The sequence below is a fragment of the Trachemys scripta genome, chromosome 3 (assembly GCF_013100865.1).
Source record: "Trachemys scripta elegans isolate TJP31775 chromosome 3, CAS_Tse_1.0, whole genome shotgun sequence".
Taxonomy (NCBI): Eukaryota; Metazoa; Chordata; order Testudines; family Emydidae; genus Trachemys; species Trachemys scripta.
In genome coordinates this window covers 23,439,302-23,511,390 of record NC_048300.1, presented here as the reverse complement: position 1 = coordinate 23,511,390, position 72,089 = coordinate 23,439,302, and positions in this window count along the sequence as shown.

Below are 72,089 nucleotides of genomic sequence, written 5' to 3'. Positions count from 1 at the left end.
ACATGCTTGCTGATCCCCTCAACAAATTCTAGGAGATTGGTGTGGCATGATTTCCCTTTACAAAAACCATGGTGACTCTTCCCCAACAAATTATGTTCATATATGTGTCTGACAATTTTGTTCTTTACTATAGTTTCAACCAGTTTGCCTGGTACTGAAGTCAGGCTTACTGGCCTGTAATTGTCGGGATCACCTCTGGAGCCCTTTTTAAAAATTGATGTCACGTTAGCTACCCTCCAGTCATTTGTTACAGAAGCTGATTTAAATGATAGGTTACAAATCACAGTTAGTAGTTCTGCAATTTCACATTTGAGTTCCTTCAGAACTCTTGGGTGAATACCATCAGGTCCTGGTGACTTATTACTGTTTAGTTTTTCAATTTGTTCCAAAATCTCCCCTAATGACACCTCAATCTGGGACAGTTCCTCAGATTTGTCACCTAAAAAATATTACTTAGGTTTGGGAATATCCCTCACATCCTCGGCTGTGAAAACTGATTCAAATAATTCATTTAATTTCTCCACAATGGCCTTATCATCTTGAGTGCTCCTTTAGTCCAGTGGCCCTACTAATTGTTTTGCAGGCTTCCTGCTTCTGATGTACTTACATTTTTTGCTATTACTTTTTGAGTCTTTGGCTAGCTGTATTTCAAATTATTTTTTGGCCTTCCTAATTATATTTTTACACTTCAGTTCTCTATTCAATGCATATGGGGTGCTGGGAATAAGGATGGTTTTATGCCACCTTTATACCTGCCTAATTTTAGGTCTAGTCAATGGGCTGAATCTGCTTTAGGTGCAATTTAGAAGCAGCCTCACAACTGCTCTAAGTTGCACCAGCTGGAAGAAATCTAAGCAGTGGTCCAACTGTGCCTCCTTCACTAGGGCATGGCCCCTACACCCTTCAGCTGGCTTATAGCATCTTTATGCCACAGTGTATTACTAAAGGGTCATAGTGGAACCGAGGATCTAGCTCATAGTTATGATACTTTTGCAGACATGCTTTGAAAAAATCAGGCCTAAATATGTCTTTCTTGTCTATTATAAGAGAAAAGGTGGGTGAGGTAATGTCTGTTATGATGCACATGGACTTCTTGATGCAAATCTCTCTTCTCCAGCCTCCTGGCAGATGCTCAACATGTCCCTCCCCACTTAGACATGCCCCTTTGCCTACTGCAGGAGAACAGCAGTTGGCATAAAGCCAGCACAGATGCATTGCGGGAATCCTGAGTTGACTATATGAGGCGGCTTTAAGTGTCTTTTGCACATCTGGAGCAGGATTAAGGGGGCTTAGGCAGGGCAGAGGATCTGGGGCAAGGACTGCAAAAGAGGAGGATAGAAAGAACATATATTTTATTACTTTAAATATAGCTTTCCCTCTTCTTTCCCTTCCTCATTTTGTTCTCAATCATCTAATAGGCAGCTCGCCATGTAAATACCATTGATTGCAAGACAGCTGCGGTAATTGTGCATGCAAATTAGGCCCAGAACTGTTGCATGCATTTTTCCAGATCAGATCCTTAATGTCTCCAGAGATCTTTTGCTGGATAAGAAATGGCTTAGATTAAAACTTGCTTTGCTTACAATATACTGTATAAACAAGAGAAATTCCAGGTCAAATACAGCTGCCCACATAATAACTTCTTATAACTCCCCCCCCGAATTCAAATACTCAGCACTTCTCAGACCCATAATTTAGAATAAAGAACAAATTTGAGAATGTCTTGACCTTTCAATGGAAAACTCAAACACAGGAAAATAATATCTTCTAGTAAATGGAATTTTGTGAAGTTTGTGCTCACTTTGGCTGCAGACCCCTAAGTAGTGTGTACAAAGTAGCGAAGAGGGCAGAGACCTTGAATACACAAGAGTGCACAGTCAGAGGTCTAGACAAGTTCAGAAAAAATCTTTCAAGTTAAATCTGTTCTTAGTTTGAATAGAAGTTCAAGTTGTAACTTGTAGCCTTTGCTACAGTAATAGGTTACTTTAATTAATTATCCACCCCAAGGTGAGGGTCTACAACTACTTTAATCTTTGAGAGGTCAGCCCCAAGATTGACTGGGGTTATCAATAGAAGTGAGAACCCAGGAGGGTGACCAAATAGTAACTGTGAAAAATCAGGACACTTTTTTTTGGGGGGGGGGAGGGGGGTTATAATTGCATATATAAGACAAAGCCCCTAATATCCGGATGTCTCATGCACAACAGGAACAATACAGTACTCTTTTTGTAATAATTACTTTTATTAGCCAACCAAATAGCAAATACACACCCTGCAATCTGGTAAAGGAGAGAGAGAACAGTATTAGAACTCTAGTATTTGCATTACTCACACCATCACTGATGGAGAAACCCAAAGTATAAGTCATTATCTTCCTCCTCCTCATCTTCATTGTTAACACCACCACCCTTATGTGTCATCCTGTCCTCTGTCAAGGCATGCAGGCTGGGATGTAGGTTTTATAATGTGCTTCACTGACACCCACTATGCCTAATCCATATTCAGTAGGACTTTCAGCCCCTTTTTCTTATCTGTATTTCTTCACCCTACTAATATTGGGGTGTCATAGGTTACTTGTCCTTTTACCTCAAGGTTATTATCATATACATCAATTAGTTACCATGGCATTCTTGTGGTTGGACATTTGCTGATGTTCCTAATGAACTAGCTAAACTGGCATTTTGTGGTTAGCTATCAGCAGTTTAGCAACACTGATTTATAGCATCACTCTATCTTGTGGCCTCTTGTGATAGAAGGGTCATTATGGGCTAGTTGCTTATGTCAAGTCTTTAGGCTTAGGGCTTTAGTTAGTTTGGCTATACTATTGTCTTTACGTGCTTGGGACCTATAGGCTTTTGCATTACTGCCTTAATCCATACCTATACCTTATATCCCCATGTCTATAGCAACACAGTGGACTACAAACTGCAACTTGAGAACAAAGTCTCTCCTCACATGAGGACTAGTCAATGGGCTTTGGATCAGGCCTATGATCTGTTCAGACAGGCAACCTCCATTGGTGAGTTGCATTATGCAAGAGGAGATCCACTTTTGTGATACTAAAATGTAAAGGAAAATGCCCTTTTGAAAACATCATACAAAGGTGTTATGAATCATTTGAATCTTTTAAACTGGCACCATGTGCAGATGTAGAAAGAAATTCACCTCTAGATACTTTCTGAGCATCAGTTGGAGCAATCAAATAAAAAAAGCTACATTTGTGAGACTGTTTATACTATTCTGATGCATTGTTTCAGATTTTCCTGCTTTCATATTCTCCAACAGTGGACAAGAGTGCAGAAAATCTTTGTAAATGTGTTACACGTAACTTTGGTTTCAATCAGAATACAGTAACAACCTAATAACTAATTGGCAGAAATGTTGATAGAGCTGCACTCCTGACTGGTCTTAAGGCTTACATGCAAGTAGTTTGTGGTATTACTACAATTCAAAGATGGCTAATAAAGCTCAAATATGTGTTCTGAGGTTCTCCTTCTTCCCTCATTGTTCATACGATTGAACAATTATGTCTCAGGCTTGGAAGCTAAGTTTACTACCAAATACATACCCTACATGGCTCTCCACTTGTCCATGCTGTGCCTCCCTGCTTCCACTCTATTTTTAGCAGTGTAGTATCATGTTGTCTCCCCCTGCTGGAGTCTTTCCCTGCTGCAGGAAGACTCCGAGAGCCTTTCCCTGTTGGTGAAGTGCTTTGCTGATACATATAGCTGTACATCATCACAGCATGGGTGCAACTTGCTTTTAACTGCCGCATATAGCTACACATATACTACATATCACTAAGAGTGGTGTGTAATGTAGATATAGCCTTAGTCATTATTTGGAGGCTCTGTCTCATCACCTAGAGGACCTGATCAAGTTCACAGCTCTATTGTTTTAGGCAATGAACCAGCATGCAGGGAGCCATGGCTTCTTACGTACATAAATGGGTTCTGGTTGCAAGTGTGATCAAATGCAAAGCTTGTCTAACAAATGAACAAACAAAATCCAATTCACTAACAGAATACAGGACACAGGCTCCTGCTTGCATAAGAAATATTTGTGCTATTTTATGAGAAAGATGCTGTCAAGGCTGATTCCCCACTCTGTCACTTCAAGTGCAGAATGTAGGGGCCTGCAAGGATTCTAAAAAATCGTAACTGCCACACTAGGCTTGTATTAAACTCCTAAGGTTAAAACTTCTCTCTGACCTTGGCCTGGTAAATGCTGACACTGCTCAAGTGAAAAACTGCCTCTTGCAAATTCTGGAAAAACTCACTTGGGAAATTTTCCCTAAGGCCCCTCGTCTTTTCCACCCCTCCCTCAGGGAAGCTGAGAAAGAAAACAAAGAAAAAGGAAACCCAGCTGTTGCTACCAGCTAATTGAAAAACATATGCACAGACCTTTTAAGACACAAAACTAATCAGGTTTTTAAAAAAAGGTAAATTTTATTAAAAAAAGAACGAAACATCTGGAAAGTCAGGCTATTGCTAGATGTTCTATAGCAACTGAAAAGGGGTTAAATACCAGGAATGGCTCCCTCGGTCTATCTTAATGTTACAAAAGAAAACAAAAATACCTGAGCTTAGCACAGAGGAAATCCACAAGCCAAAATAAAGAAATAAACCTGATCGTGCCTATCATTCTCTGCCCCCAATGAATCCTTCTAGGTATGGAAGATAATTTTTCATATCTGATTCAAACTTTACACAGCATTCCTGCTGCCCCTGTCTCTTCAGCCCAGAGAGAAGAAGGGAGACACAAAGGAAAAGCGTTTCCCCCCCCCATTTTTAAAATCCAAGCCTTCCCATTGGCTCTTTTAGTCAGGTGCCCACTCCCTTTCCTTTACCTGGGGGACTTTGTTAACCCTTTACAGGTAAAGCAAGCAGAGAACAGCCACCAAGAGGGACTTTATAGCTAACTGGCTGGGTGTTCATAAAAGGGAGCTACCTCCCTCCCCTTCATTTATCACAGATGCAAACTAACTGGGTTCCCTGTGCCAGTTTGAAGAAATTACTCAACCAAAATTTGAAAATACGTTTGATATTTTTGAACTTTGCTGTAACACACATGGTAACTTTCAGCAGCAAATCAGTAGAATTTAAACTTTAGATGAGATTGTTGCTTAACTTCATACCTTTCTAACTTTCCAATGGACATTCCATTTCCATATGGTGCTCTGTTGAATTATTTGCCATTGGATGTGGTTTGAAGATCCACTGGACACGGAATGAACAGACCCAATGAAGTTAACAGCACAACTCACATTGGTTGTGATCTCCAGAGGGAATAAAGGCTCCATAGTTGGGACCTTCACATTTTTTTCATTTAAGAAAAGGGTTTAAAAATAGTTTTATAACTTGCAGCTTTTCATTGCAGACTTTAGTAGACAGAAGTAGAAGATTCTGCATTTAGGGTGCAGACCCACTGAAATTATTGAAGTGATACCAGTTTGCACCAGCTGAGGACCTAGCTCCTACTAAGCTTTCACTACTACCCCCACCAGACCATTCCAGTTATCCATGTGTATCTGTAGAATGGAGTCAGACTGACTAACAGGGGCTTAGAATCTGCCCCTGTATTTTTAATTTCTGTAAAAAAAACCAACTAGAACACAATAGAGCTGATCAGGGAGAAAAAAAAAATCAGTATTATATTTTGAAAAAAAAGTCACCCTTTGAAATTTGTTGACTGAAAAGCTTCAGGATTTCCCACAGATTTTCATTTTGAATTTAAAAAGTGTTTTGTTTTGAAACATTTAAAAACAAAATGAAATATTTCACTTTAAAGTGTCAAATCAGAATGAAAAATCATTTCCTGTATGAAAGATGAAACCATATTCTCCAGTGGCATAATTACTTGGTCAGGAAATGTTGACCAATGCATAGGATAAGTGCTTATTACTCTATAGAGAAAGAAATAAAAAGAAGTAAAACAAATGAATAGGCATAGAAACTGAGCTACCCCTTAACCCCTAGAGGTGAGTCCTTCACCTTGGGGTTCAGACACGTTGGCCTGACAATGTGGGGAATCCGGGATTGCCAAGGCTCAACATGTTAGCTGTTCTATGGAAAGAAGGCTTCGATCTCCAGAGATATAGCTAGATGCTTTTCACAAACATTCAATTCAAATATGAGAAATTCAAACTAGAAATCACAGATCCATATTTGAAATTTTCCAAGTGAAGGACGTGGCTGGGGTTGAGTTCATCCTTACTTCACAAATATTTGAAAGAGTAAAACTGTCACAGTAAGCATTCAAAAAAATAATTAACACTACAAACTCTTCCTGCCACCACAAAGATTTTTGTCCAGTTTGTCTCTGTCTAATCTGTTGCTGCAGAGCTTTGTTCTTGTGTGGATTTTTAGACAGAAGATCCTTTCTAGGATCAGAGGGATGTTTCAGGAGTGGGACTCTTGAAAAGTAAGTTGCCAAAGTAAGGTTGCCAAAAGCACTTAGTTACCAAAGCACTTAGTGATCAATATTGTCAAAGATATCCCAGTATAATAGAAAAACAAATAGTACAATCATACAGGAAGATGAAAGGTTCATATGCTTGAGACTGCAATGTGTATAGATGCTATGTGCTGACTGAGGCTGGGAGATCAAGATGACATTTGGCAGCACTCTGGCCAAACAAGAAAATATACATGTTGTGAATCCCCAGTGGTGATGTGCACCTACAAGATACTCAGCCTGCCAAAGTTCAAACAAAATCCTATTCAAGTTATCACATCACCCACCCACAGCATCACACCAAACATGACTAATTCCTACAAGCAGGGAGGCAAGATTGACAGATTTATTAAGGATTAAATTTTACAGTTGACTGGAAGCAGATATAAAATATTACTTACAATCACACTGCAAAAAAAAAAGAAAAAAAGAAAATAGAGGCAATGTTTAAAACCTCAGGAGCCAACATTAAAAATAATATTTCATAATGTACATACTAAAATAAGCAAAATGCAAGAAGAGATTATATGGTTGCTCTCCAGGCATTTCATTCTGCAGATCACTTCATAAGAAATTGATTTACTTATGGACTAAACTGCACTCCCAACACTGCACTGGCAAAACTCCCTGGATTACTAAATAGATCATTCTGCACACCACTGGGAAGTGTTATGTAGTGGTCCACATTCTGAGAACCACTGCTAGAGCAACAAAATGAGCTTGGTCTTAATATATATATATATCCCACTGATATCAGAAAAGGGGGAAAATGTATGAAAGAATAAGATCCCTATTCAGTACGGTACTTGAAGTATGTGAGTAGTCCCACTGAAAAGCATGACTTGTCCTAAATACCTTGCTGAATTGGGTCATCATGAGTTCTACACACAAAATAGGAATACAGTTACCAAATTGGAAGCTGAATGTAGACAAGTTTAGACTAGAAATAAAGCCCCAGTTTTTAACAGAGTAATTAACCATTAGAACAACTTAACTAGAGACATGGTGGATTCTCCATCACCTGAAGTCTTTAAATCAGGACTGGATGTCTTTCTAAAAGCTATGCTCTGGCTCAGACGGAAGTTATGGACTTGATGCAGGAATTCCTGTGTGAGGTTATGGCTTGTGTTATGCAGGAGATTAGAGTAGATGATTATAATGGTCCCGTCCATCCTTAAAGATCTATGAATCTGTTAATATAGAGAGGTTTCAGAGTAGCAGCCATGTTAGTCTGTATCCGCAAAAAGAACAGGAGTACTTGTGGCACCTTAGAGACTAACAAATTTATTTGAGCATAAGCTTTCGTGGGCTACAGCCCACTTCTTCAGATGCATATAGAGAGTGGAGTCTCTACTTGGTTGACATACAATAATCAATTACACTAGTGGTGTATTATTCATTTAGCTTAAAGATGGCTCCTTGTGGCTTCAGGTGAGCAATGGAAAGAGACCTCCTTTTCTGAGGAATTGTTTCCTGAACAAATGTTGGGAAAAATTCAGTTGTCAGTATTGAGTATCTTATCATTTATGGGTGCAACCTGAACAAATGTTGCACTTGCACATTCATTCCCTCAATCTCTCACATGTGCCCCAGGCCTCTGATAATTTTTGTTGCCCTCTGCTGGAATCTCTCCAATTTGTCCACATCCTTTCTGTAGTGGGGGGCCCAAAACTGGATGCAATACTCCAGATGTGGCCTCACCAGTGCCAAAGAGGGGAGAAATCACTTCCCTCAATCTGCTGCCAAAGTTCCTACTAATGTAGTCCAATATGCCGTTAGCCTTCTTGGCAACAAAGGCATACTGCTGACTCATGTCCAGCTTCTCATCCACTATAATCTCCAGGTCCTTTTTGGTAGGATTGCTGCTTAGTCAGTCAGTCCCCAGCTTGTAGTGGTGCATGGGGTTCTTCCTTCCTAAGTGCAGGACTCTGTACTTGTCCTTGCTGGACCTCAGATTTTTTTGCTGCAGTCCTCCAATTTGTCTAGGTCACTCTGGACCCTATCCCTATCCTCCAGCGTATCTACCTCTCCCACCACCTTCGCGTCATCCACGAACTTGCTGAGTGTGCAATCTATCCCATCGTCCAGATCATTAGTAAAGATGTTGAACAAAACCGACCCCTGGGGCATTCCACTTGATACTGCCTGCTAACTAGACATTAAGCCATTGATCACTACCCATTAAGCCCGACAATCTAGCCAGCTTTCTATCCACCTTATAGTCCATTCATCCAATCCATACTTTTTTAACTTGAATACTGTGGAAGACTGTATCAAAAGCTTTGCTAAAATCAAGATATATCACATCCACCGCTTTCCCCCTATCATAGAAGGCGATCAGGTTGGTCAGGTATGACTTGTCCTTATCTATTTAGACTGGGAACACTTCAGCAAGGGTCTATTTCTTACTATGAGTAGACAGTGCCTAGCACAGTGAGTCCTAGATCAGACTCACCCCTGCGCTGCCTCCTGCTGGTCATCTACGGAATTAGCTCACCAGCCTCTGGAGCACCCTCTGCAGGCCGGTGATCTGCCTTGTCGTCTACACTGGCCCCCGTGTCCCTCCCAGGACCCCAGTGCCCCTTGCTCTGGGTGCTGCCCCCTGGCAATACCCACACACGCTGGGTCTCCCCTCCCAGGGGAACCCCCACCCACTAACCCCACCTCACCTCAGAATAAGGCTACTGCCAGTCACCATCTAGCACCACACCCAGGGGCAGACTGCAGTATCAGCCACTCATCACAAGCAAGGTTGCGTTTGGACCTGCTGCCTTGGCCTACACCTGGGTTGCCCTCTGCAACCCCCAGTACCCCTTGGCCTAATACTAAGCTGCAGCCTGGGGCTTTCCAGGCTGGAGCTCCCCAGCTCCTCACCCTTTCCCCAGCCCTGCTCCACTCAGGTACTTTTTCTCTGTTCCCTGCAGCCAGGCCCTTCTCAAGAGGGAGAGAGTCTGTCTGAGCTCCTGGCTTCCCAGCCTTTATAGGGCCAGCTGGGGCCTGATTGGGGCATGGCCCAGCTGCGGCTGTTTCCCCAATCAGCCCAGTAGCTGCTTCTCCCTGGAACAGCCTTCTCCCAGGACTGCTTCAGACCCCTTGGGGCAGGAGCAGGTGTCCTCTCCGCTATAGGCCCTGATCTCTGCTCTAGTATCCTACAAATAATAAGAAAGCTAATTTTTAAAAGAGAGTTTATCTGTCAGTGTTTATGCCACAAGTGATTGCAAATTAATCCAATCAGGCAATGAAGGTCTCCGTGTCTTATCTTCTCAGTCACAAGTAAACACAGGTCAAAGAGCACATATTTGCGAAGAAATGCTTTCAGTCAAATCTACAGTTAATATTTGCAATAAATACATAAAAATAGTTGAATCATTTCACATAATAAATATAAGGAACCACAACCTTCTTTGGGGATATTTAATGAGCAAGTAAAGAGGGTAAATGTATCAAGAAAATTGTTCATTTGGTTCAGTGCTAGTTAAAAAGCTGCAGCTTTAGAGTTGTGGTGCAACAGAGGCATTGGGCCAGATTCAACCTGGCGGTAAGCAGGTGCAGCTCCACTGGATTCTATGGACTAATGGTTATATACACAAGGGATGAATTAAGCCCATAGGTTCCTACCTTGGTTTTTCACTGACAGAGCCATAGACCATTTGGTATGGTAGGTGGGGAATAAAGTGGGGTTATCTTCTCTTGTCTTCATTAGAGAGTTGACAGGATCCTGATGTAATTGGAACACACATGGAGGGTAATGAGCTGACAGGCCTTAAAGAGGCTGGTTTTAATCAGTCAGATAAAAATGGATTGGGAATAACCAGAGATGAGGTTAATGGAGACCTTGTTAGTATGATTTTCAATCCTGCCCAATTCGTGTCTGCCCACATATTATTAGTCTTTATTATTTTATTAGAAAAATCAGTGTAATATTAGGAAAGGTATCCAACTTTTCACTATCTGCATTTACAGTTCATAGTGTTGTAGTAGAGATTAACTCTTATATATTTTATTCTGATCTTCGACACATAGTTCTTATGCCTCCAAAATGAATACGGAATGTCTCCTATGCATATGGAAGAGACAATACTTTACTCTGCATAGTATTCTAGCCTAGGTATCAAACCTCTGAGTTACAGAGGTATTGATGTGTATGAATGAGGGACTCCATTATCATATACTTTCATTCCCACATAACTGAGTGTGGGTTAAAGCTGATTTAGTTCTAATAATAGGCAAAATACTGCCTTGTGTTACGCCAGTGCAAACAAATTTTACAAATTTTAAAATAGTTGAGCCAAATCAGCTGGAAGGAAGAATTTAATCAGGAAAATGAGTAATTTGGAATCATTTAAGAATACTTTACTAGATACACAAAAAGTACAAATGAGGAAAAAAGCCATACTGGTTAAAAAATCAACATGGTTTAGAAGGGAAGTGAAGGCAGCTATATATAGGTATATATCTATACACTCACAGATAAACAGAAGAAAGGGAAAGTTGATAGTAATGAGTATAAGTCAGAAGTTGGGCATTGTAGAAAATTGATAAGGGAAGCCAAGGGACACAAGGCGACCTCTGGCCAGCAGAATTAAGGACAGTAAGGAGGAATTTTTAGAATATATTAAGAACAAAAAGAATCTTCTGGTATTGGTTCATTACTAGATGGAAATTGTAGAATTATCAACAATAATGCAGGAAAGGCAGAAGTATTCAATAAATATTTCTGTTCTATATTTGGAGGGAAAACAGATTATATAGTCTTGTCATGTCGTGATAACACTTTCCATTGCATTAGTATCTCTGGAGGATGTTAAACAGAAGCTACTAAAGTTAGACATATTTAAATCAGCAAGTCTAGATAACTTGGATTGAAGAATTTTAAAAGCTGGCTGAGGAGGACTCTGGACCGTTAATGTTTGTTTTCAATCCATCTTGGAGCAATGGGGAAGTTTCAGAAGACTGGAAGAAAGCTAATGCTGTGCCAGGTTTTAAAAAGTGTAAATGGGATGACCCTGGTAATTACAGGCTTGTCAGCCTGAAATCTATCTTGGGCAAGATAATGAGCAGCTGACATGGGACTCAGTTAATAAAGAATTAAAGGGAGTTAATGTAATTAATTCAAATCAACACTAGTTTATGGAAAATAAATCCTGTCAAACTAACTTGATATCTTTTTTTCATGAGAGTAAAAGTTTTGTTGATAAAGGTAATAGTGCTGACATGATAGACTGCATGACATTTTGATTAAAAAACCAGAACGATATAAAATTGATATGGCACAGATTAAATGGATTAACTGATAGATGTCTAAATGTAATGGTAAATGGAGAATCATCATCAAACTTGTTTCCAGTGGGAGCCCACAGAGATCAGTCCTTGGTCCTATGCTATTTAACATTTGCATCAGTGACCTGGAAGAAAACACAAAATCATCACTGATAAAGTGCAGATGACACAGAAATTGGAGGAGTGGCAAATAATGAAGCGGACAGGATTCAGAGTGATCTGAATCACTTAGTAAACTGGGCACAAGCAAACAATATTCATTTTAATACACCTAAATGTAAATATATACATATATATCTAGGAACAAGAAATATTCTGTCTGGGGAAGCAGTGACTCTGAAAAAGATTTGGATATTGTAGTGAATAATCAGTTGAACATGAGCTCCCTGTGTGATGCTCTGGCCAAAAAAGCTAATGTGATCCTGAGATGCATAAACAGGGGAATCTAGAGTAGAAGTAGATAAATTATTTTACCTCTATATTTGGCATTGGTATGTCTGCTGCTGGAATACTATGTCCAGTTCTGGTTCGTACAATTCAAAAAGGATGTTGATAAATTGGAGAGGTTCAGCTCCCAGACTACTGCACTGGCCAGCACAATATGGGGAGGAGGTGACCAGCCCTCTGTGGAGAAAGAAGTGGTTCAGGACTATTTAGAAAAGCTGGACGTGCACAAGCCCATGGGGCCAGATGCGCTGCATCCTAAGGTGCTAAAGGAGTTGGTGGATGTGACTGCAGAGCCATTGGCCATTATCTTTGAAAACTCATGGCGATTGGGGGAGGTCCTGGATGACTGGAAAAAGGCTAATGCCATTCCCATCTTTTAAAAGGGGAAGAAGGAGGATCCGGGGAATTACAGGCCAGTCAGCCTCACTTCAGTCCCTGGAAAAATCATGGAGCAGGTCCTCAAGGAATCAATTCTGAAGCACTTAGGGGAGAGGAAAGTGATCAGGAACAGTCAGCATGTATTCACCAAGGGCAAGTCATGCCTGACTAACCTAATTGCCTTCTATGATGAGAGAACTGGGTCTGTGGATGAGGGGAAAGCAGTGGATGTGTTATTCCTTGACTTTAGCAAAGCTTTCGATACGGTCTCCCACAGTATTCTTGCCAGCAAGTTAAAGAAGTATGGGCTGAATGAATGGACTATAAGGTGGATAGAAAGCTGGCTAGATCATCGGGCTCAACAGGCAGTGATCAATGGCTCCATATCTAGTTTCCAGACGGTATCAAGCGGAGTTTCCCAAGGGTCGGTCCTGGGGACGGTTTTGTTCAATATCTTCATTAATGATCTGGAGGATGACATGGATTGCACCCTCAGCAAGTTTGCAGATGACACTAAACTGGGAGGAGTGGTAGATACGCTGGAGGGTAGGAATAGGATACAGAGGGACCTAGACAAATTAGAGGATTGGGCCAAAAAAAATCTGATGAGGTTCAACAAGGACAAGTGCAGAGTCCTGCACTTAGGATGGAAGAATCCCATGCTAGGCAGCAGTTCTGCAGAAAAGGACCTAGGGGTTACAGTGTCCAGCAGAGGACAACAAAAATGATTAAGGGGCTGGAGCACGTGATTTATGAGGAGAGGCTGAGGGAACTGTGATTATTTAGTCTGCAGAATGGGAGGGGGGGAGGATTTGATAGCTGCTTTCAACTACCTGAATGGGGGTTCCAAAGAGGATGGATCTAGACTGTTCTCAGTGGTACAAGATGACAGAACAAAGGAGTAATGGTCACAAGTTGCAGTGGGGGAGGTTAAGGTTGATTTTCACTAGGAGGGTGGTGAAGCACTGGAATGGGTTATCTAGGGAGGTAGTGAAATCTCCTTCCTTAGAGGTTTTTATGGTCAGGCTTGACAAAGCCCTGGCTCAGATGATTTAGTTGGGGGTTGGTCCTGCTTTGAGCAGATGACCTCCTGAGGTCCCTTCCAACCCTGATATTTTATGATTCTATGAATTGATATCAGTGCAGTTACTACAGTTTAATTACCGGTGTAAATGAGGGTAGAATTTGGTCCACTGAAAAGGTACACATAAACAGACAATTTAGAAGCTACTTTGATCTGCTCCATTTAAGAATCTACCAACTGTCCATATCTTTTATACCTAGCAGACTGTGCAGCATACCAGCATTTGTCAGCAGCTGAAGGCTGTGCCAGTCATGATTCAGTGGGGAATAAGAATGCTTTATATTCAGTGATATGGGAAACAGTGTCAGTCCCGTCAATAGCTCTATTTCACTTTATTGATTTACACACTGTAACGTGCTGCTATGATTTGAATCGCAGATGCTGCTATAAGGCTCATATTGAGTTACATGCAGAACAACAGACTTTAGTGAAAATGATATTGGGATAGTTCCTGGCGTTGTATACTGGACACACATGCAACAGTTGTGTGCTTATGGCTAGGAGGGTTGGGGAATAAACTCATTGAGAAACTAAAGCTGCATACAACCGGCTTCAGCTCTGAGTTTTGGTTCAAGTTACTCATGCTGCAGGAGGGAAAGCAATGCACATGTATTACATGAGGCAGTTTCACCAGTTTTGGGGCCAAGGCTTTGACCCCATTCTGACTGCTTTGTGCCAATCTTTGGGTGCAAGACAGATGGAGATGCAGTGGATCTGCCCTGCTGAGGATTCTACTGATGTGCGGGAATCCCCAGTATTATAGAGCCAACTAAAGTCACTATATATCACCTTCCCCATTGTGGACACTATGTAAAGGGCATAGCCAGGAAAAAGGGGGAGAACCCTCCTATTCTTTGGAAAAAACCCATGTCATAAATATAAAGGGAAGGGTAACCACCTTTCTGTATACAGTACTTTAAAAGCCCTCCTGGCCAGAGGCACAAAATACTCTTACCTGTAAAGGGTTAATAAGCTCAAGTAACCTGTCTGGCACCTGACCAAAAGGACCAATAAGGGGACAAGATACTTTTAAATCTGGGAAGGGAGGAAGGCTTTGTTCTGTCTGTTCCGTGTGGCTTTTGCCGGAGGCAGATCAAAGAAGCAAGCAATCCAACTCCTATAGAGTTAGTAAGTATTTAGCAAGGAAATGGGTTAGATTATCTTTTGTTTTGGCTTGTGAATTTTTCTGTGCTGGGGGGAATGTGTATTCCTGTTTTTTCTTTTTGTCTCTCTTCAGCTTCAAATTTAGCTAATTCTAGATTTTGTGCCTCTGGCCAGGAGGGATTTTATAGTACTGTATACAAAAAGGTGGTTATCCTTCCATTTATATTTATAACACCCAACTACAATGAGCACAACTTAGGCTAGGTCTACACTGGGGGTGGGGGGTGTCGACCTAAGATACGCAACTTCAGCTACGCAAATAGCGTATCTTAGGTCAATTTATCTGACCGTGAGGACAGCGGCGAGTCGACCGCTGCCACTCCCCCATCGACTCCACTTCCTCCTCATACTGTGGAGGAGTTCTGGAGTCAACGGCAGAGCGATCGGGGATCGATTTTATTGCGTCTACACTAGACGCAATAAATCGATCCCCGATAGATCGATCACTACCCGCCGATCCAGCGGGTAGTGTAGGCGTACCCAGAGTCCCGCTCTGAGGCTGCTCTCCAGCGTGCTTTGAGACAAGACACTTACCAAACAGCCCCAGGACCAGGAAAGAGTAAAAATGGCTTAAAGTCATCTTCACACCATGATTTTGCGAGCTGCACTTCATGCAAAAGGACAGGTCATGAGAATTTGGCCCTTTGTGTTTCTGCTGTCTTTATTTAGGGTGCATGTGCCCCAACTGACATACATAAAAGATTTTTCAAACATCCATTGGGCATCACTTCTTATTCTATTACAGCTTAAATTTCATGGGAAATTTCATGTAAACTGCATGAAAGTGTTATTCCTGAGGGCATTCTGCACCAAAACATTAAAAATTCTGTGCCAAAAAAGTAAAAATTCTGCACATATTTTAAAATTGTGCAAAATTCTGCAAATTTTATTAGTCAAATAAATATGGAGGCTCCAGTATGGCATTGGGGAGCGCAGGCCACTGGCTGCACAGAGGTAGAAGATTACTCTGCAGCTTCTGCCAGGAACGGACTCAACGATGAGGCAGCACCCAACCCTGACACAGCACAAGGACTGGGCCTGCCCCGGAAACACCTCAGTGCCCTGCCACTCCATGCTATGTGCACCAGGTGTGGGCAGGCAGGCTCAGCCAAGCAGGATCCAAGTGTGGATGGGCTTAGTGTGGGGCTATCCAGGTGGGGGATGAGAGAGTTTTGTGTGGGGCCATCTGGGTGCAGGCGGCTCAGTGGGAGGATCCAGGTGCAGGGAGGGGGGGAGGATCTGGATGCCCAGGGGGCTTTGTTAGGGGGTTTTGGATGCAACAGTAATGGGAAACTGCAGAAGGGTCCAGGTGAAGGTGGTTGGGGTTAAGTGAAGGGATCTGGGTATGGGAGACTCAGTGGGTGTGTCTGAGTGTGGGGGGCTCAGTGGGAGGTCTGGGTGTGGGGGGATAAAACTCATCAGGGGGCTCTGGGTGTGGGAGGGTCCAGATGCTGAGGGAGTAGAGCTCAGTGGGGTGCTAATCCAGGTACAGCTGGTTTGGGCTTGGTGGGGTGGGGATCCAGGTGTGGGTGGCTCATCGGGGTGTTCCAGATGCAGGGGGACTGAGACTCATTAGGGGGGTTCTGGGTGTAGGGGGTGTGAAGCTCCACGGGAGGGTCTGGGTCTGAGGGGGTCTGGATGCACGGCAGTTGGGCAGATGGGGGAGCAGCTCCCCGTACAGTGATCACTCCCCCTTGCAGCTGAGGAGCGATGGATGCAGGAAGCGGGGGGAGGAGGGGAGTTTGCAGAGCTCCCTGCAGCTGGGGGAGAAATCTGGGGGTGAGTCTGACCCAGCCCTGGATGTAGAGGAAGAGGAAGTCCCATCCTCCCCAGGCCAGCCAGGACTAGCATCTGAGCCCGGCACAGGGTAGGAGCCACCAGACAGGTCTTCCCTAGTCCTGCCTCCTGCCCTACAGTGATTTACCTCTCTGCCAGCTACTGTGGTCACCCAAAATATACTGCTGGGGAGGGTTGCATGACTGCTCTTGTGGCTTCCCTTTGCTTCCCTGTCAGAAAATCATTTTTCTGCAGGGAAGCAAAGAAATCTGCAGGGGACATTGTCAAGGCTGCTTCCCCACTCTGAACTTTAGGGTACAAATGTGGGGGCCTGCATGAAAACTTCTAAGCTTAACTACCGGCTTAGATCTGGTCCGCTGCCACCATTCCCAAAGCTTATTCCCTTCCCTGGGAAGCCTTGAGAAACTCTTCACCAATTCCCTGGTGAATACAGATCCAAACCCCTTGGATCTTAAAACAAGGAGAAATTAACCATCCCCCCTCCTTCCTCCCACCAACTCCTGGTGGATCAAGATCCAACCTCCTTGGATCTAAAAACAAGGAAAAATCAATCAGGTTCTTAAAAAGAAGGCTTTTAATTAAAGAAAAAGGTAAAAATCATCTCTGTAAAATCAGGATGGAAAATAACTTTACAGGGTAATCAAACTTAAATAGCTCAGAGGACCGCCCCCTCTAGCCTTAGGTTCAAAGTACAGCAAACAGAGATAAACACTCTAGTAAAAGGTACATTTACAAGTTGAGAAAACAAAGATAAACTAACACGCCTTGCCTGGCTGTTTACTTACACGTTTGAAATATGAAAGACTTGTTCAGAAAGATTTGGAGAACCTGGATTGATGTCTGGTCCCTCTCAGTCCCAAGAGCGAACAACTTCCCAAACAAAGAGCACAAACAAAAGCCTTCCCCCCACCCAAAATTTAAAAGTATCTTGTCCCCTTATTGGTCCTTTGGGTCAGGTGTCAGCCAGGTTACCTGAGCTTCTTAACTCTTTACAGGGAAAAGGATTTTGGAGTCTCTGGACAGGAGGGATTTTATAGTACTGTACACAGGACAGCTGTTACCCTTCCCTTGATAGTTATGACAGACATAAATTCTGCACATGCGTAGTGGTGCAGAATTACCCCAGGAGTGAAGTGTGAGATACAATGAAAGGCAAACAAAGAGCAGAATTAGATCTTTTCTTCTTGATAAAGAGTAAAAACTATAGCCCAGAACTGCATCTAGTTGTTTAAGATGATGGGAACAAGAAAAAAAAACATTCTGCAAAAGAAAGATGTATTAATTTTAGCACAATACTTCAAGTAATCTGAAACAATGACCTTTTCATAAGGGAAGCAGGATGATTTTTTTAAATTAGATTTAATCAGTCTAAGAAAGCATGGACTATGTAGGAGAAAGCTTATTGTTATAGTGTTGGTCAAAATTGTAACAGGCTTTAAAAGCAGAAATTTCATTTCTGCTGTTAAAGTAGCAATTCTGTAATATTTTGTTTATTAGCTTTGTTTTCTTGGGCTTTTAACCCATCAGCTATTTTATATCAACTGATAAATAAGGTTTTAACAAACTGGTTAAAACTGGATATAATATTAGAATTTTCTACATTAGAACTGTGCTATTTGAAAACAGATAATTCTTAATCTCAGCCATTAGGCCCTGAAGGATCACTTTACAGTAATTTGAATGAGTAATAGTAATTCACATTAATATTATGCATACAACTGCAGCTTCCTGTATCAGAAACTTAAAAAAAAACATTTACAGCCAAATTCTCCTCTTTTGCATCAATGTAAAGCTGCAGTTACTCCATTGAAATCAGTTAGGTTTGTTTGTATTTGTAGTGGTGTACTTAAGAGGAGCCAGAATTTCACCCTTAGTCTGTCCAGTGATACAGACTCTGACTTTGGGGAAGGGAATGGAGAGAAGAGATAAATCTGGAAGGGTGAAGGCATCCCTTCCTAAAACTGGACTAAATAGACCTACATACTCCGACCCTCTGCTCCTTTTTCCCCCAGGAAAGACTTATGAATTCTATTTCTTTATCTAGTGCCTGACCATAAGTAATCCTGCTCATCCAACCATGGTCATAATATAGTCATAATATAACTGAAGCAAAACTTTTGTGAATCACCTGACCCCTAAACACCAGAGAAAAGTTGGCCATTACCAGGAGCCACTAAAACATAGGACAGTATCATCATTATTTTGCACTGATATGGCAACACATGGCATCTTATAAACATGAAAGGGCCTAAAGTGGTTAATTTGTCTCTTAGGGTATGTCTAATGTGCAATCAGAGATATGACTGCAGCATGTATAGCTTTGATCGAGCTAGCTCAAACAACAGCAGTGAAGCCCGAACAGCATGTGCTGTAGAAGCCCATCCAAGATCCTGGGTATGTATGTGACATTCCCCAGGGTACAATCTGGATGGCTGAACAGCTGTGTCCTCTCAACCCTCAAACCTGAGGTGCCTTTCACACTCCTGGCCTGTTCATATTGCCTCCCCCCCCACCCCAGCATGCAAAAATTACTTGAAGCTGAATGATATGAGCACTCTAGCCAGTCCCTCCTGAATTATATTGCAGAGTGATACCTGAAAATTCTTAGCCCGGACATGTGCATCTTGAACTGCCCAGAACCCTCCTGGACAATACAAGCTCATAGAAAGTCCATCATTTCATGAATAGAAAATGATATATACAAACCCTGCTACCCTAAATGGAGGTTCCAAACACTTCAGTCCAAACACACTGGCGTAGGTAAAACAATAAAACAAGTTTAATAACTACAGAAAGAGAGATTTTAAGTGATTATAAGGAATGAGGAATAAAAGTCAGAATTGGTTACAAAGAAATAAAAGGTAAAATGCAAACTAATATCTAACTTAACTAAGTAAACTTAAAGAAAAAGTTTCTCTCAACATATCCTCCCCAAACCAATTATGCTTTCTTTGTCTTTCAAACATTGTTGATGTCATGAGTAGAGATGAGGCAAGAGAGGTGATTTGTGTCCTCTGTTCTCCCTTCTTATAACATTTCTCTTCTTTGAGAATCACCTCCAGCTGGGTTCAGGTGGCAGCAAGTCTGTTTGCCAAGATGTAAATTTCCACTCACACCCCTTCTTTGTGCCAAAGAACAACCACTTAATCAGGTGATAGTCCATTTGATTTTGTTGACACTTGCCTGAGGCATCAGTTTGCCTTTTGTCTCTGAGGAACTGATTTGGAATATGGCTTAGTAACATCATAGAGTAGAATCTTAACTTTACATATAATGTTGTCAGACATATTTTACCAGGACAATAATGATTAGTTAATTATGAGTTTTCCAATGAGTTTTCACAAGGCACACTTTGTACAAAATTTATCATAGTCTTGTAAAAAAAAGTGGTAAACATGAGGGTACAGACTGTCACAATCTACTCATTCAGCTAGCCCAAGGTACCACCTGTGCTGCCGTGATTTCAATGCTATTGTTATTCAAGCTACCTAGATCAAAGCTACATGTTCTGCAGTCATACCTCTGATTGCTGTGAATTCATAGCATAAGACTCTCTTCATGCATTAATAATGATTGCTCATACTTTACTGTAGACAGCTGACAGATAAAAAAAGTCTGTTGATTTTTATGGTTTCTGCAGTTGAAAAAAATAGAGTTGCAATTAGCTTAGTTTGAGACATATGTATATTACAGGAACTCATTCTGCTTGTGTATATCACTATCTCAACTTCACCACTACTGCATACACATCTGTGGATTGAGCCTCACTTGCTTTGACTTAATGAAACTTCATTTCAGTTCAAAAGTCCACTACTTCTTTGAAGATATTCCACGGAGTAGCTCCAGTTCTGGGATGTGTGGCTGAATGATATCAATGCTATCTGCAAACTGAGCGCTCAAGATGGAAATTCACAAGAACAAGTCCCCTCACTTCCTGCTAGTATTGACCTGGTAAGAAATTCCATGATAATAGCCTTTCTTGCTGTTTTCCCTACTTCCTAATCCTTCCAAAGCCAGTTATCACTTCTTTTAAAAAAGGGAAGTTACTAGATTCCTTTGCCTCTAAGAAAGATGAAGGTTCACTCTGAGGGAAGCACAAAGGGTTGAATCATTTACTATCTCCAAGCCAGTTTTCCCCCCTTCTTTATTCCAGTTGTAATGCTCAGGGTCATGCCAAATGCAGAGTCTAATTGGAGGGATGGTATAGCAAGTTATATTACAGACCTGTGGGCAGTTTCCATTCTGTCTGATCTCTCTAATTGGGTTTGTCTACAATCAACAATTCCCAGTGGCAGAATTTTTAAAAGACATTCCTTCTACGAGTGCTCACAGACTGGAAGATCTGAGCAATAAAATATTTTATGGAAAAGTCATGAAGATAAGGTGAAGTCAGTGCTCCCCAGAATCACGAAGGTGGGGGGTATTCTCTCCTCCATACATGTGAATAATCCCTATTAAGATTAAGGTCTGTTAAACATTTTCATCAACAACTGAAAGACCATGCTGTGTTTGAGCACACCATTGGGAAATGGAAAACATCAAACAGCAACATGGTACAATGGGGTTTTACCAGCAGCTCTAGGGCAGTGGATAGATCTGAGCCATCCTCTTTTGATTATTTGTGTATGCATCACTTCAGTCTGACTGTAGCCACATCATCATTAGCAAAACTTACTAAAATTTTACCATCTTGCTCTGAATGTTTTTCCTTATAGATGGCTATCCAGGGAAGAGAGTATGGATTTGTTTTCAGCTGAAACACTGCAAGGAATCTAAATGGAATTTTCTGTAGCTCTTTTTCCAAAATATTTCTAAGTGAGGAGTTTAGCCATTCAGTTAGGGGATGATGCTTTAGGAAAGCCACTCTCTATTTCCAGTTCTCTACTGGTCAGTGGCACTTCTGCAATTTTATGGCCCCGCACAACAACGGTTTTAGGGACTGCAGACATGTGCCCCATTTCCTGGTATGTGGCATGTAGATGGGGCCTTGCCAGGCTACTTTTAGCCCAGTCAGCACTGACCTCAGGGGATGGTTGGTGGAGTCTGTTCCACTAATCGTCATTATAGTTGGTTCTAAAAATGGTTTTAAAAAGCAGATATTTTTAACTTGTTGCAGTCAATTCTTCTGAGGTAATAACAAAGGAACAGGATAAATTACTGACTGGGATGAGTTATGTGCCTCTTGCCATTACAATCCCAGCCAGTTACATGGAGGTTGTAGATGAGAGCTGAAAACACACCCTAAACACTTAAAGACTAATGGAATTTTATTTAGTTTTATTGTGTGTGCACAGGTCTTCTAGACAACTAAAACCTCATACTCTGGCCACTTAGGTTGTTTGAATCACTTCTAAACATTCTATTCTGCTTAGAATGTAAATGAAATTCACCCACAAACACTTGCATTTAAAATGTTACTGTTTGTTCTTACAGGTTCATCATGTTGCTAACATAAATCAAACTTTATTGGCAGAAGAAGAATAAATAATGTGCAAATGCTCAAGCTATTGCTAAGAATCTATCAACAGGTAAGATAAATTACATCAACCATTAACAATGAATCAATGGTGCAGCTAGGGTCTTTCACCTTCCACATGGGAGTACATTACATGCCTAAATAGATGTCATAAAAGGTGTCAGTAAGAACTACAGTGTTATAGTGCTGGCTATAAACACACTAAATAGGAAAAATGTAAACAGACAATATTCAAACTGTAGCTACTGAGCTACTTACAGCAAGCAGTAAAAGTAATAAAGGGGTGACACATTAGTTTATCAAACACTTACTATAATAAATCAAGGAGGTCTCAATGTATCTACCTTTGAGCCTTGTCAAGAGAAAACTTATGCAGACAGTTGGCCAAAGATTGCCTTTTAATGTTAAAGTGGTTTCTTTCAGTTCCTTTGGTCTCTTTAACATAGCCATTGCCTTTAGAAGTTGAAGATCTCTACCTCTTGAAAGTTGTTCTACCAGATGTGTGTGGCAGATCTACATGGCTTCCCAACCCTGAAGCAACATCTGGGAGATTTAGTGGAAATATGGAGAAGCATAACAATGCCATGCTTTCTACTAAAATTCAGCAGATTCATCTGGAAATTGTTAATCTCTTGACTTTACAAGCTCTGAAGGCCCTGCTTGCATCCAGAGTATAGGTTCAAAAATGACCCAAGAATAGGGATGACCTCCTAATCTGTCAACAGTGGAATTGCCCTGTGCTGGGACCATTGTACGTTGCCTTGCAGCATAGTGACACTTGCTAAACTATATGTACACATCATTTGGGTACCTGGCATCATTATAGAAATCCATTGAAAGGACTTTTGCCCATTTACTTTAATCACGTTCCTCTCAAGAGAGAGCTAGCCTGAGATCCCGTTAGATTCCCGATGGCTTGCCTTAAAATTCCCCATTTTATTAGAAATTTCATCTCTTGGAAAAATACGTACTTTGTGGTACTGCAACTCTTTCAATTATGGGAGCAACATCCTGAAACTCATGGTAGCGGCACCATGCATTTTTAGTATAACCCTTAAATTATTACATTAAAAGATCAAACAGAGGCAACACAAGATGTGTACAGAGTTAGTAACTCACTAGCCCTGCCTGTAGATGGAGCATTGATTGCATCAAGTGCAAGACAAAACATGAAGTACTATCAAAACGTGAATCACTTAACTTATTGGATTACTGCAAAAATATGACAAAAAGTTTCCAGAATGAGTGAATGTAAAAATTCTCCAAACTATGTTAGACTCAGTCTGACACAGCTCCTGAAAATCATGTGGAAATCAAGCAATTTAAGGAAGATTTCAACATTGAACTTTAGAGTGTCAGGTAAGTTAATTTCTTTTCTTAGGATACTTCTAATCAATGAGTTAAGCCTCCTGTCCATGTACAGTGGTAACAATTAAGAAGTCAACACAAGAAATCTGCTGTTTTCCCTTATATAAAATTTCCAGTATGTTGAAATGAGAATATATTGCTGATCATGTATTAAGAAGTCTGCACTTTAAGCAATTTACATGAAGGAGGAAGCACTTCTGTACTGGATCAAGTTATGACTGGACAGCTTTACCTTCAAAAAAGATGATGCAGCTGCAAAGTACACTATTTATATGCCAGTGACAAATTCAGCTACATTAAAAAAAACCAAACTTCAGAATTAGCAATAAAATCTGGATATTGTTGATATATAATCTAACCCTACATCCTCTATCAGTGCCTATGGTAGACTTAATCTTTTCAGCATCAAGGAGTAGTCAGCATTCAACATATATATCTACAGCTTTAAAATGGTATTAGCTTTTGCTTGGGGAAACACCACCACATTAAGTCTTGCTCCACACTAATTGTCCATCTTATCCCACAATGCAACATGCAATAAGATGCACCTTTCATGCACAATTGGAACATAGAAGACAAATCACTACCTGTCCTTTCTCTCCTAGGTGGAATAAATATACAGTCATAAATCCCAAAACTCTTGGCCTCTTTTGGGAAAGAGGAGGGTAGGTCTTGCTTTAGTGTTTATGGATCTTACTATATTCCACTTAGCCCTACTCCCAATGCCTATATAAGGCTCATTTCTCCCTCGGGGTAAGCTTTTTATAGAAGCATTTCTTGCCCTGGAAATAATGGAGACTATTAGGCTATTAGTAATGGGAGTTAAGCCCATGCTAAAGATTTCTTCACATTGAGTCAAAGCCTCTCCTCGCTCAGACTCTTTTACTCTGTCTTAAGGTCACATTAGGTCAGCTCCCAGACTGCTGCGCTGGGCAACACTGTATGGGGAGGAGGTGAGCAACCCTCAGTGGTGAAAGGACAGGTTAAGGACTATTTAGAAAAGCTGGATGTCCATGGGTCCAGATCTAATGAATCCAAGTGTGCTGGATGATGTGATTGCAGAGCCATTGGCCATTATCTTTGAAAGTTCGTGACGATTGGGGGAGGACCCGGACGATTGGAAAAAGGCAAATATAGTGCCCATATTTAAAAAAGGGAAGAAAGAGAACCCAGGGAACTACAGACTGGTCAGCTTCACTTCAGTCCCTGGCAAAATCATGAATCAGGTCCTCAAGGATTCCATTGTGAAGCACTTGGAGGAGCGAAAGGTGATCAGGAACAGTCAACATGGATTCATCAAGGGCAAGTCATGCCTGACCAACCTGATTGCCTTCTATGATGAGATAACTTGCTCTATAGATATGGGAAAAGCAGTGGACATGATATATCTTGACTTTAGCAAAGCTTTTGATACAGTATCCCACAGAATTCTTGCCAGTAAATTAAGAAAGTATGGATTGAATGAATGGACTATAATGTGGATAGAAATCTGGCTAGATTGTCGGGCTTAACGGGTAGTGATCAACAGCTCGATTTCTAGTTGGCAGCCGGTATCAAGTGGAGTGCCCCAGGGGTCAGTCCTGGAGCCGGTTTTGTTCAACATCTTTATTAATTATCTGGATTATGGGATGAATTGCACCCTCAGCAAGTTCGCAGATCACACTAAACTGGGAGGAGAGGTAAATATGCTGGAGGGTAGGGATAGGGTCCAGAGTGACCTAGAGAAATTGGAGGATTGGGCCAAAAGAAATCTGATGAGGTTCAACAAGGACAAGTGCAGAGTCCTGCACTTAGGAAGGAAGAATCTACAGGCTGGGGACTGACTGGCTAAGCAGCAATTCTGCAGAAAAGGACCTGAGAATTACAGTGTACGGGAAGCTGGATATAAGTCAGCTGTGTGCCCTTGTTGCTAAGAAGGCCAATGGCATATTGGGCTGTGTTAGTAGGAGCATTGCCATCAGATCGAGGGAAATGATTATTCCCCTCTATTCGGCACCGGCGAGGCCACACCTGGAGTATTGTGTCCAGTTTTGGTTCCCCCACTACAGAAGGGATGTGGACATATTGGAGAGAGTCCAGCGGAGGGCAAAAAAATGATTAGGAGCCTGGGGCACATGACTTATGAGGAGAGGCTGAGGGAACTGGGGTTATTTAGTCTGCAGAAGAGAAGAGTGAGGGGGGATTTGATACCAGCCTTCAACTATCTGAAGGGGGGTTCCAAAGAGGATGGAGCTGGGCTGTTCTCAGTGGTGGTAGATGACAGAACAAGAAGCAATGGCCTCAAGTTGCAGTGGGGGAGGTCTAGGTTGGATATTAGGAAACACTATTTCACTAGGAGGGTGGTGGAATCTCCTTCCTTAGAGGTTTTTAAGGCCTGGTTTGACAAAGCCTTAGCTGGGATGATTTAGTTGGTGTTGGTCCTGCTTTGAGCAGGGGATTGGACTAGATGACTTCCTGAGTCCCTTCCTACAGTTCACATAGAACTGTAACAGCCATAGCAGATGATAGAAATTTATCCTCTTATAAGACAGCAGATGAAAGGAGATAAATAGGTTGGTCTCCGTGGAGGAGTCCCTTTTCTAGAAAGGGAGGAAGGCCTCGTGGTTAAGTCACTGACAGGGACTCTGTAGATCTGGGTTTAATTCCCAGCTCTGTCAGATTCCCTTATTGATTCACTTATTCTGTACCTCAGTTTCCTCTATACAAGATGGGGCTATTAATATGTTCTCTCACACTCCTGCCTCTCTTGTCTAGTTAAATTGTAAACTTCAGTGCAATAACTGGGTGGTTTTTTTTTGTAGGACTATAAACAGTGCCTAGCACAATGAGGCCCTGATTTCCATTGGTGCCTCTTGGAGATCCTATAATATTAATAAATAATAATGACAGTTTCCTGAACATAATTTTCTCAGCACAGTTTTCTCCTTGTGCGTTGATGAACTAGAACAGTTCTGGCTCTTGAGTGTCTCTTTCATATAGACTGATGGGGGTGAGTAGAGGGGATTTACATGTGACTATGATCTCCCAAGTAGAAGCAAGAGTGTAATGTTTACTCCTACTACTACTAATAAAGGTCTAGCTTTTCTATAGCACTTTTCATCCATAGCTCTCAAGTGGTTTCCAAATGAGGTAAATACCATAATCATCCTCAATTTATAGATAGGGAAATGGAGGCATATGGCAGGGATATGACTAGTCAAAATTCTTTTGGAAAGAACAATTTCAAGCTGTGCAAAGGGAGTTTTGGGGAAAGAGAAAGGATCTCCACTCCCTTGGGGAGTGATCAGAGATTAGAGTCAAACTGCTGGGGGATGTACCTCCATAACAGAGAACTTGCAATCAGAATGACAAAAAGCCATTAAAAGCAGCTAGATTGAAGGTAGCCTGAAGGGGAGGAGATTGATTAATGGATTTCAATGTGAACATGATTGATTTTGGACACCTACTGCATGTACACTTCACCAATGATTTAGCTTAATTTGCTGGGTATTATTGTGAGTTCAATCAGATATGCACAAAACTATCTATCATGCCCATCATCAGCAGAAGGAAATGTTGCTTTCACTTTATTTTATATTTTATCCTTCTGTTATAACTATAAAGGGAAGGGTAACAGCCCTCCTGTGTACAATACTATAAAATCCCTCCTGGCCAGAGACTCCAAAATTCTTTTACCTGTAAAGGGTTAATAAGCTCAGGTAACCTGGCTGACACCTGACCCAAAGGACCAATAAGGGGACAAGATACTTTTGGTGGGGGGAAGGTTTTTGTTTGTGCTCTTTGTTTTTAGTGGTTGTTTGCTCTTGGGACTGAGAGGGACCAGACATTAATTTATGCTCTCCAAATCTTTCTGAACAAGTCTCTCATATTTCAGACTTGTAAGTAAACAGCCAGGCAAGGCGTGTTAGTTTTATCTTTGTTTTCTCAACTTGTAAATGTACCTTTTACTAGGGTGTTTACCTCTGTTTGCTGTAACTTTGAACCTAAGGCTAGAGGGGGTCCTCTGGGCTCTTTAAGTTTAATTACCCTGTAAAGTTATTTTCCATCCTGATTTTACAGAGATGATTTTTACCTTTTTCTTTAATTAAAAGCCTTCTTTTTAAGAACCTGATTGATTTTTCCTTGTTTTTAGATCCAAGGGGGTTCGATCTTGATCCACCAGGAGCTGGTGGGAAAAGGAGGGGGGGATGGTTAATTTCTCCTTGTTTTAAGATCCATGGGGTTTGGATCTGTATTCATCAGGGAATTGGTGAAGAGTCTCTCAAGGCTACTCAGGGAAGGGAATTAGCACATTGGAAGTGGTGGTAGCGGACCAGGTCTAAGCTGGTAGTTAAGCTTAGAAGTTTTCATGCAGGGCCCCACATCTGTACCATAAAGTTCAGAGTGGGGAAGGAGCCTTGACAAGGTATCAGAGTGGTGGGATCATTTTAAACCAAAAGCCAGTAAGACTTTTTTCTCCTTTCTAGCTGCTTAGAAAGCAGAGCTGAAGGTAGATGCATATCTGATCTCTCCTTGCCTGAAGGCAGAGGTATTAAGTTTTTTAAACAAGGGTCTTTGTTAAGAGAAGGGTTCAAGCAGTGAGCAAATAGCTGGCAAAAGAAATTTAAAAGATGAATTGTTTTTTTTCTTTCTACCTCTCCGGGATAGCTAGTTAGAAAGTCTGTGCTACCTAAGCAGCCCTGAGCTGAGTGTATCCCAGTTTCAGTGAACTGCAGAGGGGGTGTGACCCAGCCCAACAAAGCAGGAAAATGAGTACCAGTGACACCGCTACTAAACTAGAGCTGGCCAGACTTGCAGCAGAAGAAAGTGAAAAAAATCATAAGAGACTGCTCGAAATAAAAGAACTCGAGAAAGCAGCTACTGAAAGAGAAGAGAAAGCCAAAGAGGATGCCCACAAAAGAGCTATGGAGAAGAGAGAAAAAGAGAGACAGCATGAACTGGAATTGGTAAGGGCTAGGCAGGATATACCAGTTAATCCTAACAACCCCTTTCCAGGTACCACTTCCCATCCCAGAAAATTCACCACCTACAAGGCAGGCGATGATACTGAGGCATTCTTAGAAAATTTTGAAAGGGCCTGCCTTGGGTACAGCATCACTACAGACCAGTACATGGTAGAGCTGAGGCCGCAGCTCAGTGGACCCTTAGCAGAGGTGGCGGCTGAAATGCCTAGGGAACACATGAACAGTTATGAACTTTTTAAAAACAAGGCCAGAATCAGAATGGGGCTAACACCCGAGCATGTCCATTGGCGGTTCAGAGCTCTAAGGTGGAAACCAGACATGTCATTTACCCGACATGCCTACCACATTGGGAAAAATTGGAATGCCTGGATATCAGGAGCAAATGTTAAATCTACAGAAGAGTTGCCCTTCCTAATGCAAATGGAGCAGTTTTTAGAGGGTGTTCCTGAGTAAATAGAAAGGTACATCCTAGATGGGAAGCCCAAAACTGTAACCGAGATGGGGGAGATTGGAGCCAAATGGGTGGAGGTGGCAGAAAAGAAAAAAAACTAGTAGCAGTTGAAGCAAATATCAGAAGGGGCGACCCGAAACAAAACCTTACTACTGGGGACAACCCAAGGCCCCACCCACATCCCAAGGGAAACCCCAGATGCCTTCTCACCCCACCACACCAGTCTCCACCAACCTACATCGCCCCGGTGATACCTTAGCAGGGTGATGTTTTAAATGTAATGAACTGGGACATATAAAGGCGCCAGTGAGCCTGAACTGGCAGAAACAGTAGATAACCCTACCCAAGAGGCTCAGCCAGAGCCTGAAATACCACATAGTGCACCAGCAGACAGCGGTTCACAGTCAACAGAAACAGCCCCAGCACCAGCATCGCTTCCAGAGGGACCAAGCCCAAGTCCACAGTCCAAGGAGGAACTGATGTCTCCAGCATCAACGGAACAGTTCCAGGCCGAGCAGGAAGCAGATGACAGACTTCAGAAAGCTTGGGCGGCGGCACGGAGCACCCCGCCGCCTCTCAGCTCTTCTAACCAATCCCGGTTTGTTGTAGAACAAGGACTTTTATACAAGGAGACTCTTTTTGGTGGGCACCAGGAAGACTGGCATCCTCAAAACCAGTTGGTAGTTCCCACTAAGTATCGGGTAAAGCTCTTGAGCGTAGCCCAAGATCATCCCAGTGGCCATTCTGGGGTGAACAGAACCAAAGACTGGTTGGGGAATTCCTTCCACTGGGAGGGAATGGGCAAGGACGTCACTAATTATGTCCGGTCTTGTGAGGTGTGCCAACGAGTGGGAAAGCCCCAAGACCAGGTCAAAGCCCCCCCTCCAGCCACTATCCATAATTGAGGTCCCATTTCAGTGAGTAGCTGTAGATATTCTGGGTCCTTTCCCAAAGAAGATACTCAGCGGAAAGCTGACTTTCATGGATTTTGCTACCCGATGGCCAAAAGCAGTACCCTTAAGCAACACCAGGGCTAAAAGTGTGTGCCAGGCATTAGCAGACATTTTTGTCAGGGTAGATTGGCCCCTCCAACATCCTTACAGATTCGGGAACTAATTTCCTGGCAGGGACCATGAAAAACCTGTGGGAAGCTCATGGGGTGAATCACTTGGTTGCCACCCCTTACCACCATCAAACCAATGGCCTGGTGGAGAGGTTTAATGGAACTTTGGGGGCCATGATACATACATTCGTAAATGAACACTCCAACTATTGGGACCTAGTGTTACAGCAGTTGCTTTTTGTCTACAGGGCTGTACCACATCCCAGTTTAGGGTTTTCACCATTTGAACTTGTGTATGGCCGCGCGGTTAAGGGGCCATTACAGTTGGTGAAAAAGCAATGGGAGGGGTTTACACCTTCTCCAGGAACTAACATTCTAGACTTTGTAAGCAACCTACAAAACACCCTTCGACACTCTTTAGCCCTTGCTAAAGAAAACCTAAAGGGTGCTTAGGAAGAGCAAAAGGCCTGGTATGATAAACATTCCAGAGAACGGTCCTTCAAAGTAGGAGACCAAGTCATGGTCTTAAAGGTACTCCAGGCCCATAAAATGGAAGTGTCGTGGGAAGGACCATTCACAGTCCAGGAGCACCTAGGAGCTGTTAACTATCTCATAGCATCCCCCACCTCCAACAGAAAGCCTAAAGTATACCATGTTAATTCTCTTAAGCCCTTTTATTCCAGAGAATTAAAGGTTTTCCAGTTTACAGCCCAGAAAACAGATGACGCCGAGTGGCCTGAAGGTGTCTACTATGAAGGAAAAAGTGATGGTGGCGTGGAAGAGGTGAACCTCTCCGCGACCCTTGGATGTCTGCAGCGACATCAGATCAAGGAGCTGTGCACTAGCTTTGCCCCAATGTTCTCAGCCACTCCAGGACGGACCGAACGGGCATAGCACTCCATTGACACAGGTAATGCTCACCCAATTAGAACCCCACCCTACCGGGAGTCACCTTATGCCCAAACTGCTATAAAAAGGGAGATCCAAGACATGCTACAAATGGGTATAATACGCCCCTCTAAGAGTGCATGGGCATCTCCAGTGGTTCTAGTTCCCAAACCAAATGGGGAAATACGCTTTTGCGTGGACTACCATAAGCTAAATGCTGTAACTCGTCCTGACAATTATCCAATGCCACGCACAGATGAGCTATTGGAGAAATTGGGACATGCCCAATTTATTTCTACCTTAGACTTAACTAAGGGATACTGGCAAGTACCATTAGATAAACACGCCAAGGAAAGATCAGCCTTCGTCACCCAGGCAGGGGTGTATGAATTTAATGTGCTCCCTTTCAGAATGCGAAATGCACCCGCCACCTTCCAAAGACTTGTAGATGGTCTCCTAACGGGATTGGGAGTATCTGCAGTTGCCTACCTCGATGATGTGGCCATTTTTTCTGATTCATGGGCAGAACACCTGGAGCACCTGGAAAAAGTCTTCAAGCACATCCAGCAGGCAGGACTAACTGTTAAGGGTAAAAAGTGTCAAATAGGCCAAAACAGAGTGACTTACCTGGGACACCAGGTGGGTCAAGGAACTATAAATCCCATACAAGCCAAAGTGGATGCTATCCAAAAGTGGCCGGTTCCAAAGTCAAAGAAACAGATCCAATCCTTCTTAGGCTTGGCCAGATATTATAGGTGATTTGTACCACACTACAGCCAAATCGCCGCCCCACTGACAGACGTAACCAGACAGAAACAGCCAAATGCAGTTCAGTGGACTGATGAGTGTCAAAAGGCCTTTCACCAGCTTAAGGCAACACTCATGTCTGACCCTGTGCTAAGGGCCCCAGACTTCGACAAACCGTTCCTAGTAACCACAGATGTGTCCGAGCGGGATGTGGGAGCAGTTTTAATGCAGGAAGGACCAGATCAAGAATTCCATCCTGTCGTGTTTCTCAGGAAAAAACTGTCTGAGAGGGAAAGCCACTGGTCAATCAGTGAAAAGGAATGGTACGCCATTGTGTACGCGTCGGAAAAGCTACGCCCATACGTTTGGGGACGGCGTTTCCAACTACAAACTGACCATGCTGCGCTAACGTGGCTTCATACCACCAAGGGGAATAACAAAAAACTTCTTCGGTGGAGTTTAACTCTCCAAGATTTTGATTTTGAAATACAACACATTTCAGGAGCTTCTAACAAAGTGTCTGATGCACTCTCCCAAAAAGTTTCCCAGAATCGACTGGTTTAAAATTGTTCTTGGAATGTGGGACATATTGTTAGTTTTTATATAATCAGTAGTATGTCTAAAGGTGCATGTGTCTCATTAACTCTGTTTTCTCCTAGAGCTCCAGGAAGAAATCACAGCCAGTGTGGAACCGGCTGTCCAACACTATCTGTGATTTGGGGGGCGTGTCATAACTATAAAGGGAAAGGTAACAGCCCTCCTGTGTACAATACTATAAAATCCCTCCTGGCCAGAGACTCCAAAATCCTTTTACCTGTAAAGGGTTAAGAAGCTCAGGTAACTTGGCTGACACCTGACCCAAACGACCAATAAGGGGACAAGATACTTTCAAATCTTGGTGTGGGGAAGGTTTTTGTTTGTGCTCCTTGTTTCTGGTGCTTGTTTGCTCTTGGGACTGAGAGGGACCAGACGTCAATCCATGCTCTCCAAATCTTTCTGAACAAGTCTGTCATGTTTCAAACTTGTAAGTAAACAGCCAGGCAAGGCGTGTTAGTTTTATCTTTGTTTTCTCAACTTGTAAATGTACCTTTTACTAGGGTGTTTACCTCTGTTTGCTGTAACTTTGAACCTAAGGTTATAGGGGGTTCCTCTGGGCTCTTTAAGTTTAATTACCCTGTAAAGTTATTTTCCATCCTGATTTTACAGAGATGATTTTTACCTTTTTCTTTAATTAAAAGCCTTCTTTTTAAGAACTTGATTGATTTTTCCTTGTTTTTACATCCAAGGGGGTTGGATCTTGATCCACCAGGAGTTGGTGGGAGGAAGGAGGGGGGATGGTTAATTTCTCCTTGTTTTAAGATCCATGGGGTTTGGATATGTATTCACCAGGGAATTATAGACTCATAGACTCATAGACTTTAAGATCAGAAGGGACCATCATGATCATCTGGTCTGACCTCCCGCACGATGCAGGCCACAAAGCCGTCCCTACCCTTTCCCTTGACTCTGCTGTTGAAGTCTCCAAATCCTGTGGCTTAGAGACTTCAATTAGCAGAGAATCCTCCTGCTAGCGATCCCTGCCCCATGCTGCGGAGCAAGGCAAAAAACCTCCAGGGCCTCACGAATTGGGGAAGAGTCTCTCAAGGCTACCCAGGGAAGGGAATTAGCACATTGGGAGTGAAGGCAGTGGACCAGATCTAAGCTGGTAGTTAAGCTTGGAAGTTTTCATGCAGGCCCCCACATCTGTACCCTAAAGTTCAGAGTGGGGAAGGAGCCTTGACACCTTCCATTTTCTTTCAAATATGCCTCACAAACAGAAATAATTTTTCTTTAAAGATATATTGCTTATGGTTATTGAAATATTTGTGGCCCAGGTACCCCACCAGTGCACTGAACAATAGATTTCCCCTGTGCTAAGTTTATAACAATATACTGACATTGAGTAATTCAAAATAAAGTGTTTTGTACAAATAGCTAGAACTATGGGAATGAGTGAGAAGGGTTGGTTTGTTTTTACAATAGATATTATCTAAAGTTAAACTCTATATAGAAGATCAACTGGCTTTACTGAATGCATCCTGCATTATAGAATCAGATCACATAGATACAATGTAGTCAGCTTATTCTATAGTTGCTGTCTGAGGCAGTTAGAGAGGTGAAAGTATAGCTCCCAGCCCAATAACTACAGTTCTGATGGGCCTTTCCAAGCCAGGCACATTAAGAATGAAGAGGGAAATGTGTGTATTTACATTGTAGGCAATAAAATAATCATTTTGTTAGGGAACATTTTCTTTAAGGATTTATAGTGGGTGGGTGCTTAAATTTAAACAGAATAAAAGATAGCTATTCACAGAGGACAAAGCCTGAAGTCTTTACTCAGCATCGTTAGTCTTTATTGAAGCAAAACTCCCAAGTGAGCCTGTCCTGGGCTTCATCCTCCTCCTCCCCTATGAAAAGTTATTGGAGGGGACTTCTAATAGGGCAGTTTCTGCAAGGATTCCCTCATAGAGAATCCACCCCAGAATTTGATCAGAGCAGGGGTTTGCTTCCAGCAGTAAGCCTGCAGGGTCCACTCCCAAGCTTGGCAAAATCCCCCCTAGGATCTATTTGAAACAATATTCATCTGCATGGGGATCTTATGCATTGGTGTGGCTCTGACAGACCCCACAGCTCCCTGGCTGCCCCCAGGTTTCCTGGCATGGAGAGGAGAAAGGAAATCCACAAAAGCTTAATAGATCTTCCAGCTCTATTGCCTGTTTTTCAGCATCGCCTCCCTGAATTTATCCCTTTTACTTTAGTGATTCAAGGGGCTTTTGCCTGAGACATAACTAACTTAAAACTGAGAAGAGACTTCAAGTCTGGTCCAAAGGTTGGAAGCACTCATCCATGTAAAAATATGGTTTCCTGGAAGAAGTGGAAACAGTAAAAAAAATGAAAAATAGGCAACAGGAGATAGATTAAAGAATGGGTGGGGAGTAGGGAATAATCGGCAGGACGAGGGATAAAACCTCCAAATGTATAACAATGACAAATAGACAGTAGGTGGAGAAATAGTACTAATGGGAAAATGGGAAAGCTTTACAATAAATCTCATATGACATCCCCCGCTCCACCCTCTTTCTGTTATCTATTAATTCTGCTTTCACTGACAGCAGAATTTGGTCATTATATGTGTAAATTTATGGAGACAGGCACTTCTCCTCTTACATGACTATAAAATTTCTGGTGGGTAAGGAAATATCTTTTATTGGACCAACTTCTGTTGGTGAGAGAGACCAGCTTTCAAGCTTACAAGGAGCTCTTAGAATCAGAGAAATATAGAACTGGAAGGGACCTCAAGACATCATCTAGTCCGGTCCCCTGCACTCAAGGCAGGACTAAGTATTATCTAGACCATCCCTGACAGGTATTTGTCCAACCTACTCTTAAAAATCCCCAATGATGGAGATTCCACAACCTCCCTAGGCAATTTATGCCAGTGCTTAACCACTCTGATAGTTAGGAAGTTTTTCCTAATGTCCAGCCTAAACCTGGCTGTTTTAAGCCCATTGTTTCTTGTCCTATCCTCAGAGGTTAAGAAGAACAATTTTTCTCCCTCCTCCTTGTAACAACCTTTTATGTACTTGAAAACTGTTATCATGTCCCCTCTCAGTCTTCTCTTCTTCAGGTCTGGGGAACTAACTTGGCATGTCACAGCTAAATACACGATAGAACAGATTGTTTAGCACAGGGATCTCAAACTCAAATCACCATGAGGGCCACATGAGGACTAGTACATTGGCCTGAGGGCCTTCATACAAAAGGTCCCGCCCTGCTGCCCCCGGCCCTGCCCCCATTCCACCCCTTCCATGAGGCCCCACCCCTGCCCCCCACCTCTTCCAACCCCTTTCCCAAAGTCCCCACCCCAACTCCGCCCCTTCCATGCTCCTAATCCTCCCCCCTCCCTCCTGGAAAGTGCTAAGCACCGCCAAACAGCTGTTTGGGGTGGGAAGCACCTGTAGGTAAGCAGAGGAGCGGGGACGCAGCGTGCTGGGGGAAAGAGGGTGTGGCGGGTGAGGGGAGCTTGGCAGCCACAGGAAATAACTCCTGGGGGACAGGAGGGGCATGGGGAACTTGGCAGGTCACAGCAAATAACTTTGCAGGCCGCTGTGTGTTTGAGATCCCTGGTTTAGCATAAGTAGTTACCACATATTTCAAGGGACCATTCAAGGTGAAGTGTCCTGTTAACATCCTTGTAGTCATAGGGGAGAAAGAAAGGGGCACGGGTTGTTACTGAGTTATAATACGCTCCCAGGCTCATCTTTTGAAGGTGTTGTGTAGGTTTCCTTTGAGGATGAGGACCGAGAGTTCAGATATAGAGTGATTGCTTTGTGTAAAGGGTTCACACACACATGATATGGTGTTTTTGTTTTTTATCATTTTTCCTGTGTGAGTTATTTTGAGAACTTAATGATTGTCTGGTTTCACCCACATAGTTACTATTGGGGCATTAAGTGCCCTGGATGAGGTGCACCGCATGTTGTGATAAGCATGTGTAGGATCCATGGATCTTGAAAGGTGTGGGGAGTGTTGATCATTGTAGCAGTAGAAATATATCTGCAGGATTTTCATCTGTTGTTCTGGCAGGGTCTGATGCTGATTTGAGTTGCTGTGTCCTGGTCTATGGGGAGCTTGCTTCTGGTGATGACCTTGGAGTTTTAGTGAGCTTGGAGAGTGTGGGGTGGTAGGTGACAACTAGGGTGTGTGGGCTGAAGGGGTTTTATTCTGTATTGAAGCAAGTTCTCTTGGAGTGTTTGGGTGGCCCATTCCATGATGTGATCTACTTCCCTGGTGGAGTGTCCTTGTTTGGTAAAGATTGTTTTGAACATGTTAAAGTATATCTATCCAGGACTTTCTCCTCAGAGCATATTCTGTGGTATCTGAGTGCCTGGCTATAGATAACAGATTGTTTGGTGTGTTTTGGGTTGTTACTGGATCCCTGAAGGTAGGTGTGGTGATCCGTGAGTTTCTTGAATATATTTGTCTGTAGGGTTCCATTTTTGCCTCTGATCACAGTGTTCAGGATGTGGATACAGGTGTAGAGTGTTCCAGAGAGTTTAATGGATGGGTGGTGGTTGAAGTTGTGGTGGAAATTTATGAGGGAGTTTAAGTCATCTGTCCAGAGGATGAACTTCAGAAAAACTGAAGTTTTCTTTCTTACTTACTACACTTACTACACCTCATATACTCCAGAAGGGACCACTTCAAACAGGAAGTCACCACTTTTTTCTACACACCTGAAGAGACAAAATCAGGAGAGTTACCTGGAAATCATACAAGAAATCCAAAACAACTATAAAAAAAAACTGATTACAGATATACAACACAAAAACACAAAGTGGAACCAACTACAGCTACTCTACATCCCACAGAACACCTCCAGGAGAAACCATAGCACCATTGCCCACCACATAGACATTACACAATACACAAACATTGTCAATTTATCAAGACTATCTCTAACTGGAGCTGAATTATCTGTATTCTAAGGGACTGAATTTCTGCCCTACCACAGAACTGCTTGCCATACTAACATGTGGAGAACTAGATCTTCTGCATGATTATGCTTTGTAAGACTGAATTCATAGAAATACCAGAAAACATTTGGGTTTTTTCCTTTTCTTTTTGCAACATGGAGTTTGATTTCAGAACAGCTATGAACAGTTCTCCCTCTAGACAAGTGCACTTATAAAATAAGTGATAACTCAGCCAGGCATAATACCTAATTTATACACCTGTAATGCTGTCTGATTGGTTAAAATTAGACATTGGCTCAAATCACACTGTTCAGATTCAAATCTGATAATCTCTAGTTAAAATTATGTGAAGGTAGATAGAAACTCATATTGTGTTTTAATGAAACATCTCTCTCTGCTATCAGATGGCAAATGACATTTTTACTAACTGGCAGTAGGATATTTGTTTCTAGCAATTAAATATAATTCACTGTCTTGTTTCTGATCTTTACAATAGCTCCACAGGACCAAAGACTTTAAGAAGTCATTATAGAAAAATCCCTAATCTCTTCCTTTGTTAATATCTTTACTTTTAGCATTACTCTGTTTCAGTTCTCTTTAGATTTTGATCTGTACCGGATTTCATCTGTGCCAGAATATTAAACAAATTCAATTCTTCAGTATGCAAATATATTCTCTCTCTTTATTTGATAGCTCTTCCAATTAGGCATCGTCCACTGAGCTGAAAGTCTGGATTTCATTACTGTAAGTTAAGTAATTGACAGTGCTGTTCACTGAGCAGTTTCCCTGTCTTGTGGTTAGCACATGGGATCCTGTGTCTGACTTTAATTACTACATTAACAGGAAAACAGAGCAGCTTTTCAGATCACCAGGTAATTATTTCAGTATTGCCACTGGTCCTGTGTTTCTGCACTGTGTGGTATCCTATGGTTTTCCATAGGTAGCCAATAAGGAATGGTGCAGGACCCTACCACAAGAACACTTAGTTCCTACAACTAAGAAGGAAAGCTGAGGAACTCTACACAATGAAATCACATGTTTCTGTTAGTGGACAGCACTATATATGGAGGTGATAAGCTGGTATTCACTATCAGTGATCCTTGCAGTTCTCTCTCATTGTGACCTCTTTCCTGCCTGGAGTGTCAGGTGCCAGCTGTAGGCATAAGCTCAGTACTGAAATTCATAGCTGGAAACCAGACCAGCTCACGTGTATGTTAGTATTGTTCAAGATAGGTATTAGGATATGTCTATCCTAGAAATGTAAGTCTATTTACAGTAGGTAGGTCCACACTATCCTTCTTGCGTGGATGGTGCTCATCATCATGGTTTGCACTTCCATGGAGCACTTCCACTGACCTAAGAAGGGCAGCACGGGGAGCTGAGAGCCCGGTCTCTCAGCTATGCTGGCAGTTCCCTGCTGGGAGCCTGGCTTCCCTACAAGCTCCCGGGCTTCTGGTGGGCTACCCCATCCTCTGCTCCCTTTTCCCTCCAGGAGTGAGGAAAGCCACCCAGGGCTTCTCCCCTCCCTGTTCCCTGCCGGGAGCTGGAGGGAGCCACCCAGGGCTTCCCACCTCCGGGAAGCTGGTTCCAGCTGCCCCAGCTTCTCCCCGCCCCCTGCTCCCCACTGGGAGCCAGGCAGCCTTGTAAATTTCACGACTTACTCAGTGAGCTGTGAAATTGACAAGGCTGCCTGGCTCCCAGCTGGGAGTGGGTTGGGAGCAAGCCACTGGAGCTTCTCACCCTGTCTCTCAGCTGGGAATGGGGTTTGAAGCCTCTGGGGCTTTTTGCCATGGCTTCCAGCAGGGAATGGGGTCCATTCCCCCCAGCTTCCAGATGGAAGCAGGTTCCAGCCAGCCATCTCTCCAGGGGAGAGCCAACAGCTGATGTAAGGGACACAGTGTCTACACAGACAATGTGTCATCCTAACTACACCAACATAAGCCCTACATCTCTCGTGGAGGTGTAGTTATTATGTTGGTGTAGTAGGGCACTTACAACGGTGGAAGGAAGGCTGTAATGTAGACACTAACATAATTAGGTTTACATAAATTGCCTTATGTTGACCTTCTGTGTTGTGTGGATCAGCCCTTAGACTTATGAGAATGTGTTTAGTGTTTGGACTCTATGGAATGCTTGGAAGCTGCCAAATGCATTAATTTCACTTGTAATATCTGTATATATATAATGCTATAAGGTGATACACAGTTTTGCTTTACAATTATAAAAATGCTTACTCTGAACCTAGTTAGGACTAATGGTACACCCTCCATCAAGAAGAGTGATCAAAACTAAATGGGCCATTGTGGAACATCACAATACAAAGGCTGGGTTTATGCCCTCTCACACCCATGAAGGTGCTACATGCAAGAAAGCCCATCTCATTAGCTTGAATGCTGGAAGAAGAGGATAAAACAGGAATGCAAGAAAATTTTCTCTTTGTTGTTTGGACTCTCACAGGGCTGGAACTATGCAACAGAAGCAGAGATCACCATAGTCAGTCTGGCTTAGCTCTAAAAGACATTCACTGCTGACAGATTACTCTGACCTTTCGAAACCATAGACTAACTCATTTGTATATATGTGTGCCTGCTTTAGCATATAATTTATTTCTTTTCCCCAGTTAATAAATCCTCAATTAGTTTACTATAGGATTGGCTACAAGCATTATCTTTGCTGAGAGATCTGAGATACAAATTGACCTGGGGTAAGTGACTGGTCTCTTGCAACTGAAAGCTACCCAAATCTTGTGTGATCTTTGGTGTATGGCAACCAATTATCACCAAGTCCGGCTTGCTTGGGTAGCAAGATAGACCAGCATGCCCATGGGGACTGTCTATGGCTCTATGGTAAGAGTGTTATAGTGCTTCAGGAGTTTGCATTTGTTACTGGGTTGGAAATCTAATTATAGAACATACAGCCAGTTGAGAGTGTCTGCCCTGCTTTTGACAGTCGGCCTTGAAGTTGGCAGTCATGGTTGTGTACCAGTCCAGACAGCATGACAGAGGCAACATGAATGATGTCACCCAAATATTGAGTTGCGGCATTTCACTTGATAAATGCAGAGGTAACAGCAAAAGGTGCTGCCCCCACCCAAAATGATAATCTTGTTCAGCTGAACAAGGATCAGATGCTGCTCTCAGATACATGTCTAGGGGTTAGGGCCTTATCCTAGGAGTCAATTCCTAAAGTAACACAGCAGATCTGTTTCCTATATTCCTGGGTATTCTGGGTATTCCCAGACATTTAGGAATAAAGCAGTGGCATAATTAAACCATATCCAGTGTCTTCTGGCATAGCTGGACAATGACCTCACTGCACATTAAGCAATGTGGGTCACAGTCCGGCTTGTCAGAAAAGGAGTGTTGCTCCTTTGGAGGCTAGAGAGCCAGAGAGTTACTTGCTATGGCAGCTTCATATCAGGTCAGCCTGGGGCGGCTAATTCATCCTCCTCCCACCCTTTGCCCCAAGGGACCAGAAGAGTGGGGAACTATTTATGTCCACACCAGTGCAGGAAAAAGCCCTCATACCTGGACCAAGTAGAGCAGCTCCCACCCTCCCACCCATGGAAGTGGTTAAAAATCAGGTTTCTCATGAGTCACTATGGGCATTAAGCTGGTCGCTCCTTTCACAGGGGACTAGGGATGAATTTTTTCCCCTCACCTGAGATTGGGCAAGGAGAGGTAGGTTTTCCTTCACCTGCCCACAACACAGTGGGGGCATAGTTGGGGCAAAAAAAAAAAATTAAACTGGGTTGACATTCCTGGCTTCAATACAGATGGCAGCTGTGCCACCCTTGCCCTGCAACCTTGGGAGCCTTAGGATATCTTGCTGAAAGAGTTTCCACCTGGGCTGCTCACAAACAGCTGTCCAGCATGCAAACCACATCCTGAGTGTGTGTGTGTGTGTGTGTGTGTGTGTGTGTGTGTGTGTGTGTAATTGTAGCCTGCCAACCACACCTGGGTTAGTGTGGCTGTCATCAACCTCTGTTATAGTTCAAGGTGACCCCAGAACATTTCCAACCTCAGATTTTCCCCCAGAAATGTATGTCCTATACTGCTCAGCCCTCTCCTGGACAATACATTCCTTTATATCTTTAGTAGAAATCATACACACACAACTTGCCACCCAAATGGAGTTTCCCAAATACTTCAATTTGAACAAGGTTAAACAAGAAAAATAAGTTTAACTACAAACAGATTTTAAGTGAGTACAAGTCATGAGTCATAAAAGTCAGAAATGGTTACAAAAAATAAAGATAAAGTTCTCACCACATGCTTTCAGATGTCTTACTGACCAAACTTCTTAGGTCAGGATCCCTTCTCCCAGTATCTAACAAAGGTTTTCTTTGCTGTTTCAGGTGCAGTCAATGTGATGGGTGGGCGGCGGGGGGCAGGAGGAATGTGTGTGCCTGGGTGTGTTAGTTCTTCCTTCTACTTCTAGTCCTTCCTTTTTATAGTTTCGGTCCCCCTCTTGAAAAAGTCTATGGAGAAGGATGTTCCCTGCTGCTTTTTTCTCACCTGTTTGGGCTTCCTTTATTTCCCTTCCTGCTTGATGACTCTGTTTACCGCTTAAATGCAAATTAAGCAGAGCACACATCCCTTTGTTTGAGACAGGCTTGTTTGCCAACCTCAGTTTGGAACATATGTTAATAACACCAAACAGTGGAGTCTTATAACATCATACACAATGTTGCCACACATTTTATCAGAACAGTGATTGACAGCAAATTATAAGTTTTCAAATAACTCACAAGGCATAATTTGTACAAAGATTGTTACAATAGCATGTAGGGTGTGGACACAGTGGTACATTCTGTCACACAGGGATTAGGCTATGATGTCACAACTCATCAGGTAAATTTGGGGTGGATGTCCAGCACAGGAACTCCATTGTGGAAGGGATATGGTGATCAGAAAATGGATTGTTAAAGGAAGTATTCTTTAAAAGAAAGAAAACAGGGATGTTTGGGGCTCCTATGACTGCTACAGGAGGGAGTCAACCTACTCCCCGCATCCCTCTTTTGGGGAAGAGCGGCAAGCTCCTAGCAGTGGGTTGGCTGGAGACCAGGAAGGACAAACAGGAACAGAGGGCAGCAGCCTTCCCCCAGGCATATGTAAATGATTATGGAATTACCTGCACTGTACACTTTTATCTTTCAGGTACTCCCAGACACTTAAGAATAAGGTTGCAGCCTAATTAGACTGGAAACTCTGGATGTGGTTTTTCTTCCAGCACAGTCAGAAAATGAGCTTTAACTCACTGAACGGCACTCCCTCCAGCCCTCACACCATTTTTGTGGCCCTTTTCTGCACCATCTTCAAGTCTTCAACATCCTTTTTGAAGTGTGAACATCAGAAGTGGCTGCAGTGTTCTAGCACTGGTCTCACCAAGGCCGTATACAGAGCTAAAGTCACCACACACTTACTGCTCCCTGTTAATACATTCAAGGATTGTATTAGCTCTTTTTACCACAGCATTGCACTGGGAGGTCATGTTGAGTTGCTAGTCCACTGTGACTAAATCCTAAATCCTTCTCTGTAGGTGTGTTCTGAGATATCGGAGTACATTTTTAGCTGAACGCTACCTTAATGCCATTGCCAGAAGATGACTGAATATTCTGGAGTTTCTCAACTGAAAACTCTGCAGATTACTACTACTCAGATGTCTGACTGTAGGCTGTGTGTAAATAACAATTTACATGTATAGAGTGCCCATTGTCCAGAGAGATCCCAAAGCAATTAAGAGATTCTAATTAGTGATCACTTCAGCCACTGAAGAAATGCAGCCATCTCTGAGGTGCAATGGGGCAGTACCAATTCACAACAGCTTAGCTGCAGTAGCAAAGAATGCATACTTCATTGAAAATACAGGGAAGATTACTAGGTAGAATGGAAATATCCAGACATAACTTGGATAGTGGACTAACCTTAAACTCTTAGGAAATGTGATAGGGAATCAAAAGGGGCCAAACCAAGGAAGAAACATGCACACAGAGTAAAGGAAGCAGAACCCCCTTTAGCCTCTGTAAAAATACCAGCCCACAAACCCTTTTATTCATTCCCCCTTCTCCCTCACATATAGGTTACTCCACATGGCCTACTTATATACTTGTTTCAAGGCAACTGTCATTCTCTGTCAGTTAAGACAGGACAGGTACTGATCACAGATTATACCCAAATATATTAGCTCTTGCTTATTAAGCAGACCCCTCTTTCCCACCCACTTCCAGAATTCTGTTTTCTCATTGCAGTCCACTAGATCTATTTTTCAGCATGTTGAAACTTCTGTGAGCCCTTCTAACATGTATTCCTCATTATAACTACAAACTCCAGAAGTTTCTCATTGAATCTTTCCAGCTACAATTGTCACACTTCACAACCAGAGAAACTGTGTCTCTCTCCAGTTTTCCAGAGAACCTAAGAAGTCCTTGGCAACTGTTTCTTTTCTTCTCTTCCCTTCCTGATTGTTTTCTGATTATTCCACTGGATTTTTCCAATCTTGGAAGAGTCCCACTCATCTTCTCAGAAACCATTCCAATGCACTAGTAATATTTGTGGATCAACAAACTAAGTGTGAGTGAAAAGGGCCCCATGGTTTATCTTGCCTGGACTCCCAGCTCCATTCCTCAGGGTGGTTTTTTTGCAGGAAATGGTCTTCCCCCACTGCGGGAAACCTATTTTTTCATGAACACTTGAGTAGAGAAAAAATGGAAGGGGTTCTATTTTTCAGTATTGAAGTCTTTCTAAGCCTATTCTTTAAGTTTTCCTGCTTATTGATAGTCCAACAAGATTACTACATAATACAATTTTCAAAAGCACCTGAATACCATTGAAAGCAAAAGGGTCTTAGGCACCTAAGTGCTTTTGAAAATTTTACCTTAAGTTTCTCTTTTTTCTTGACTTGCTTTCAGCAACTAATTGGAATATACAGTTAACAATAAATATTGCAATCAATCTGTAAAGTCCCAGGAACAATAAAAATGACATGTTTGAATAGTAATGAGCCCAGAGAGGCTTCCTTGGACAAGTTTTTCTATTTCAAAAATCAGTGTAGACTCTTGACAAATTCCTAGATAGAGCAGTCTGAACACTCTAGTGAATACCGACGAAAGACTCAGGAACATTTCAGTGACTGAAACATTGAATTTACAGTTATGATTTGACCATTTTGATGCTGCTTTTTGTGAACATTCACAGGATCAAAACTCTGCTTTACAAATGTTCCAAATAATTACCAAATGGAATCCCTGTTGGGAGGGGGCATCACCTTAGAAATTCTCCCTTACGGAGCTCCAGTGTCAGCTACAAATACAGAATACCCATAGGAAAGAGTAACACAGCAATCTATAAATCTACATATGTTTGCACAGAACATTTATCAAACAATTTCATACATCAAATAAGCCTGTCAGACTGCAGTCTGCTCATAATTTGTGAACAGGAACAAGGGCTAAATTCATGAAATAAATTGTTTGTTGTGAATTGTTCACCCAACTCCGCTCCGAGGTGCATTGCAAAGAAGTCGTGTAATGTCTGCTTTGCAGGCTATATAAAGACAGGCATTAAAAGGCTGCTTACACCTTTTCCCCTTGTTTCCATCCTTATGAATATTTTAAAACCGTGTCCAGTTCTCTGTGTTCTTCATGATTAAATGCTACTATTCCCTTAGTTCTCCATGAACTGGTATATTCTGATTGAAATAAACAACAGGTAACAGAAAAGACCCCACGGCATTATTAATTACCCTAACTGTCAATTATACGTTACCCACAGGAACAAGACAGATGGTAAGACAAACAGTGGTGAGATAGACTGGTATGGCTGACTGCTTCACACTCACCTTAGAAAGAAAGATGATACATCACTGTTAGTGTGAACTGAGAAAGGATGACCTTCTGTGACACATACAAGACATATTGAGGTAAGAAGTATTAATGACTGGACTTAAGTAGCCGAAACTTAAAAAACAGTAAAAATAGCAAACAGAAACATTTAAGCTTCTGGCCAAAACAGAGCATTATTTGAAAGGAATCAAAGAGGCATCCAAGTCTAAGGAAGGAAATGCATCCGGAACATATGGCAATTATTGCTACTCTGAAACACTATCTCAGTTCCCTACAGTGTCTAGTTACCTCATTCCCTTCATTTTGTTGTTTCCCAGTAGTAGAGAAGGACAGTATGTCAAAGTCTTCTAATTTCTTAAAAACTCTATTTGACAATAATTGGTGGCTTGGCATGAAGTTTCCAGATATCCTGTTGCCAAGATGATGTAATTTGAGAAGTTTAAAAGAGTATTAGCCAAAATTGTTGCCTCATTGGCCCAAGAAGCTAGCTAATATATGGAGCCTTGCAGGGTTTTCCTGAGGATGAGAAATCAGTGATACGAGTTAGGTATATTCTTGGTGCAATCTTGTTTATTAAAAAATTTACACTAAGTCTCATTTTCCTGAATACAGGAGAAACAAACAGCAGGCAGTTTCCTGTCTCAGAAATCCCCAAGTATGTCACTCCATTGAGCTCTGTGTCCAAGAAGATTTGGCTCTCTGCTTCCTTTCAGAGTCACACTCAACCCCTTCTCCTGGCTTTTTCATACTAACCCACCCACAGCTTGCTACCAATGACCTAGCGCCTGCACTTGCACTCCAGGAAAACCCCTGGCAATCTAGCTGGGTTAGGTTTGGTCTGACCTGGCTATGTGGCTAGGCTTCTATTGTCTACAACTGTTACACTACATTAAGGGACTTAATTGTTGCTTCCACTGAACATGAAAGAGGGCTTGGCACACCCTTAGCTTTAGCAGAGTCTGTGACTTTTTATGTTCAAAGAGTCCCTTGGTGGCAGCCATTAGTACCTGTTAGCATAACATTATGGTTGTCATAGTCCAAGTGCACCATGGGAGGAGATGATATAAGGAGCCCCCTCAGCTAGTACTTCCACACAAGAGGCTTCTATGATTTGGCTGCTTAAGCTCTATAAATGCAGGGGGTGCTGTTAGCCCTGATGACTTGGACAATATGCTGTTTTACTAAACTTCCAGGGACCATTGTACCAGCCCCCTCGAGTAAAAAAACACCAGTGAACCCAGGTGATATCTGTATGCATAAATAGTTTGAGAATTTCAATGGAGAAAACCATCCCTTTTTTTACTTTAGTCAGAAGGAGCTCATTATAAATTACTCAAGAGCACCCAAGGAGGTGAGAATGCTTTCAATCACCTGCAAAAGGAATCCTTTGAAACAGAAAGTAGAGATAGGTGAACACCTCAAGTTGTCCATGAATAATCACAAATTTTTTGACTGTGCTCACACCCCTATAGTGCTTCCTCCCTCTGAATATTGTAGCAAACATTTACTAACAGTGGTGTTGGTAGAAGTACATTCTGATACACACATTCAAGAATATACATGGGAAGTGATTTTGAACTCATAATAGTTAGTATTCACACAAGAAACTAGACAGAGCAGACTTTTGTCTTTTAAGGAAATGAAACAATATCATTTGGCCTATACATCCACTCAAAAAACCTAACTGCCACACTTTACCACTTCTCCCCTTTTTCCAATGGAAAAACTGAAATGGAATGACATTTCAAGGCAAAACAAATTACATTTAGAAATTCTGATTTGAAACAAGTAGTTCATTTAGAAATTTCTCATTGGAAGAGAAATTATGCCAACATCAATTTGCCAAAGAAAATATTTTCCTGGAAACCACATTTCAGTTCAGGTAAGCACTAATGATAACCCAAATCAAGTATGGGATATATTGGATCTATTTATCTTTAGCCACTGATGGATTTTAGGCAATAGGTAATTTAATTTTAAAAAGCAAACCCCACACAACAACTTTTCACAAGCAATTGGTAACTGAAGACAAATGATCCATTCTTTCTGCATTGAAATCTCTGAATCGATATTTAGAGACTTCAGCACAGAATGAGTTGATGATTTGTGTTTTATTATGAGCTATTCTGTACAGTTACTCTTCAGCAGCGGTTCTCAAACTTTTGTAGCGGTGACCCCTTTCACATAGGGGGAGGCTGACAGCTCATGCCCCATGTAATAACCTCGCGACCCCCTGAGGGGTCCCAACCCCCAGTTTGAGAACCCCGGTCTACAGTCTCTTAAGCAGCTGGAATAAAAGTGATAGGTGAAGTAGAAGCAATTTAATATCTTAGTATTCCTAACCCATTGGCTAAAATTTAGGTATTTTGAAAGACCTGGATTCCAACCCAGAGAAAGCAAAGAGAAGAAAGAAAGCTAAAACACAAATTTGGACTCAATTTTTAACTATGTCAAATTTATACTTGGTGCAACTGAGAATTAGGTGGGTGGACGAGGAAAGGTGGTTCTAAGTCTCCTTTCTGTTCCTGCTGAACAGCCCTTGGCCTAACTTAGATTAGCCTCTGGGCCACTTTATTTTACCCTTGATCCAGCTACGTCCTCCAGTAGCTGAGAATCTAAGGGAGTCCATGCCCATCAACATAGACCTCCCAGATTTGATAGAAAAAAAGTTGAAATCATGTTACATTCCTAGGAACATCCTCACTGTATTTAAGTGGTAGCATAGTTCACCTGCCATGTCTATCTGTTCATCTACTGAATTTTCTTGATATTAATAATAGAAGGTGTCTCAAAATGTCCATTTGTACTACTGCGATATTTGAGATCCACTGTGCTTCTTCTAATAGTTCTTACATTTGGGAGTTTTCAATGAAGGGCCGCAGCTCAGGACATTTTTAATTGACATTGGTCTACATACATATTGGTACATGTTCTAAGGAACTTAATCTGCATAATTGACTGAATGTTCACTGTCCAGGTTTATCTTTGGGATGCCCTGAAAGTAGAAGAAAGAAGTTTGCACAAGTTTAAAATTGTGAGCACTTGTGACGATCTATGCTATTGTATTTCAGAAGTCTGACAAGACCTCCAAAAATGAACTAGATGGATAATGTGATACATCTTAACAGACCAAGAGATAAGATGTAATATAATAGCTCTATAGCTCAAATGTCTTCTTCAGATGCTCAGTAGTTAGTAACCCGAGGTCAAAGAGATCTTTTGTACCTGGTTTTGTATCAGAATCCTCTGTTACTGACAAGTACCTTTCAAGCTATCTGAATCAGCAGTGCTGAAGCATGGAACACAGGACAACATGCTGACTTGAAAAGGAGGCTGTCAGATATTGCTAAGTTCTATAGACCTGAAAAAAGCATCATAAATATGCCTTAGGTGACAAAGAAAGGGCTTTTCTTTTCACATGATGGAGGGTATGTGTTGGAGCTGGGGTACAATTTCCATCTTGATGAGATGCAGTAGCTTGATAAGAGTTAGCGCAAGGATACTAAAAATGGAGTGTAGCCATGGCAGTGCGACTGGCAGGAGGGATAGTAGCCCCGAGTACTTGCCTAGGGTTTCTGAGAGGCATGTACTTGGTAGCAGACATCCCCTTTGTATGTAAATATTGCCTATAAAGGGATTTTTGAAGTTTTGTTTAGCAGCACTCTTCTTTGAAATCCAGCCCTTTTAAACCTTTAAGTGAACGTTAGTATTTGTGACAACTGATGGATTATCCACAGTAACGACTGAAGCTGTCTATTCACAGAAAGATATAGCAGAAAGGCAGCTTCCTTGACCTGTCTGGCCTGGTATAGGAAGCTTCTGTTTGGTGTAACAATGCAAGCTTCTTCCCTGCTCCAGTGGCTGCTGTTGCCTCTCATATGGCTAGTATCTGCCTGCACACATCACTAGATCAGCCACTCTAAGTTGAAATTTTCAAATTTATTTTGGAAACAAGAAGCTAGTTACCTAGTTACTACATGATTCCAGAAGCTGGAGCTGAAATCATATGACAATGCCTATTTTCATATTTGCCCAGGGAAGTGTCCAAACCCAGCTGAAGGAGAACTAACCCTGTGGAGCCCAGCAGAGCAGCAGGATCATATATGAACATCTGCAAAATCTATTGTGAGCAGAGTCTCATTTTGGCATCTGAAATGGGTGGAGCTAGGCTTGTGGATGAGGACTGGGAAGGGAAGATATTTTTCCCCCTCCGAGTCCAGATTGGGAATATCAATAAGGTTGTCAATTAGCATCAGTTCTGATGGTTTGGGGTAAGGTGTGCAGTGTGGGAGGGGGTTGGGACACCTCTTCAGACAGCAGAACCACCCACTTGTTTCACGTAGATTCTAAAACCACCATTAGCTAATAATGACTTTGCTAATAACAACAACAGATCAGTCAATATGCGAATGGAGCTAAATGTGGCCCAATAAATGTAATCTGCTACTAAAAGTCACAAAAGCAGGACTGATGCAGAGGCATGTTTCAACCAATTTAATATCTATCACAAAATGTTGGTTACTTTATGCCCACAATTAGTCCAAATGGTGAAACAAATAGTTGAGTGTACCTTATCACAAAAAGAATAATAAACAGAAGCATTAAAGTAATGTATGAATATTAATTGGAGCTACTTAATAGAGGTATGGGTAATTGTAAAAACAATATGCAGGTACTTTAATTTTTGGATAGCAGTGGTGGGTTCTACTGCACTGAACAATACACTGATTTATGCATAAAATAACTGACTAAAGTCCATCTTTATAAAGGCTTTTCAAAAGTTTCCACAGTTCCATAAACCAGGCAGCTGTAACCTATTAAAAGGCAATTTTTAAAAGAATCATGCTAGTGATTTTGTTTTCTAGAGCTAACACTATCTGAATGGTTATTTTATATACCAAAGTTTGTAACTGAGAGCACAGACACAATACATTACAAATGCAGAGTTCCAGCTGAAATGGTTCATGTATCACCAAATCTATGATACACCTAAAGCTTTCAAAGGGGATGTTAACACACTGACAAAAAAAACAAAAAAACAAAAAAAAACCCAACAACCTTTGACTTTTTAATTATCTTGTTAGCCTGCTGTGAAATATCCAAAATGAAAGGGGCTTTGATTTTCGGTTGAAATGCATGTTTTAGATTTTGCTCCATAGTCACATAGGACTTCCAATTTCACAAAGTTCTGAAATTCAGTGAAAACACCAAAATATCAGCTGTCAAAATGTTTTTGACGTTCGGATCAATAAGCCAGTTTAAAACAATTATTTTCTGGTGTGAATTTTGAAAGAGGCATTAGAGGAGGCATATGCTTCTCCCACACATGCACAAATTTTGGTCTAGCGGATGAAATTTAGGGCTGAGAGTCTGGATGTCCTGAGTTCTATTTCCATCTCTGTTATTAGCTTGGGCTTTAATATCCTGCAGTTGTGCAACAATTTACAAACATGCATGTAAATAATTGGAATATTAACAATGGAACAATGTAGTTCTTTTGCTGTAATTCCATATAAATGTATACCTGATATCATCAGATCACTCTTGCAGTATTGTAAGCCTTGAAAACAGAGCGAACATGGTTTATCACCAAAACGTTAAGAAATTGCCTGCTTCTATTACATACTATTATTATAATATACTACATCAAAGCCCTGTTTCATTTCCTCCCCTGTTGCTGCCACTCTCCCCTTCTCAATTTACTTCTAAGATGAATATAAAGCGGTTTTCTTTATCAAGTCACTTAGGTAAAGACCCTCAGCCTGTGTAAATTGTCAAGCTCCATTGACATTATGTCAATTTATAGCAGCTGAGGATCTGTTCCTTAGAGTGCTTGGAGACACAGCACTATACCATATTCCATTACTGTAAACCCTGCCACATAAATGAAGAGAAAAGTGGCAATGGAAAGAAATGAGGGAACAGAGAAATAAACTTTCCTTGAACTTTGTAACCAAATTTAACCTCTTTTGCCATTCATAATAGCAGGGCTTCCATGCTACTGTATTAATGAAACACTCTAGTCCAAAACTCTGCTCTCAGTTACACCTGGGCAACTTTGCTGAAAGCAATGGTTTGCACTTTACTGAGCAGAATTTGGCCCACTTAATTCAGCAATATACTGTTTACATTTAATGCTACAGGTGGCACTTCATGAAACAACATATAGGAGGGCCAGAAAAACCCTTTTGTTTTCTGTAAACTTGCTGTAGACCATTTCTGGTAGAAAAGGGTGAGTTTGGCTTTTTGCAGATGACCGATACTGCATTTTTTCAGTTCCCGGGATGTGAAAGGCTCCGGATCAGGGCCACCCAGAGGATACAGGGGACCTGGGGCAAAGCGGGGGAGCTGTGGCGCTTGTACTCACCCAACGGTGATCTGGGTCTTCAGCGGCATTTCGGTGGGCCAGGGCTCACGGGGGATTTTGGCGGCGGGGGACACTTCAGTGCTGCCAAAGACATGGAGCGATTGAAGGGCCCCCCGCTGCCAAAGACCCGGACCACCGCCAGGCCAGGACTCATGGGGCCCCTGCGGGGCCCAGGGCAAATTCACACACACACACACACACACACACACACACATCCTGGGCGGCCCTGCAGTGTGTCAGAATCTGATCACATTTACATCAATATAGCTCCAGTGGAGTTACTCCAGATTTACACTGGTATAATTCATCAGAATCTGGCCTAGTAATCTCTTTTGTCAAACTACAGGATTTCAGAAGAGAAGAGTTTGCTGATATATTGCCTTACTTGGGATTTGAAAAGCACTATTCTTTACTTGTGTATAGGTTCATGCTGGTTTTTTTGTTTGTTTGTTTTTTGGGGGCTATTCCAGTAGCTGTCAGGCATTTATTATATGTTCAAACATTCTGCCCCAGCTAAAAATATCTTGTCAGAGGGATATTATAGCAAGTAGTTTATTCACTTCAGCTCAGTCACAAATTTTGTAGCCTTCATAGAATGAGAACAGTGATCACAGCTTTTTCCTTTCACCCTAGAAGTAATTGACTGTTACATTTTATGGGATACTAGGTACATTTGAGCAGAGGAGACAAACATTATCTTTTCTCTCATGCATTGAAAATGTATCCAGAATAAGGCAAGGCATTTAAAGCAGACTAACTATTATTGATTCAGTCCATGTGTGGATACTTTTTTCCTCTAGAATAGGAGTGCCTTATTCTGAATTAGTTTACTCTAAAATGGAATAAAACAATTAAGAATAGGTACTTTTATTCCAGAAGAAGCATTCACATATGGAGCTAATCCAGAATAGTTCTCCAGACAGACAAGCCCTAACAGGTAGGCATCACATATGATAAGAAAAATTTAGAGAAGCCAAAATGAGCCTCACACTACACTACTGTTCAACTGTATCATATTGTCAAATGGGTGCTTGTATCAAATTCAACTATATAGTTTGATATAATATAAAACTGTTTATGTAGAATATGCACATCTAAGTGAAAAAAGAAATCCCTCAAAATTGCACTTTGTTAAATCATTCTAAAATAGAATAGTTGTTTCTGAAGTTTTTCACAAAACACTTTTGAAAAATTTGAAGTTTTGTTTTTTCGGTTGTCTTTTCCTTATTCCCTTCTTTTTCTTTTGATCAGTGAATGCAACCGAATGAAAGATGTCCTGCAAATTTAGAAGACACTTAAAAAAACAACAACCTAATCCACTGTATGAATATAGGAAGAGACTTACTTTTTTCAAAAGTGTGATTTTTTTGGTAATAGCTTAATTTTAATACATTGTCTGTATGTGTACTGCCCAGCAGATTTGTTAAGATTTCTTAATTAATACAAAATTATGCACCCAGGCTTCCTAAAAAGTACCTGTGTATTTCCAAAGCTCTCCCCTGTATTTCATGGGAGCCAAAATTCTCCATATTAGCACCAATGACGTTGTTCTCAGGCTTTTCTATGCAATCAATTTCCTATTGGACCAGAAACTTGATAATCAGCTGAAGAATCCACAGTGTGTTTCTTGACAGACATGTAATAGTTTTTAAAATATTTTTTCTATTACCTGCCAATTTTACTTAGGGTTGCCAAAAGATTGTAACAGAGCTCCATGCACCTATTTATCTAAGTTAGTTTCCCAATACACCTTGAAAATCAGAGCAAATAAAAATGAATGGAGAAAGTATGGACTGCAAGGATATGTTGTTCTCATCTATTTGTCTCCTTAGCTTCATCTTCATGTAGGCACAGAAACATTGTGTGATTCAAATGTAAAGGAAATGGAAAAATATCAGATAGTCTTAAGCAAAACAAATTACTTTACGGAATAACCTCTATAACAGATGATACTTGTGTAGCACAACAGCAAGAGTCTTTACATATAAAATCACTGAAATAATTCAGTGTGTGACATTATCACTTCCACTACATTTGAAGACTTTCTGTGCAACAAGATATTATATGAAATTCTACATGGATCTCTATTCTTCAACTCCTTGAGTTTCTGAGAAAGAATTGAGAGATCCAACAATTATATTTAAGATATAATGCTTGCCACTTGTACAATCCATTTTGAGGATTTTGTACATTTATTTTAGCTACCACAGTAGAATCACAATGACAACAAGGCTGGAGACTACACTTTTGATGTTGTGTTACAACACATTTGTCCAGGGTTCAGCTAAAGAAGCATTAGAGTGATTTGTATTTTTTTTTGAGTGAGACTCATTCATTATGCTGTTTGACTAACGGAAAAAATGCATTGAAAGGGATCAAGACTATTGAAAACTGGGCAATCCAAGGATAGAGTCAAACATTTGGGCTCTATAGGATGCCAATATTTTTTCCAGCCTGCTTGTGAAAAGAATAGCTACTGTACAGGAGTTTTGACAAGCTTGACATTAGCTGAGAAGATAAGCTCCTATCTTCCAAGCTGATGAAGATATATGGCCAAATTCTGACTTCTGTGTGCAACCCATCAGAGTTTTGTAGATTAAACACAGCTACATCAAGATTGCAAATGATTTAAATTCAAAAGAGATTCATTCTCTCTTCACACTTATTTTTAAATCAAAATAAATTAACTCGAGAGCCACCTATCAGAAGGTTCTAGGTACCCTAGAACATTAAAAATACAATTTAAGTCTCAGTGGTATTAAAATGGTCAATTTAGCAGCAACTCAGCTAGCCTGGCTTTTTCAACCTTTCTTCATCTAAGAAGCAGACCTTCTTAGAAGCAGACCCTCAGCCCTTCCCAAGAGTCCTGTCAGATAGATGTCATTTGCAGTATGCCTGGAAGGTCATCAAATCCAGGCTATTTCAGACCAAAGTACATGTATCCAGCAAGGCCCAAACCCCAGCTCCAGCACATAGCCTGAGCAACTGGACTGCGTAATGGGAAATTCCTCGGGGGGTGTGCAGCAGAGGTGAAAGTAAGACGGTCCGGGCCAGTACTGCATACCAGCAAGATCCGGTACACAGCTAACCATATCGACCAACCATCTTGATTTAAAGGTAAATCTTCCGGCTGAGGCCACACCCCTGCCCAGGACTCCGGCGTACCGGTAAGTCCTTTAACTTACTTCCGTCCCTGCCTAGATGTCATGATTAATAATAAAAAAAAAAATTGTACAATGCCTAGCAGCACCAACTGCAACTAGAGCCCCATTGTACACATGTATATAATAGATAGTCCCTGGCCAAAAGAGCTTATGACCTTAATAGATAAGACAGAGGGTGGGAGAAAGGAAGTTCTATTAGCCCATTTTATAGACAGAACTCAAACACAGATTAAGTTACTTGCCAGAAGTGGGAACTTAAATCAGGTTTACAGAGGTGCAGCCTGGTGCTTTAACCACAAGCCCAATCCGTGACAAGATTATGTAATTTTAAAATATTACATACAATTTAATACCCTATACACTTTAGGAGTCCCAAAATATGTAGAAAAAAACAGCATTTCCAGTTCTCTGCCTCTACAATTGCTGATCACTTGTGTGCCAGCAGTCACTCCCTCTGCCATGCAGACTAAGATTTGGACTGCTGAAAGATAGGGACAGGTTCTTTTAAACTAATCATTCTGCAAAAACCTCTTTTCTTTTTTGTGAAATAGTGATTAGTTTAAAGCAACCTTCCCTGTTTCCATCAATGTCTGTTTCCATGACAGCAGGAGCAGCAGCCAGCAGCTTCGTTATCAGAAGAACTAATAAATTTCAGAGGCAAACTGCTAGAAATTACTTTTTTTTTTTTCAAATTCACCTTCAGACCTGAAAGAGCCAACAGGCACCTGAAGTCTATAGCAGTTTAAGTTTAACAATCAAAGTGTTTTCCTTTAATTTATTTTACTTATCTAGGTATAATGGTTAAAATGTAAGTGACTAACAATTCCTGACCCATGTGGCTAGACTGTGGTGGAACCTGCTCCATCTAGTTAGATGCCTAACCTGCTATAACCTGCTTCCATAGGGCTACACTGTCATTTAACAACAGCCTGTAGCAGCAGGTGGAATGGAGATGTACCATCTGAAGGGGAGGAATGCATGCATTTCAGGAGGCACAGTTCTTCCCCAGTTCTCTGCAGGGGTGATACACTAGATGGGATGGGCATGTCACAGGGGTGGGAACAATGCTGAGGAAAAGCATGGATTCACCCTTGCCCCAATGAAATATCCAGAGGCTGGGTATTTGTCACTGTTAGAGTTCCCTGGTTCTTGTGTGACTTTTGACTTTTACAGGACCTAAGAATATGCTTTAAGCTAAGTGTGTGCCTAAGTGTTTTGATGAATGAGGGTGGTTTGTATGAATCAAGGCCCAGGAGCATAAGAAACATGATTATGCAGGAGCACAAGGAGGTAGCAAAGGCTTGTTATACAATATCCCATCTCGTTTTGCATATAGGCAAAAATCTAGCCTTTCATATCAAAGATTTGTCAGATCTTTCTCCAGCACACGTGCAAACAATTTAATCCAGATCTCCCAAGTGGTATTACACTATTATAGATTTAAGAGGGAAGATTTATAGTATGTGCATTTTGAACTAAATTAGGCCTTTCAGCACTATGATGCTCAAATTTGTATAATCTCAAACACCTAAAACTGTTCTTATTATCTCTTTAGTATCTTCCAGGTTGAGTCACTTTTTGGATGTACATTTTGTTACTAGGCTATTGATTCAGTGGTTAACAAATTGATTTTGTGTACTATTATAACTGATTAAGTGGTATTTACAATGCTGTGAAAAGCAACAGAAGAAAAAATAGGTTCTCACAAGTTCTGAATTAACTGCGAAACCTAGGCATTATCCCTTGTGCTGTCTTAATTATCTTAATGTCAACCTGTATTACAGCAGACTAATGTATGTTGTGTGTATATTCCAGGGATATCAATAAGATTTCAATACTTAGGAGAAACTAAAAGCAATTTTCAGATGTCTAAATGGGAGGTACAAGGAATATCTCTAGATAAAGAAACAAAATGGGGCAAGTTCCATATGAGAATTCAGTAACAAGCAGGCCTCATGCTAAATTCTAGTAATCTGTTTGCTAGGAATGAATAATTTTGTTTGTGGATGATCAAACCACATTTGTCATCATATCAAAGATGATCAAGTCAACATTGGCTATGTCTACACTACCACTTATGTCAGTATAATTTATGTTGCTCATGTTTATGTAAAAACCACCCCCCTGAGTAACATAAGTTACACTGACATAAGCACCAGTGTAGACAGTGCTATGTTGGTGGGAGAAGCTCTCCCACCAACATAACTACCGCTGCTCATGGGGGCTGGAGTAATTAAACTGGAGAGATCTCTCCCATCAGCTTACAGCAGCTACATTAGAGAGCTTACAACAGCTCAGCTGCATCAGTGCACCGATGCAGCTGTGCTGCTGTACACTCTCTAGTGTAGCCATAGCCTTTGTGCCTGGGCTAGACCATTTTCATATTACTTTTGTGAGGCAGTCCTAAATGAGGAAGGCAGCCCACAGAACTGCCATTCTTTTCTGCCTTTATCTCCTGATGGCGCAGCAAACCTCCACAGCCTGTCCTCAGCTCTGTTGCTGTGGTCATGCTACCCTTCACTGCTGAACACCCAAGAGCCAGTAAATAACTATTTGTCAGGTCCCAGTCACCCACTATTCCTTGCAGTACATTTGACTCACCAACTAATCTTGTTGTCTGGCTGATCACTCTATATAGTGAATGTTCTGCCTACTGAGTGACCAGCTGTTAAGTTAATTGCTCAAGTGATTCTTTCTTCAATATCATGATTGCTTAATTTATGTCCACCTCCAATCCCTCCACCAGGTCCCTCAACCCAGCCCCATCCCAACTATCATCTCTTTCATCCCTTCTTTCTCCTTTCCCCTTATACTCTTACACCTCTGTGGCTTGTTCCCCACAAATACAAGCATGATCTGGTATCCCTCCCCCTAAAAATTTGACCCATAATATCTTCCTCTCCTGGCTCCATATCTGCATGGCAGAAGGAGTGACTGCTGGCACACAAGTGATCAGCAATTGTCAGAGGCAGAGGACTGGAAGTGCTGTTTTCTACATATTTTGGGGCTCCTAAAGTGTATAGTGTATTAAATTGTATGTAATATTTTAAAATTACATAATCTTGTCATGGGATGGGCTTGTGGTTAAAGCACCAGGCTGCACCTCTGTAAACCTGATTTAAGGTACTTCCCACTTCTGGCAAGTAATTTAATGTGTTTGAGTTCTGTCTATAAAATGGGCTAATAGAACTTCCTTTCTCCCACACTGGCTCCACATTGTGTCCTCCTGTCAATATAGAATGCAACTACAAAGATGATCTTCCTTGATGGCTGACTTGCCCATGTCACCCCTCTTTGAATCTTTCCAGTAATCCCTCCTCTATTTCATCAATTTCAAGTTTGTCTTTGCATTTAGGCCCTTCACAACTCTGTTCCTCCTTACTTAGCCACGTCTTGCATTCTTATACCCTTCCCTATGCCAAGGACACCAGTCACAATGACCCATTTCTCCTCTTCTCCTACAATGGTCTCAACACTTCCACACCACTTCCCCATGAGTAGACTCTTTCCCTGAGAGAGTCTGTAAGGGTCACTATCCTCTTCTCATTCAAATTCTTCTTAAAGACCTAATTCCACTGCAGTTCCTAGAAGAAATTACCCAATTAATAATAGTTAGGGAGAGGTCTAGACTACAAGTGTGTGTCAGTCATTCTCGTCACCCTTTCCCTATATGTTATGAATAGGTCTTCCACCCTTCCTATATCTTGTAAGAATGTTTACTTTTGTCTATACAGTGTGATGTATTGAAAACCATGTTAAAATTGTAAGCTTCCACTTGAAATCTCAGGGTCTTTTCCTGGTCCTGCATGCAGGCTAGAAGGCTCTGTAGGAAAGCTTGTGATCAGGACCAACAGCAGTCAGTCTGCAGAAAGACACGCTACAGTAAGCTGGGGTGAGTTGTGCCTCAATTTTAGTGAGCAGCCTGCTTGGTGTCTGTTTTGGGGTTCTTGTGCATTATCATTTTTAATTCTAAGAAATAAACCTTCTAGCAAGAATATTTATGAGGTTTTTTTTGGCGGGGGGAGGTCTAACTTCTGTTCGTATGCTGTGAACATGACATATAGCTCCATGCACATTTTGACCATAATAAATACTAAGTTATGGGACTTTGTATTGCAGTATGAGCTGCAAACTCCAGTCATGGATCAAGTATCAGGGGGGTAGCCGTGTTAGTCTGAATCTGTAAAAAGCAACAGAGGGTCCTGTGGCACCTTTAAGACTAACAGAAGTATTGGGAGCATAAGCTTTCGTGGGTAAGAACCTCTTACCCACGAAAGCTTATGCTCCCAATACTTCTGTTAGTCTTAAAGGTGCCACAGGACCCTCTGTTGCTTTTTACAGTCATGGACCAGTACCCCATTCTGCTAAGCACTGTATGAACACAGAACAAAAAGATACTTCGTGCTGCAAAGAACAGATAGCCCAAATAACGGGTACAATAATAATAAAGGGCAGTTCATCCGTAAATGCCATTGGATCATGGGGATAAGTGTTCTTAAAAAGGTAATTGCTTAGTTCTATTAGAAAAAGAAACAAAAGAAAATAAAATAGCATGAAAGACCCTGAGCAGGGTTTCTAAATGAGGGAAGGTGCCCTCTCTGGAATTTTGTCTTAATAGTTCAGTAATTTAAAAAAATAATTGGATTCAAGTTCCTTATTTAAATCACTAAGTTAAAATTATTACATAATACTATAGGAGTATTTGTCAATTTAAAATAGCTAAGGCCAAATGGGTGCCTTTTTGAGGCTCAACCTTTATTTGAATCTTTATTGGTCCATTTAAAAAGGCCTGCTGAAGGCAATATACTTATGAGCGCATGAGAGAGAAATAAAGAAGGTGGTGGAATGAGACAGCTTGTTATTGTCTAATCTAATCAATTAGATAGACTAATGAGACCTGCAGAAAGACTATATGGGGCAGGGGTGGAGACTGGGTATATGACTTGTGAAGCCCTTTGAGGGATATAGCTGCTAACTTTTAAACCACCAGAGAGGTTAAGAATCTGTCTCAGTTTCCTAGGCTCATACTGCGTTGTCTGCATATTCATCTATTTAGGGGTTATGCATACAGTTAGCAAGGACTCAAAGAAGTCAAAGCCACCTATATTTCATTTTCATAAAGTACAGCACCTCTACAGCAGCAAACTCCATTTCATTCACCAAATGCTTAATAAAATGACTGCAGAGAATATGTGCTAAACAGGAATAATTATAATTCATTTTACAACCATCATGTTCTCAGGTTTAGACATTAAAAGAACAAATAAAATGTTTAAAGGGTATTATCTCCAGTCAATAAGCAGCATGCAATTCACTCAATTTGCTTAAACTTTGTGGAACAGTCTAGAATTTTAATAAACTGAAGTATCTGTGCAGCAGCTATTCATTTTGGAGTGTTTTTTCCAAGCTGGACTTTTGCTACCGACACTGAGCCATCTCCACAGAGATACAGGCCCAACCTAAGATACCAGGGCAGCCCTATTTGCAATGGCAGAATAGCTGCGGCAGGAGGTGACATGCAAATAACGTAGATGGTCACATCCACTCAAATATCCACCCCCTCCAGACGTGAAGCATGCAGCAACCCCTTGGCTCCACCCTGTAGCCCAGGCCTTGGAGCAGGACCCAAGGGGGGGCACTGGGAGCATTCTGCTGAGCTGGTGCTTGGCCCTCCTCATCCCACTTGGCAGTGGAGGGGGATGACTGGCCCTTTTATTCATGTATTTACATTGAATACATTTAATAAAGAATGATGTTTATGTTATGGCCACCCTAATGGGCAATGCACCAAGAAATGAACCATCCACCACTGGAGCTAAAAGTATGAGCGGCCACACCTAAAGCTCTGAAGATGAGGGGTTTAACAATTCATCCTCCGTAGACTGGCACAGAGGGTTACACTCATCAGTGGGTTACACTAACAATCGTAGAAATGTCAGTGCAGCAATTCACTACAGTCATATTCAGAGGCCAGTACCTCAGCCCAAGTACCTTGGGGATTGTGCTGGATTGTGGGTGGGAAATGGTTGCTTGGAGACAGGGTGTCTGATGCTGTATACCAGGCTGACTGTGCTTCTCATCTCCCCGGTCCTCTCTCCTTGCCTGACAACTCAGTGCTGAGACAGTGCAGCTTGCCAGCTCCTCAGCCTCGCACGAGGATTATTCCCCTATACCAGAGCTGAGCTGTGTGTGTGAATGGATGGAAAGAGAGCCACTGGCCTTGGCTACACTTACCCGGTAGTTCGACGGCTGGAAATCGAACTTCTGGGTTCGACTTATCGCGTCTAGTCTGGACGTGATAAGTCGAACCCGGAAGTGCTCGCCGTCGACTGCGGTACTCCAGCTCGCCGAGAGGAGTACCGCGGAGTCGACGGGGGAGCCTGCCTGCCGCGTGTGGACCAAGGTAAGTTCGAACTAATTCGAACTAAGGTACTTCGAACTTCAGCTACGTTATTCACGTAGCTGAAGTTGCGTACCTTAGTTCGAATTAGGGGGGTAGTGTAGACCAAGCCACTGTGGATGAGCTTGGACACAGTAGGATGGAAGTTATTACTCCAGGATGGGGCAATAGTCACTCCTTCTGAGTCCCCTTTGTCCCACCTTTTTGTGTATAGCTGATGAGTGAGGTGAGACCCAGCCTGCATTTCATTGGGAGCAATTTAAAAGGCTGTTTCAGTCTGTGGGGTGCAAGAATAGAAAAGGCGTTGAGCAGTTGATATCAAAAAGTAAGTGGGTATGGCTTCCTGCAGCCCAGACTCCAGGGTGAGAATTGGCTGAATAGATCTCCCATGTCTTTCCCATAAGTCTTCAGAATCCCTGTACTCTTGCCTCATCATTGTTTAGGATACCAAATGAATCACTCACTGCAGCTCCTAATGCCTCAGAAGGACTTGCTACCATTTTATTCCCAGCAGTAGGTATGTTTGACAGGATGTAATCTGCTTTCCAGTTATAGCATGGGACCCATCTACACCATCAGAAATATTCAGCCAACTCATTACTGTGTGTTCTCTAATGAAAACACAAACTCATTGTATGTTTGTTATCCATCAACATTTATCATCAATGCAAATGTTAATTGATATAGTTCATTGCTCACTGCTGTATGTGAGCATTAGAATAAGAATTCACACTTAGCTCTAGAAATATATACATTTATATCTCATTATATTTCACTACTGTAGCAAATGCTGCATACTCAAGGAAACTTCAAGTACTTTATTAGTCATTAAAGGAGTTTTTAGGGTGCCCCCCCAAAACTTGGGATTTCTGCTAGCCCAACTTTTTCTTGTGTCAGCCAGTTAAAATAGTAAGTAGAGTATTACAATATTCCATTTTGTAATATTACTTGAATAGCAGCAATAACTGGTGAATTAGAAGAGCCTATAGTACTTAGAAGGTTTGAGAATGCTTAACTTGCAGACGACAAGTATGTGATATTTTCCAAGAATCTAGGTATGTTGCTCTAATTATTTCACATTATAATTAATATGATCAGTTTTCCTTTAGCAACTAATGCAGTAGGTCATTAGCAGTGTGAATGTGTTTATGCTCAATTAGAATGGTAGCTAATGTTTAAGTGCATATTTCAGGTGGACCTAAGTATTAAAGGTTGCCAGCTCCTGATACACTGGAGCAACTTTTCAAAGCCCCAAGGGATCTAACTAACAGAGAAAGATTAACTGCTTGAAATTGAAGAGTATGATTGGCAGATATGACTAACAGTTCACATATGAATATTAGCACATTGGAGCAGAAGGAATGAGAGCCTGAGACTTTTCATGCACGGGGACAAAGTTTGCAATAACTTTACTAAGGGTATGTTTACACTGCAACAGGGAGCGTGCTTCCCAGATGGGATGGACAGACAAGCGCTAGCTAGCATGCTGAAAGCAGTGTAGCTGGGGTAGTATGGGCAGTAGCTTGGGCTAACTGCTTGAATACAAACCCACCTCAAAGTATGCTGAGACTAGCCCCAGTTACTGCCCACACTACCAGGGCTACATGGCTATTTTTAGCATGCCGGCTTGAGCAGAGCTAATGCTGTCTGCCTACCAAGCTGGGAGGTATGCTCCCAGTTGCAGTGTAGACAAACCCTACAGGGCAAGCCACGACTGTGGTTTCTGCTTTGCCTGAACGTGAATGTTTTGAGACGTGTAAATACGAGTTCAGTAGGTTTTTTAAACCTCTCCTCCCCCCGCCCCAAAACACATACACAGTTCTCCAAAATGGAGCTTGGGGTAGGAAGACAAAATTTAGGATGGAAATAGCTGTCACTGAGAAGTGCCTTTGAGCACTCTAGTGAAAGCTTTCTTTTGACTGAGTTGTCAGCCTTTGTCTTGCATCTGAAGAAGTGAGGTTCTTACCCACGAAAGCTTATGCTCCCAATACTTCTGCTAGTCTTAAAGGTGCCACAGGACCCTCTGTTGCTTTTTACAGCCTCTGAAAGACCATATAATTGGGACAGTTGTTAGCATTGTTAAGCCACATTCAAAAAGAATATAGCTCGCACTGAACATGTATTGATGGCTAATGTAGCTGCACTGTGGAAAAAAGTAAATGACATATAGAGTGAATGAAGGATTTGGTTTCCCTCACATGAACAACAAGAAGATGACTCCTCATCGTAGTTCACATCCTAAGGGTTAGATTGTGGCTTTTAAGCCACTGGCCACACACCTCTCCTCCCAGAGGACTTCTAGCTGACTCAGCCAGAATTCTTTCTGGGGCTCTAGCACAGTGAATGGTGGAGAGGCCGCTCCACCATCCATAGAGAATCTGTAGCATGTGCCTCCTTAATTACCAGGATGTATTGTGTATTTAGTCCCTGTCCTCACCTCACACACTTTTTTGTTCTCTTTCCTGAGCTTAATTCTATTAGCTGGGAGCAATGCTGCTGTTCCCTGGTGTGATCACTCCCCAGTGCTCTTCCCCTTTCCAGTGGCCTAGAATGAGGGGGAAAGCTCCTTGAAAATTAATGCAGGACCAGATACACTGTACCCCTAAAGGCTAAATTTATAATGCTTTACGCAGTAAATTGATCTCATCCAATGTCCTAGCATTAGATCATATGATAAGAATTCCACTGGACTGAAATGTTTTCAGTTATCTCATTTAGTGTGACTTAAATAAGGTTAAAGCATCTCATACTGCTCTATTAATGTGATCATTTTGCATTAAGATAATAGCTACTAACAATTTTGAATTTAATCTGTAGAAAGGTAGAGACTATATGAAGCAAATATATACAGTATAATTCTCTTAGCAGTATTTCTCAACATTATTCTTGGTATCTACCTAGAAGACCACATTATAGATCAAATTCTGCCCATTACTATGCTCCTGCAACTCCCTTGAGATCTGACTAATGGTATCCAGCAGTAATACTATACATTTCACAAAAATCTTGATAGATGACAATTTTATAGGGTGCTTTGACAATGCACAATACAATTCTTAATGACTGGTGGCACCAGAGCTAGGCAAACTGTTTGCCATGGACAGTTTTTTGGATGAATTTAGCTCTTTTCTCTTTGTAGATTATTTGTGAAGCAACTTCAGTTAATCTTTTTACAAGTTATTCAACCAATGCTTCATGCAAAAGCATTTCAACTTAGGGATCTTTTGTAAGTTATTTACTGTCATTGCTGCTCCATTATTCATTGTTTGCACTGTATGATTTGTCAGCTAAGTCACATGGCAAGACTGCTGCTCCCTGAGTGGGTGAATGAATTTTTTATAATCAGAAGCACATAAAAAGAACATTCACACAGACACTTATTCGCATGAATAGTCATAATGGTCCCAGTGTGACTACTCAGTTCAGTACATCTTTTCATGAGTGTTTATAAACCTTCATTTGTGCAAACAAGTTGCTCATCTGCTTGCACTGAAGAGCGTTCAGATCATTTATCCAAGTGAATGTCCACAAATACTTTTCCCCAGCATTTACTGATCTGTTTGAAGTTTCACAGAAAATGAGTGTAAATACCAGAGCAATAAATATCAGGAGACAATCCTGCAACTCAGTGGCCAAGATGTTCTTGGGATATCAAAAGACTGCGTGAGAAGCCACTCAGAACTCTCAGCTCTACATTGTCCTCCTGGAACTATTCCCCTTCCCCTGAATTACAGGCATCCCCTTTAAGAATACAAGAAACTCCCACTGATGGCACGGATGGGATAGACAGCTTTTGAGGCATCTCTCGCTTCCTGATAATACTTGGATTTACTTAACTGACAGGCCCACGATATGGAATAGCTTCTACTCAGTTAAAACAATATTACTGAGCTGCTGGCTAGGGATAGGTATACTTAATACAGTAGTTTCATGTCTTATTGGATTCTGTACAAACATTTTCCATGCTTTTATTCTATGTGGCTTCTCATCTTGATTTGCCTTTTGGGTTTACAAAACACAGTAAGAACTGTTGAATTTCACCTTAAAAATGATAAATTGCAAATCTCTCATTGTTTCGGTACAAAACCATGAATGGCCACAGTTTGCAGAAATCTTAAGAAACTTTTCTGAATTTCACGTTTCCATCAACATCTGGAACCAATCAAGTACTGTGTAGCTTTGGATTTCATTGGAAACATCGTGCATTGTTCTACTGCTTTTATTTTCCTTCCTCCGCTCACTCTCCCCCCCCACACACACACATACATTTAGGAACCACATGGAATTATGATATTCATGTGTTATTCTGATCTATGAAAGAGAAGCAGGCAAACTAAAAACAGTGTAAAGGTTGTGTCAGACTTACCATCTCAGAGTTGTCTGGCATTTCAGCAACTCTGCCTTGCTCTCTCTCTCAGGATTTCAGTAGTTTGGTATGGTGGTGACTAGGTTAGTTCCAATCCTTCTGAGGTACCAGTGTCCCAAACAAATAATAACCAATAAAGTAATTGTAATCAATGTATCTTCCACCCTTCCTGGGCTCCTCTGCAGTCTTACTCTTCTTCCACAGCAGTGGCTACCAGGGCTTCCCCACTCAAGTCCCTCAGCAAACCCCACAAACCAGACAAAAATAAAACTAAGCAATTTCTGACTGTTTTAGCATCTCCCTCTTCTCCACCCTTTTGCACAGCAGGGCTGCCTCCCCGGAGTCTGAATCCTTTTTCAAGGCCCACCACAGAAGCTAACTCTATTCCTGTAGCTTTCCCTCAGTCCTCCCTCTATATGGTTCCTGTCAGGCCAATCCCACGGACAGGGAACTCCAGACCACCACTTTCCTATCTCTCCTTCCTCCAACTGCTCTGAAGTCCTTCCTTTTAACTCCTGCCTAAGCCATACACACCCTCCAGGTATAGCAAATTGGAGCTAAAAGAGCTCTTAGGCTCTAGTTAACCTGATCTTGGCTGGTGTGGGATTTATACACCCCACCACAGGCTGCAGTATCATGTAGGGTGCAACTTTAGAGGTCAAATACAGTCCAAAAAGCATTGAAAGTAGTCATTCCTGAATACACAATGCGTGAAAGCCTACTTCAGCTGTGATACCTACAAATTACTACCATCTGAGATGACTAGGCTGGCAATCACTTGTGACTTCTTTAACTACTATGACTGCATGCTTATGTAAACATATCCATCTTTATGGTTACATCATCCCCCGCCCCCCACATCACCCTGACCTACCCCTAGTATCTGTTGCTCTTGGTATCTGTTTGTCTGATTTTTGCACTTTGTCATAGTCCTAGACCAGTGGTGGGCAACCTGTGGCCTATCAGGGTAATCCACTGGCGGGCTTCCAGACAGTTGGTTTATATTTGCACGGTCGCCCACAGCTCCCATTGGCCATGGTTCACTGTTCCTGGCCAACGGGAGCTGTGGGAAGTGGCCCGGGCTGCAGGGATGTGCTGGCTGCTGCTTCCTGCAGCTCCCATTGGCCGGGAATGGCGAACCGTGGCCGTTGGGAGCTGCAGGTGCAAATATAAACAAACTTTCTGGTGGCCCACCACCGGATTACCCTGACGGGCCATAGGTTGCCCACCACTGTCCTAAACTGACTTCATTTTACTCATTTGTCCCCCTAACCTATTGAATGGGACTATTTGTGTGCACAAGCATTTGTCAGGATAAGGCCTCTGATGGGGCCCTGATCTTTGACTGTGTCCTCAAAGTGCTACTACAACGTAAATAGTAACTTATGATCATACTGTCAGTGCTAATGTTGGATTTAGGCACTTTCTGTAGTAAGGTGCTAATGAGGCTGACTTTCAAGATGTGGAATAATTGTTTTGCCTTTTCACAATGTGATTTATAGTGCTTCTGTTTCTTTACCAGCAGAGCTGACATTTAATCAGACAGAAGGGACAAACAGAATGTACATGTTGACATGTTGACATACAGTAATCTAGTTTGGTAGAAATGACATAGAGTGCATCCTGTGAATAAAGTTATGTCTTTGCCACCTCCCTTCAATATAGTTTTTGTTACATAAATGCTTGGGACCGGAAGAAATGCTTAGTGATGTGCACTTTTTTGGGTACATTTGTCTCTCACTGTATCAAGATAGATCCGTACGTAGTATAAAAAAGAATCCAGGAAGGTTCAAGAAAGAGTAATTAAAGATCATGCTCTATTTCAGATCTGACAACTTATTGTTCAGATTTATTGTAAAATGTGTTTCAAGGGTACAAGTAACTAGTGAATAACTCTAACTGCAATGCATAGTCTTTTTAACATTAGACCCTATCCATTTAAGGATAAGATTGAGTCTGGTAAGTTGGGACGCATGTAATTGTACCATTGGGTGTAATTTATCTAACCTAATAATACCTTACATTTATACTAGTCCCTTAGCAATAATCTATGTTGAGCTAGCCAGATAGCATAGTCTCCCCTGCATAATTCAAACAAATGAATAAGATGATTGGAGATTTCCTATGGGTAATATTTAGAACTAGGCATAATATCACTAAACTCTGTGCTCCATTGCAGGAGCTTCTGCCATATATAACAGTTACAGAACATCTAGTGATCTACTGTAGTTGTTCCTTTTGCAGTCTGGACTCTCTGCTTTTTCTATTTATTATTATTAGAGGGATTGTGAAATAAAATGATTCAATTAAGTAAGCTCAGAAACCCACATTAAGCATCATATTCAAATATGTGGATGAAAGACATATTCATATAAGTAATTCAATAGTGAAGTGCATATAGAGTAGCTGATTAAAGTTCTGATCCTCTTGTGAATTACTCAAATTCAGAATTAGTTCCAAAACTATTGTACTCCTCCTTATTCCTTTACATTCAACAAGCACTTCAGATCTCAACTTACTTTTATCTGAAGCCATGTACATCCACATGCTTAAAAAAACACCCAGTTAGTTAATTTTGATTGCTTTTCCTCTTAAAGTAATATCATTACTATATATAAGTGAAGATACTTCCCAGGTTTACTGGTAGGCCCCAGCTTTTCATACAATGTCCTGAACTAGAACTTCTTTCAAAATGTCCCAGTTTTTCATTTAATCAATCAGAGTGTTTTGGGTGCTTCAGCTTGTGCTTGTTCAAGATATGTTGCCATTGACAAGTAGAATTTAACTGTTATCAAGAACACACAGTCCAGTGGAATAAGCCTTCAGTGATTAACAGTATTTGGAGTAAAGAGAAGAATCAAATGAATGAAGATATTATCACAGGTGTTCTTTTGCTCCAAGTGAATGTTAATGACACTGTTCAATGTTTCATGATAAATTCATTCAGAAAATTGAATTAGGGAATAAAGCCTTCCACTCCAAAAAACACGCCCATGTCATTATTGAAACAGAAGCTGAAAATAGACACACCACCACAACACTTGTTAAGTGTATTTCGTGTGACTATTTTGTTGTCCTTAAAAAACAGGCCTCAGAAAAGTGTCACAGTTTTTTATTTTGATAATATGGTCTCCTTATGTATACATGAGGCAGAATGAACATTTCTCTCCTCTTTATGTCCCTCTTTTCTAGTTAAATTTTTGGAGCTTCCCCTGTACAATTTAAAGTCTTGTTTGTATTTTGGCCACAGATGCATTCTCCAGAATTAAGTTTGTTTGTTAGTTGTTCTATTTATGTTTAATGCTACAGTATGCTGGTTTCCCTTTTGTTAAGGAAAATCTTTTAACACCTCACTGTAAGTAAAACTCAAGGTAGTGATTGGAAAACCTCAGAAGTAGGGCTGCCAAGAAATTAAAAAAATTAAATCACAATTAATCATGCTGTTAAACAATAATAGAATATGATTTATTTAAATATTTTGCATGTTTTCTACATTTTCGTATATTTTGATTTCAATAACAACACAGAATACAAAGTGAACATGCTCACTTTGTATTATTTTTATTACAAATATTTGCACTGTAAAAAAGATAAACAAAAGAAATAGTATTTTTCAATTCACCTAATACAAGTTCTGTAGTGCAATCGCTTTATCATGAAAGTTGAACTTACAAATGTAGAATTATGTACAAAAAACCTGCATTCAAAAATAAAACAATATAAAACTTTAGAGCCTACAAGTCCACTCAGTCCTACTTCTTGTTCAGCCAATCACTCAGACAAACAAGTTTGTTTACATTTGCAGGAGATAATGCTGCCTGCTTTTTGTTTACAATGTCACCTGAAAGTGAGAACAGGTGTTTGCATGACACTGTCATAGCCAGCATTGCAAGATATTTACGTGCCAGACGCCTTAAAGGTTCATATGTCCCTTCATGCTTCAACCACCATTCCAGAGGACATGCGTCCATGCTGATGACAGGTTCTGCTCGATAATGATTCAAAACAGTGCAGACCAATGTATGTTCATTTTCAACATCTGAGTCAGATACCACCAGCAGAAGGTTGATTTTCTTTTTTAGTGGTTCGGATTCTGTAGTTCCCTCATCAAAGTGTTATTCTTTTAAGAAATCTGAAAGCATGCTCCACACCTCATCCCTCTCAGATTTTGGAAGACACTTCAGATTCTTAAACCTTAGGTTGAGTTCTGTATCTATCCTTAGAAATCTCACATTGGTACCTTCTTTGCATTTTGTAAAATCTGCAATGAAAGTGTTCTTAAAATGAACAACATGTGCTGGGTCATTAGTCAAGACTGCTATAACATGCAGATAAAACAGAGCAGGAGGTGTACAATTATCCCCCAAGGAGTTCAGTGACAAATTTAAGTAATGCATTATTTTTTTTAACAAGCATCATCAGCATGGAAGCATGTCCTCTGGCATGGTGGCCGAAGCATGCAGGGGCATACGAATGTTTAGCATATCTGGCAGGTAAATACCTTACAATGCCGCTACAGCAGTGCAATGAAAATGCCTGTTCTCACTTTTGGGTGACACTGTAAACAAGAAGCAGACAGTATTATACCTCATAAATAGAAACAAACTTGTTTGTCTTAGTGATTGACTGAACAAGAAGTAAGACTGAGTGGACTTGTAGGCTCTAAAGTTTTAAATTGTTTTGTTTTTGAGTGCAGTTATGTAACAAAAAAAAATCTACATTTGTAAGTTGCACTTTCACGATAAAGAGATTGCTTTACAGTACTTGTATGAGGTAAACTGTAAAACGCTATTTCTTTTGTTTATCATTTTTACAGTGCAAATATTTGTAATAAAAATAATAATATAAAGTGATCACTGTACACTTCATATTCTGTGTTGTAATTGACATCAATATATTTGAAAATGTAGAGAAACATCCAAAAATATTTAATAAATTTAAATTGGGATTATACTGTTTAACAGTGCAATTAAAACTGCAATTAATTGCATTTAATTTTTTTAATCGTGATTAATTTTTGGAGTTAATCGCATGAGTTAACTGCAATTAATCGAAGCCCTACTCAGAAGAGTCAAGACCAAAACCTCAATTGATTTAAAAGAAAATAGTTCCATTGACGTCAAAGGAGCTATGCCACTTTATACTAGATGAGGATCAGACCTTTAGAAGTTAAAACCAGATAAACCACTAAAGTCTGAATGCTAACGCAAAGTACATCCAAATCATTGGAAGTGCATTTCCCAGGATGTTGATGATTCTGGTCCTCCCATAAACCACCCTTAACTATCTCATATTAACATTACTGAATTGCTAATAGAGATCAGTGTTGTCTTGTAGTCTGTGCATGATATTGGGATTGAAGAACTCCCATGATCTAATGCTGGCTCTGTTACTCACTATGTGGCAAACTCTTCATCATATGACCTCTTTCACCATCTCCAAAAGTAGGGGGAAGTTGCATGGTTCTTTCTACTGGCAGCTCTTTTCAAGGGTCTTAACACTCAGTTCCTCATCAGAGGAACACAAGAATTGCCATATTGGATTAGACGCAAGATCCATCTAGTCCAGTATACTGCTGTCTGCCACTGGCCAGCACCAGATGCTCCAGAGAAAGGTATAAGAATCCCACAATAAACAGACGTGGGATAATCTACCTGACATGAAGGTCTCATCATTGTCTTGACTCTATTTGTTAAAGATTATCTTAAGCCCTGATGCATGAGGCTTAATATTCTTTGCAAAATGTTTGTTAGAATTAACTATTACAACTCAGGATATTTTGATAGACATATAAATAACTAATCCCTTGTTTAATAAATTAATTAATATATTAAAGAACACGGGACCTTGAGGCCTCTGCTATTAAACTTTTGCCATGAAAATTGACCCTCTTCTTTGTTTCTTGTCCCTTAGTCAGTTTTTGTTCATGACAACAGTTTACCCCTCATGCCATGAGTACTTTTGTGGTAACCTCTTGTGAGGGATATGTTCTCCTTTATACATTACTTTACTAATCCACAGAAATAATGTGAGTAGATTAGTTAGATATGATTTTCCTTTGAAGAAACCATTCTTGTTAAACCCTACCAAAAAGAATAAGAATGGACATAAATGGTACATATCCAAATTGACCCAGAACCACAAAAAATATTAGGACTTATTTCAAGATAGGAGCATCTGTTTGAGATGGTTCTTTATCCAATATTGATTCTCTTGTTCTTTTATGAAACACTAGCCTCTTCTGTCATTTTTTAGAGAATTCTTTTTCATTTATATTAGCATTTTCTATGTGCTTTCCTAATATAGTAGTAAAATCTGAGTGTTATTTCTATCCTCTCACACCTTGAATTCTACGGTTTGCTCATGCAACTATATCACCTTTGTCATCTTTGTCTGGCTTGTCCTCGTCCATCCCTCCATGAATACAAGTTGACGCCACACCATTCTGTTTTGTTGTGAAAAACTATATGCTAAGCCATATTCACACGCACACACAAGCTCTAATACCTTCTAATACCTTCTCTTGGATCTGCTTCTTCTTACCATTTGTATTGCATCTTTTCATAGAATCATATAATCATCGAATATCAGGGTTGGACGGGACCACAGGAGGTCATCTAGTCCAACCCCCTGCTCAAAGCAGGACCAATCCCCAAATAATCCTATGTCACCTATGATGGCTCTTGTCAGACTTGTTTTCTTTTTTTTAACTCTACTTGCAGCTCTCACTGATCTTGTCAGGGAGAAAGCTCAAACATTTAAAATGTTTTAGGCTTCAGATTTAGTTCAACTGGAGTAGAAACTGGTCATTTTAAATAATTGATACCTGGTGTCATGCTATCAAGAGTGGCTCACAACCGAGAGTGAAAC